General features: G+C 31.8%; 1 protein-coding gene across 1 annotated transcript; it reads left to right on the forward strand.

Annotated features, from left to right (window-relative positions):
- Nucleotides 1–16,983: 16,983 nt before the first annotated feature.
- Nucleotides 16,984–52,693, forward strand: LOC129216799 (transcriptional repressor scratch 2-like). The gene is made up of 4 exons (XM_054851019.1): nt 16,984–17,140; nt 49,567–49,695; nt 50,842–51,153; nt 52,035–52,693. The coding sequence occupies exons 1-4, from the start codon at nt 16,984–16,986 to the stop codon at nt 52,691–52,693; spliced, it is 1,257 nt and encodes a 418-aa protein (XP_054706994.1).
- Nucleotides 52,694–69,748: the final 17,055 nt, after the last annotated feature.

Genomic DNA, 69,748 nt, shown 5'->3' on the forward strand with positions numbered 1-69,748 from the left:
TACTGATTCAGGAGGGTACAAAATATATGTACTTGCTTCAAACGCCAGTTTTACAAATGTCCTCTCGCTGACAAAAGAAGACCAGCGCTCTCCTTTTTTACACATGGCGTCCTCCGCCTGTTTCAACTCTTTTACTTCCATCACCTCTTCTTATTCATGTGCTCCCCATATTCACGTCTCCTCAACAGTGCATGAAGGCGCCTCTGGGCCTTGGGCATTGTTGCCACGACACTGCAGCAGTTGTCCTCCATCCGCTAAGATGTATGTTCGTCCACACGGTCGAAAAAAAGGAGTCCGTTGCTTTTTGATCCTTTTTAACTCGCGACAGTGTTAAATGGAATGAGTTATGCAAGACGGGACGGCTTTTAAAAATGGCTTAACATGTAATGTCAAGTAGTTGTAAAGACTTGCATTTTTAGGATGAATTTCGAATTGGGATTTCATTGTAGATGGTATTTTGTAGTAAAATGTATTTTGAAATTTGAAAATAAAAATGTATTGTTTGTGAATAATGTGGTAGTTATTGCAAAAGTTAATAATGCCTTAGCTGCTGTTTCTCGTGTCAGATATGATATCGTTAGGGTATACTGCTTTTAATTTTTAAAAAAGTTTCAAACTGAAAAAATTGCAACTACAACTAACTTTAAAACGATTACGTAGTTATAAAAAAAATCACTTTTTACTGAAGTCTTTTTTTAAACACTAATAATCATTATGTTTACATTGTCTTTTTTTTTCTTAAAAAGTAAATCTATATTTTCGGTAAAAGCCATTAGTCAAGTAAACAATAAGTTCATCTACAGCTGAAAGAGCCTACTTTCCAAATTTATCAACATTGACTTACTCGCAGTAGTCGTCCTTGTTACCTAGGACAATCTTTCTCTCAATTATCTTAGACTCCAAATTATTTTGAATGGTTCTTTTTCGATCTAAATATGTTTTTTTTTTTATTTTTATTTTTTTTTTTTTATTTTAACAATACGACTTGAAAATATAACAGGTAAGTTGTAACATGAAACCATATAAAATTCATATCACAACATTTTTCGGCACCATGTTTCAGTAAATTTCAATCATTATTTTTTTAGAAAGAATATTTTAAACATAGGAATTTTTTTCAACTATGCAACTGGTTCAAATTAGATAAATATGCTACCAAAGCGCCTTTAGGGAACAAAATTGCTCCAATATAATATATGTATAATTTAAATATTAGGTAAAAAATATTAAACTACATAAAAGCAAGTTCTATAAAATTGTTTACAAAGAAACCTATTATTTTGTCCAGGCTATGTTAAAATTAAAAAAAATTACTGAAAATTGATTTCTTTTATTGAAAAATAAACTGATAAATAAGTTAAAAAAATTAAAGTTTTCCTATTTTATCACAAAAGAATTTTTTATTTGTCTAAACAAAATCAAAAATGAACAAATAGTTTTAAAAAAATTTAAAGCGAAAATGAAGATTTTCGGTATGATAAATTTATAAAAAATGTAAAATCGTTTTGAGATTTTGAGCAGACATTTATGCGTTTTTTTTTTTTTTTTTTGAACTATTTAAAATAAAAGCTTGTTTAAAGTTGCAAATCCGTAATTTTACACCGGAATGCCAAAAGTTTCCCCTAAACCGCTCATGTTGTTTTTTTATGACTTAAAATTTAACAAAAAATGGTTAATTAAGAAATTAGTTGTACGAATAAGGTGTTCGTTTCTCAAATATATCTCTAACTTACCACATGAATCCTTAGAGTTGTTACACACCGGCAGCAGACTGTGGAACTAGTTTTTAGGGGGGCCACTAAAAAGTAAAAAGTGCCATCTCCCTTCCCGTATGCTACTTTAAAGTACAGAAATATTACTAATTAACTAAATTACTTCGAATGTGGTCGTGACAACTGAACTTTATATATTTTCACTAAAATGGTATAATAATGCACGATATTACTTAGAAACATTGTCAGAATGATTAAAACAAGAAGGTATTAAAAGATAATTATCACTTTTTTTTCCCATCAAAGAAGACTTTACTACCAAATCGTGATGTTATGTAGCGTTGAACTAGAAACTCGTGAGTTTTATGTATTCTTTCACACTAACCGCCGACTGCAGAAAAAACTCCTATAGCAAACATAAGTAGTTTTACTCAAATACGCTTTTAGTGTGTGTGTGTGTGTGTGTGTGTGCGTCTTATCTTTTTAGAGAGAAATAGTTAAAAATGTTTACTTATATTATGGGGGAGTAAGTTAAAAGGTGCTAATGGTATATAAATTTCTTTTGGTCCCTTTAAAAGGGACATGGATCCTTCCCCCCTCCGCCTGAGATCCGTTGCCGGTAGCAGATGTAAGGCAGCCAAGAACATACATAGGACAAAAATGGTGTAGATTATTATTTTTTTACTAGTGGTACCCGCACGGCTTTGCCCGTAGTTGAAAATTAAAAAGGTCCATTCGGTTCGCCTGTATAATTACAAATAATGGATGACGAATTTCTCGCCAATTGGCAATGTTCATTCGCTCTCCCATTCCACGTCATGATCATTTCGTAATTCACTCGTCCATATTATGATAATTTTGCTCCACAAAATTTTCTTAAAATTGAAATAGAAAAAGAATAAAATCGAATTTTCGAAAAATCGCTACGAGGTGCACACCCCCATACAACAAACTAACTTTGTGCCAAATTTCATGAAAATCGGCCGGACGGTTTGGGCGCTTTGCGCGCCGCAGACATCCTACAGACATCCAGTCAAAGAGACTTTCCGCTTAGTATTATTAGTAAAGATAGCATACCTTACTAGTTAACGTCTTCTGTAGCTCTGCATAAGATGTTTAACATTCGAATTGATTTGCAGGTAAATCAAAACGAAGGTTAATGCATCAAACGTGATTTTTCTTTTCGCACCGATCCCTGCGAGGGATCCAAACCGTTGTACCATGACGCCAGACTGCCACACACGTGCTGCGGGCGACGGCTGTCGTATGTCGCTTTGTCTCGCTCAGGTAGCTGCACGGCCATTGCAATGGGTTGGAAATGTGACGGACGTGACACAAAATCTCGTACGTGCGGGTACTAATGGATTAATGAAATCTTCAGATGTATCGGCGCAGGTCTCTGTAGCTTCGCACAAGTGGCCGCAGTGGTGATGTTAGTTTAGCAGCTAAATGATTCGATAATGTGAATGAAGTGATTAATTCTCGTTTGTCGTCTGTATTTGGAGCGGCAGGTGGAATACTAATTCCGAGCCGTTAGGATATATGAAGTTAACTACAATGAAAATAATATTGCTGATTGAACTGTTGAATATTTAATAATCACCTGTGAAGGAGTATGTTACTTAGCGTAATTGGATTCACTTCCAAATAAATATTTTTTGTTAATTCATGGAAGCTATATTTAAGTCGAAATTTATCGACTGGAAATAATGAATGTGGAATTTTAGTTTTATCTAAAACATGAATCAAACTTGCTGCAAGTTTTAAGACAAAGAAACAATTATGCAAAGGAAATCTATATAGTAATTGCTTTATAAATAACTGATAATTCAAATATTATTACTGTTTTACAACACACATATATCTTGATCTTCTAATAATAGGATGAAAGTGGTGTAAGTCACCGTAAATAAGTTTTGAGCAACTGATTTTTTTTTTTTTTTGTAACAACCAGTCCGAAAAATCTAAATGTTATATCTTGAAATGGTTTTAATTTATTTTTAACTACATAAAGGCCTAATTTTTACAGTAAACTTAACTTGCCATAAAACATACATTCAGCCTCTATTATATAGCTTTGAGTGATCTTTACCATTGTCAATTTAAAAAATATGTAGGATTTGTGAAAGCAAGTGTTAAGTTATATTTTGTTTTTGTGTTTATTTTACAACTATTTCTGTAAAATAGCATAACGTTTAGTTTTAAGTAGTTTCTTAATGTTTCAAGTATTAAAGCAACAACAATTTTAACTGAAAAAGTGCATTCAAGCTTTTAGCTCTCTGTTGCCATAGAAGTGCAAAAATTGATAAGGCCTAATCGTCGTTATTAATATTACTTTCGGCCTCACGATAAAAAAGTCAAGGGACATACACCGTCTTCATCATTATTAGTAGTCTTCAACTTACGGAAAATTACGCGGTGAATTGCAGGGATAAAAGGTAGCAAAGCCATCGTATCATTTTTTTGTTCATGGAAACAGGTCTAACATGAAAGCACAGCATATCATATCATTTTTGTGAGTCATTCTTCTGAGTTTTGATAAAATACTTAATGGTAAATGAAAAAATGAAAACTAAGCATTTACTTCATTTTAAATGATTCTAAAATATCATGCAACAAGTATTTCGTTGTCAAGAACATGATTCTTTTTTAAAGAAAAGCGAGGATTTAGTACGATGCCATTTCATCATTTTCTTAATGAAAATTATATTTCCTAAATTTTATTAAACCTTCTTCAACAAGTATCACTCCAATTTACAAGATTAGTCAAAAATCTTCTCCCGTTCTCTCCTTCGCCCATTTTCAATCTATTTCCAGTTCACATACGCTCTGGAAATTGTGAAGCTACAGGCGGAGGCGTGCATAAAAGGGTTCACAGGCAGCATTGAATTTATTGGTCGATGTCACAGTCTTCAGTGAACCGAAGACTGATATCCTTAATTAATTTTGACGCATTAATTAGCGTAATCCTTTTTAAGGCAATTAAAGTTCTGACCGTCGACTCGATTTGTCGAAGGTTTCTCTTTTCATTCGCAGTTGATGGCGGTAAGTGGCGTTCCTTTACGAAGAGAAGATAAGTTGGATGCTGGCAATTAAAAGAAATGGGATAAATTAATGTCGATAGATTGTTCCATTCATTAACGGAATCGATTATTATAGCGTAAAAGCAATCGATACGTGACTTGTAAGTGACTGATGTGTTATGATTGGTTTTTTTCCTTCGTCCTTGTATAAAAAAATAGTTTGGCAGTGTGAAATTTTAGTTTTGTAAGGTTCAAAAAATTGCACTATTGGCCGGCTAGTTGTAACCAAGACAGTGGAGTTTTAGGGAAAAGTACCAACTCTGACTTCAATTGCTGGATTTTAAAACCTCCATCTCTAAAGCCTACTTTTTTTCATCCCTAAACAAACTGAAATATTATTTTTTTTTAATGATAGAACCCTGTCGTACTTTAATTTAAACTTAAGATGCACACAGCTTTAGAAATTCAATTTAAAAATTAAAGTGCCCTATAGTTTTTAAAAAGAGCTTACTCAAAAATCTTATTTAAAAAATTTAGTATCGGTTAATTTGAGCACCTTTTAATGTTTAAGAAATGGATGACTTTCAAATCGCGTTTTAAATTTTTAAACGCTCAAACTGGAGAAAATATTTTTTGTAGGGTTCCTTTGGGACTTTTTCTATATCATGCATTTGTAGACGCATCAAGTGTAGATATTTTCTTTTAAATGTGTAACGGTGACTTGAAATGTCCTGTCTAATTTGAAATGGGTGTGAATTTCGGACAGTTTTGAAGCAACATAAAAGTAGTACTAGACGTGACACGAAAAAATATGAGGCTATATATTTATAACTGTATTATGTATGCTTTATTTAAAGTTAAAGGGTGCAACAAGTTCGACTAAATTGAGGGTTTTCTTTCTCCCAGTGAGGTACGAGAGGTCTCCAAATTTACATCTTACTATATTGTAAAATATAGTTAGGATATCGCACTCGCAGCAACTAATCAAATCGATGTAAAGTAATGACGTCAAACGAAAGTGTTTGTTAACAGCGATCACGTTCAACAATGACACGTATCTAGTTGAAGGCTCATCTAAATTTTAACTTGATATTAGTGGAAAATAATAATAATTCCTGTTGTAATTACCTTGAAAACTTCAAAAGAATTCCATATTATGTAGAAAAATTAGGACTTTTTTGAAGCATTGTATTAAAATGTATGAGCATCTCCCCCCCCCCCCCCACGTGTTAAGTGCTTGTGTGAAAATTCTGTGTAAAATTGGAATAAACTTATTATGATGTTATAATAAAATCATCTAACTATAGAATATTAAATTGTCACTTGGTATGTGGCTGCATACCAATTGTTTAAATAATTCGAGCACAGGAAGCGGGATATAGTTTACTTAAAAGATTCTAGAAGTGAAGCTGATGAGGGGATGCTTCGATCATTGGAGGTTTGGAGATATATCTTTTTGTTCTATCAATATCAATTTGAACGGAATACATTAGCTGTTAATCTGCGGAGTGAAAAGCAATGTCGACAATAGAGAAAACTGCAAAGAACCCCAGTTATCGAAATCTTTTAGTACATAGGCTGGTAAAAACAAAAATGTCTTCATAATAACTTCAAATTAGTGTAAACCGGCGAATGGCAAATTGTGACCACCAACTGTGATTCACCTACTGAATATAAATTATTTTTGAAATACAACTTCAGTATACGAGTTTTGCCATGTTTTTAATTCCGAACAGTTATCTGTTTTTGCTTGACAGATCACAGATTGTTTGTGTGGTTGTTATAAAGCTGAACTAAAATATTTTAACCCCCGAATGACAGAGAAAAGCAACTCGATTTAAATTGCGTAAGGAGCGATCCATGCTAAATGAACGAGGCACTTAAGCTGACCATTTGAGATTGTCATAAAGCTTTCAGGAATCTTACTCTTTGGCCTCTAAAATTTAGTTTAAAACAAATTAATATCTATTCTTTGTAAAAGATGAGTAATTATTATTATTTTTTTAATATCGTTTAAAACACTTTTTTTAAAAAAAAACTTGTCACCAAAGCTTTTATCCTGCCGTCCTGCTTGCTGCTATGCTTCTAGCGGTAGCTACTTCTGCCAACTCCTAGGTACGCCACTGAGTTTTTAAAGCCAGTAGACCAACTGCCCTCGCCTGAACCCCCCAAAAAACAGACCAGATAAGCGAAAGTTTTTTTATTTATTTTTTTTTTTTTTTTACGGATATTATACCGTACTTTCTTCTAGTATGGAGGTTCAAACTGATGCAAAAATTTCATACTGCTTTTAAAAATTTGTTGAGATACATTAATTAGAAATGCTGTTTAAGAATACTATAGACTCTTCTATGTGTTAGCTGAAAATTAGCTTTAAACAATGGAAACTCACGTACTAATTTCTTTAGAAAATGAACGAATTTCTTCGAAAGCAAAAAAATCAAGGCTTTGTATCCAATCCGAATTTTTGGCATAATATTAGAGAACGTATGCAGTAACGATGCTTAAATTTAAATATGACAAACTAATAATTGGTGGTTAATCAATTAATTTGATTTCAAAATTATGCATAGAGTCGAAGTCTAAGATAGCATACCGAATTTCAAAAGAATCCGATCAGAGGAAGGAGATGAAAATTGAGTTGCAAGATTCCTTTCCAAACATGCATGCATACGGGTGAAGCTAGTAAAAGTATGTTAAAAAATTCAAAGAGCGTCAGTAATAAGTTAAAAAAAAAAAATCTCAGCAACAAAGAAACTCCTTCTAGGACTCTTTTGATCCAAAGTCAGTCCCACTCCCACCCTTCAACTAAGATTCCGCATACCTGGTTGTAACTGTTCCACGCGTATTCACAAGAAAATTTCATCTCAAATCTATTAAGTAACATGATGTGGGGCCATTCCATGTCAAATGAACAAGGTACTCAATCTTACCATCTCTGATTTTCATGAAACTTTCATAAGTCTTGTCTTTGACAACGTAGTCCAGTTAAAAAAAAAAAAAAAAAAAAAAAAAAAAAAAAAAAAAAAAAAAAAAAAAAAAAAACCTCTAATTAAAGTTAGTCAAAAAAAAAAAAAAAAATCACTTTTAGAAAAAAAAAAAAGGCGTACAGTATTTTAAAATGATATAACTCAAGTTTGATGGAATGTACAGTGTTTCATAATTGCTCATTTTAAAAGCAGGTGCATACACTTTTATTTGTTATTTAACTTGAATACTTTTCGAAAAAAATGTGTTTCCTCAAAAGTTTTCAGATTTAAATATTCACAAGTATTTGATACCGCCTTTTAAAAATTTTGAAAAAAAAAGAAAAAAAAAACATTTTATTTTACTGAATACATGTTAAAAAATTCAAAATTATTATCATTAAGGGATCAGCAGTTATTGACGAACAATTTTCGCTATTTTTGGGAAGAATTGCTTTGAAGTGTTATTATTCAGGTTTTACGGAAGCTTGAGAATTGCACAATAGCTCATTTTAAAAAGAATTGCAAGCACTTCAATTTTACATTTAATTTGAATACTTTCTGAAAATCTTCTTTTAACAAAAAGATTAAAATCTTTAAAAAATTGCGTTACCGTTCTTATCCAAATATTTTTCAGGTGAGACCATGAAGGGATACAGCAAATAATGTTGAACACATTTTATTTTATTTAAAATTTATAGTAACTACTAATAAATTCTAAAACTGCTGATAAATACTACTGCCATAACTGCTTATTAATAAAGTGAGTGAATTTTTAATTTAAAATAAGTTGATAAACACTTTAAAAATTGATGGCCACACATCGAACCCCCGATATGGTAATTTAGCGAATAATTAAATCTTTGCCATCTCATAAAATATCGAACCATACAAGATAAAACGAATAAAATTTGATATTTAAAATTTTTGCAACTCGAAGTATTTATGTACTTGGGATCTTTAATAAAATACATGCAAGTAGGATAAAAAAAAAAAATTAGCGGTCAAGTCAAGTTTGTAAAATACATTCTCTCTATTATCAATTTAATTGGTAATATCCGTGTCCAATTTGAATATACAACTCTACGGATATATTCTGAAACCAGGAAGCACAAAGCAATTGTGGAAGAAAGATCAATCGCTCTCAGTGACCGTCTTTTGAGAAAACGAATACCGATCTGCTTAATTAATTTCGACGCATTCATTAGCGTAATCTCTTGTAAGGCAATTAAGTTCTGTCCGTCTACTCGATTTTGTTGACAGTTCCGCCTTTCGTTTCCCTTAAAAAGCGAAAAGGCCGATTCTTTCCAATAGAGAACCATAATTCGAGGATAGAAGATTGAAAAACTCGAAGATGGTATTCTTTCTCTTTTTGTTGTAAAGGAATAATTCGATTTTTTTTTCATTAAGTTTGAAATTAAGGTATTCGCGGCTGCGTTTTATCAAGACTGTTTTAATGAATGTTAATCCTAGGGAAGTACAAATTGTTTCGTAAAAGTATTCAACTGCAAGAATTGTCCTTCAATGGTCTTTGGAAAAAATCGTTCACCCTCTACTTGTGAACTAATGTGTATTAAAAGCAAATATTTTCATTATTTAACTTAGATACATCGAACAAATTTTATCATATGAGTAAAAATCCATATTTTTTACATGGTAAATCTTAAAAATGTACAAGAATTTTTCCAACATAGAAAATGAATCGGAAAACAAGCTTGAAGTCAAAACAAACAAGAAGTTCCGTCTAGAATTATACGAGCCTTCTTTCCCGTATATCCATACTACTTTCTTGTACCTGATCAATATTCTCAAAAATAGCTAAAATCGCAAACTGTTTCAAACATATTTTTTTACATATTTTAATCTAATTTCTAGGAATAAAATATTTCTCACTCATGTAAAAGAAATTAAGATGCGTAAAAAAAGCAGCACCATTTAAACAAAGCAGCTAATTCACTTTTTTCCATAAAAAAAATTCTTTAACAGCTTTCAAAACGAAAAAATAATAATTAAAATTAATAAGCTCATGGAAATAAATACATCATATCAAAAAAAAAAAAAAAAAAAATCGTTTATTTTTCCCCTGTTGTCAAAAATTATTTTTTTAATGAATTAATGCACTTACCGAAATAAATAAAAACAATAAAATGTCAACTTAAAAAAATACTTTTCATTGTCAAAGAAAAAAAAAACGTCTTCGCATATCTTTATGTATTTATGTAGAAACATAAATGACTTCGAGTTTATCCGCCGAAAACTGAATACCTAAATTGAAACTTTAGCGTGAAAATAAAAACAAGTCATATCAACAATAATTATTTCACAGTTATAACCATAGCTGCGGAGTCGGAGTCAATCTCATTTTCAGATAAAGGAGTCGGAGACAAATATCCAAGAATCGGAGTCAGTCATTTATCCTCCGTGTATAAATTTTTGCCAAAGCTACGAAGTCAGAGTCGAAGTCGGGGAGCCGGAGTCCGATTAATTGTCGGGCACAAGAGTCGGATTCGGAGTCAGGTGTCCCTAAATTCTCGGAGTTTGGAATTTTGCGTCAAGAGCAATTTCCAACAAAATTTGTTTTGAAAAAAATCCGCCTTCAAATACGAAATCTACATTGACTTTCTGTTTCCTCGTAGGCGCTAATATTAAGGGATTTGAACTGTTCAAAATTGAACGGAAAATTGTTCAAATCAAAAAGATATTTTCTATACAAGTTTTTCAACAAAAGCTTTTGCCTATAAAGTTTGTTTGAAGCAAATTCGCCTCACAGTTCGGAATGGAGATTTTTTTGAATTGTTCGAAATTGAACAAAAAATAGTTCAATTCAAAAAGTGAAATATGGGAATGAGGTGGCCTCGCCGAGATCTTTCGAAGAAAAAAAAAGTTGGTTCGAATCGGACTATTTATTCAAAAGTTATTAGGGGGGGGGGGCAGACAGACAGACCGACAGATCGACAGACATTTCCCCCATCTCAATACCCTACTTTAAAATTTTTAATTTTTCGATATTTATTTAACTATTTTATTTATTTTTGACTTTTTTTTTGTTTTCGCGATATTTTTAAGATGCATTAAGCCTTCTTTCATGATTTTTTCCTTTTTTTTCTGATTTTTACTGGGAAAGTAGGCTAAAAAGGAACGAAAGAAGTTTTACGTTAAAAGAAAAACGCTTTTCTTCGCCCACATAATTAATGAACACGATGTATTGAATCGTAAAACAAGTATATCGTGCATTTTACTGGTTAAAAATGTTATATCTTACGCACTGGTTTTAAGAAGCAGTGTAATATTGAAGAGGCAAAATTGAATCAAACTTTAACGCAGCTTCATAAGCAAATGAAGTGGTTGTTTTTCCTTAACACCTCAGTTGTATGTAGAATTACACTTGATTGTAACTGGTAAAATGTTTGAGCTTTCAAAAAATTAGTAAATGCATCAAAATATGCAACTGCAATCGAAAATAAAAAATAACCTTTATATAAAAACAGAAAACCCGACTGTGTAAGAACGAAAAAAAAAAAAAAAAACGAGAGAGAGAGAGAGAGAGAGAGAGAGAGAGAAATGAATATAAGCCCAGTAAGATAAATAAATACCTTTGTGCTGAATAGAAAAGTCAGACAAAACAACGTAAGTAGAAGCACAAATTTGTAAATTACAGCAGACACGTGTTTCGGCGTTACAGTTTTACAATCGATACCCACATAAGACGCATACACTCAAAGGCAGAATAGAAGAATCAACAGTCGGGGCCCTTCCAGATTTTACGTGGCTCCTTGATTGTTCAAAAAGCAATGGGCCCCAACTGTTGATCCTTCTAGTCTGCTTTTGAATTTATGATTTGTCTTAGGTTTGTATCGATTATAAAACTATTTTAATGGTGTAGTTACTCAGTAGTACTTAACAACATTCTGAACTATTGGGCTTCATTTTTTTCTTCGTAGATTTTTTTTTTTTTTTTGATTTTTACGCAGTCGGGTTTTTTGTTTTTATTTAACAATTGTTTTTTATTTTACACTCTTTAGTTAATTTTCCATAGTTATTATGATTATAAGGCGGTAAATTCCGCAATCTTTTCATTTCATTGAAACGTTTTATATCGTGAGAGTTATCAAGGGGTCTAATTACCCTTAACCTTCAAAATGTTTGATTTTCTGGAAAAAATATATGTTATGGCTAATTTAAATCTGAACAATTTGATACCTTATTTATTACCATAGGCAAAAAACTTTTCAAGTTATCGAAAAAATGCGTATACTTTCCCCATAGAGATTTATGTTAACAGCAGCTGTTTAAGCCTCTATTTCTCAGGTTGCGTTTTCTCAGGTTTCTCGTTTTGCGCGCATGATATATCTCACAAAGTTTCTTATATATTTAAGTAAAACTTTTTGTGCATGCTTGTCTGGTTTAGTTTTATGATCTGAACCTAAATTTATTTATTTTTTAAAAATTATTTAATTTATTTTTGAAATTTTATAAGTTAATATCAAAATTTTCCAAAAATTTGGGGGAAAATATTTTTTTATTTTAATATTAACTTTTATTTTTAGTTAAAATTTAGGTTCAGATCATAAAAATAAACCAGACATGAAAAGTTTTGCGGAAATATATAACAAACTTTTTAAGATATCATGCGCGCAAAACGAGAAACCAGCACTTGAGAAAAAGGGGCTTAAACAGCTGCTGTTAGCATAAATCTCTATGGGGAAATGTTACGCATTTTTACCATAACTTGAAAAGTTTTTGGTGTATGGTAATAAATAAGGTATCAAATTGTTTAGAATTAAATTATGCATAACATATATTTTTTCCAAAAAATTGAAAATTTTGAAGGTTAAGGGTCCTTAGACCCCTTAAGTAACTTGCGGTGGTCGAAACTACTGCTTATTAGTCCCTCTAGGGACCGAACTCGACTTAAAGCTACATATGCTTGACCTTTAGCAAAAGTGCGCAAACTAAGGTCAACCACAGCTATATAAACAGCTTGTTTAACTCATGATGACGCGAGCTCGGAAACGTCATCACTCAAATCTTTCTCGCAAAACTAAAAAACCCGTCAAGAAAGTACACGTCACGAAACTCAGTCCCCTGAATAACGACAGAAACAAATGCAAAATGTTAGAGATGAAAATTGAATTAGTAGACTTAGTAAACAAAAAAATTCAAACGCAACCTGCATTTGTCGCACGCTGGTAGCGTGCGTCACGATCCCGAACTGACAATAAGGCGACTGGTTGTTGATATGGTGAATTCTGATTACTGTCATGTCCCTCCAAGGTTCAGACAAATCGATTGACGTAAGGAACATCAAAAATAGGTCAAGGCGTTTAGCCTCCATAACGCCACATAAGAACAAACACTACATGCATACATAGACTCATAAGCACATTAATCTCCTTCGCGTCGTTCAAGCACAGTCCGGTAAAAATAGGAGAGCAAAGAACTTAATTAGTGACCTTTACGCCGGTAGAGTTAATAAATTTATCAGCAACGTGGGCCAAATGTCATTATATCAAACAAATTTTCCTCACACTGACATGCATATTGTGTATGTTATATTGATGCTAAACTGGTTCAATACACTAAGTGCAGTAAATTTTGTGATTGTCTTAAGCAATTGAGAACTTTCTTGGCAACAGTGCTTTAAGTACTTGCAGAAAATTTAGAAAAATAATACCAATCGTTCAGTGAAAAAAATTATTTTTGCTGTAACTTTTAAACCTCATCTATCGTATTATTTCACTTGATTGTACTAAGGGATGAGCTGCAAAATTACTGAATGTTTACCAAACAGGATAAACTAATGTTACTTTTCAAATAAGTACACATGCTTTCCCGCACGCGAATATTGAAACTGATTTTTTTTTTTTTTGTCCAATGCCAGTCGTTTGGCTATCAGGCCGTTTTACTACTGGCTATCCAGTATTTCTCCACACGACAGGAAAAAGCAGATAGTTCAAGCATTTGTCCAGGTAGGAGTATCTACAACAGAAGATAGGAATTTGTAATTTTTGCTGGATATTTCTGCATTTCCTTTCATGGGCTTAGTTTAAACATGTACCTTATAAATATAAGGACATAATTCAAATTACGGTAATTTTACAGGTGATATTAAAAACTTTTTTCTGGCGCATGCAAAGGATGGGACGCGAGCTGTTTTAACCCTGTTGAAAGTTGTAAAAGATTTTTTTGAAGAGTTACATTCACATGGTTCGATGCGGAATAGGCTGCTACAAACAGTGCACCTATAAACGGAAAAATTGCAATTTTTAGGCTTACGTTAGTCAGGATCTGAGGTACAGAAATTAGTTCAGGTCTTTATTTTTCTAATATTCGCAACAGTTACAAAAGCATTTATTTCAATGCCACGAATATTCTATACGAATGGAGGAAAAAGATGAAGCACTGGATTACAATTAAATAAATTTCTGAATAAAGAATTTTAACTGTAAAATTCAGACTATTTTTTATGCAGTACCTATATAAGAATCCTATACTCGTTTTTCCTATAAGAAACAAGTTAATAGACGGTTTTACCGTTGCCGAATGAAAGAAACAAATATCATTTATTTATTCTTTTCTAATTCAAATCCGAAGTTTTATATTAAGCGAAATTATTTTTTCGATTAAACTTCTTAGTTAATTTCATCTACACATATGTGTTTGAATAAAAAATTTGCTTAAAAACGTTATGTTTCTTTTGAAAATCCCCAATTTTTAAACTTAAATGAAACGTAAACACTAAACAGTTGAAAGATTTATATAGTTTTAGTTTTCAAAATAAAATTTTTCCATATACAAAATATGGAACTATCTTCTTTGGAAATCGATATTAGTGTACGGGAAAATCAACTCTTTTAGTTTTAGATTAAGCGTCTAGCTGCTTTTTTGGAAAGCTAGAGAGGAAATTTTAAAAATATAGATGCCATGGGAATCGATGTCAGTATACTGGAAAGTTAGATTTTTTAGTTTATGGGTTCTTTATATTTTTAGAGCTTCTACAGAATTTCCTGGGCGAATTTGAAAAAAAAAAAACAAAAAAAAAAAAAAAAAAAAACATAACGATTTTGGACTTAACATTCAAAACCAAAAGAATATCTCAAGGTAAAAATGTTCTATTCTATAAATGTCTGTCTTTGGAGCATTGTCCATTATATAAAAAAAATCGTTGCGCTAATGTTATTCCCATATAACAGCTTTATAGTTTCTTTTCATTCATAAAACTATTAAAATACTCAGATTTTAATTTATCACCTGCTGTTTACTTAAAAATAGCTCCCCGAAAAGAATTAAGAAATGAAACTTATATTTTTGTCTTTAGAAAAACTTTCCGAGAAAGAACCGAACTTTTAATATTTAATACGTATAAAATATTCAGTACTTGTAATGCTAATTAAAATCTCTTTCGTAATTTCAGCACATTTTTTAAACATTGCAAAAATATTATTAACTGATAAATAGTTAAAAGTTTTGATTTAACTACTAATATACAGTTCTAGGATCAATTACGTGTGCTTTAAAAAAGTATTTTGTAAAATATATTTTTTTTTAATTCAAAGAGCGTTTCAGTTCCCTCTTTAAGATAGAATTAAAGCATAAATGAGAAGTTAATGTACAAACTCAAAAAAAAAAAAAAACACACACACACACAATTCTTGGGATCGTGCAAGCAGGTGCTTTCTGGGCCTTTCCTTTTCAGGGATGTATTACTTTCGGCAAATTAAAAAACTTACTAGACTCATTCCATGAGGGAACTTTTTCACTTGCAGTTTCTAATTTACCTATCAAAGGAAGAAAAGGTTTCATAATCATTTTTGATCAAGGATGCCTCTCTCTCTCTCTCCTTGTTTTCTCAACTTTTTGGTAGGATTGGTGCATTTTTCTTTTTTTTGTTCCACAAATGAATAAAAAGTTCTTTGTTTTGTAGCTAGTTTTGGAGCATTAATACGTATTTTTTCTTTGCATCAATATTTTGTGATTATTCTTTATGATAAAGTTCAACTTAGTGTATTAAATGTCCTTATCCAAAAATTTAAAAAAAGGTGCTAGATCCATAGAAGAAATGCATCTGTCGCTCAAAAGAAAATAAACCGCTGGTTGCGCCCTTGCACACTTGCGGGTCGCGACGAAAGCACGTGACCCGCTCCAAGGAACAACTCCGCAACCAGTTGTTCTATTTGGCACCTCCCACGCGCAGCAGGAAAAGCCTTTCCCATGCTTCCGACCAATCAAAAGTCTCGGACTCTTCATCACCGACAGGAGAGGAAGAGGAGAGAGAAAAATAAAACGAAGAGCATGTTCCATCCTTCTTGCACTTCTGTCCGCTAGAGGGCAGCCCTGTATAAGGCCGCGTGGTAGAAATCCGAAGAGGAATATAATGTAGCTTTTCTGCCACGCTGTGGAGTGCAGCAGTGAAGCCTTAGACACCCGTCCATGCTGTTGCAATTCCTGTGGCTCCTCCGACAGCAGGCCACAGGTAGAGTTTGTTTATAGTTTTGGTTTGATGCTGCTTCTGAATGAAAAAGTTTTTCAGGGTTGACATGGACTCTGATGAAATACTTTCATTATAGGTTACTTCGCGAAAGTTTTTAATGACGAAAAATTACTTAAAAAGAACATTGTTTTCAAAGTTGGGAAATGAGCAAAATGAACATGTTTTCACATGTATATTTGTTGCTGCGTTTCTTTTCAAGCATTTAAAAGTATCAAACAATACACGAAAGGAAATGTCAATTCAATTATTATAAGACATTGAGTTTAAATTGAAGTATTGCACTGCAGTTTCCTAAATTGGAGCTACGTGAAAAAGGAAGCCTTTAAAAATGTATTTTCTAATGGGTAACTTTAAAAGTAAACAATGCGATCTTCAGAATTACAAACCCAAAAAACGATAAGGAGAAAGTATGCATTTGTGAAAATTATTTCTTGTCTTTGATATTTTAAAAAGAAGATACCTCAGAGAAGTCAAATATCCTTTTGTCACAAAAAGTACTCATTTAAATTTAAAAAACTCGTTGAAGTTCCATAACTCTAGATGGATATTTTTCACGTATACTAACTAGCCCCTAATGATATCTACATTACGGGCTTCTTCAGTGAGATTCACACAAGGAAAAACTTTTCAACAAACTTTAAGACACTAAACTTACTGACTACCAATGACAGTTGAGCACTAACTTTCAGTTGAAGAACACAAAACTTTTCATCATGTCAAAATAACTTTCATGCAAGTAAAAAAGGGAGAAACTGTTTTTAGCAAGAGACTTTGTGGACACTTGAGTTAAAATGCCGAGGTCATTTTTGGTCAAGAAGGTCAAGTATCCTGTGGACCATGCTGCCCGCTGGGCATATCGGGAACCTTCAAGTCCATCGGAAGCGACCCCTGCTCCCCGGTGTCCACCATCTCCGTCGCACCACTGCCTCACCGTCCGTTACACGAGCAGTAAGTGAACATTTTTTCCCTTTAAAGTGTACTTTGAAAAAATAAATTTTGTTGCAATAGAGGAAACGAGAAGCAATTAGATGAAAGTGTCAAAAAAAAATCTTTAAGTAAAATAGGTTCGAAGTTCAAACATTAATTGAAACGTTTTTCCAAGTCATGCGGAATAGGAGCACTTATCAGAACTACTATTACCCCTTCTTGCACACTATAAGCAGATGAGAGTTCCTCTTCCCATTAGTACCAGTTTCACTTTTGGCACTTTTTCACACCTTAGCTTCTAGGTGCTTCAATAGCAGTCCAACTTAGGTTTACATAAAATGAGAAAGAGAGAGAGGTTTCCAGCTAATCTAAAATTGTGTATTAAATTTTATAACACTTAGTGTGGTATAACGAACCTAAAAAATAAATTGAAGATACACAAATTTTCTGTAATTTAAATATTATCCGAAATAACACTTTAAACATAAATAGTATTCTTATTATATATTGACTACATACTACCTCTGTGGTGATAAATTTAAAACTTATTTGAAACCTTAGCTTTTAATTAAATTAACATTTTTATTTCCTGTAATTGTTCGATAACACTAAAATGTATACCAACTGTTTGTTTAAAAACAATTTAAAAAATAAGTTAATAGATTTAGTTTAGAAAAATAATAATTAAAAATGATTGAAATTGCTTTGAAAACCTTATAATATTTTCACTTATATTAATATGATAAGGGGGATATATGAACTGCTTACATCGGCTCCACATGTTGTATTCACATAAATCCCATACTGGACTAAATTGCAAAAATGTCGAGTTCCTAATTTAGTGAAAAAATCAAGCATTGTCATAAATTTACTGTAACGTTTGTACAATGGTTTGCAATGCCTAAGTTTACTCATTGGTTATTTTCTCATGTATTTTCATGTGAAGGAAAAGGTGATGAAGATCTAAAATACATCTGCTTAAACAACGAAGTTGACACCTCTAAAAGTTTTGCAAAGAGGTAGAACTGGTACTACCAACACTTCAGAACGTTTCTAGTTTTTTGCATTAAGTTAACTTGGTAAATCATACCATGTTCACATATGCATTCATTTACCCTACATGCAATAAAAACATTTTTTTTTCATTAAAAAAGATCACGTAAACGTAGAAGTTAAAAAAACCCTTTGCAGTTTTTTCCTAACAATGTATCTTAAGGAACATAAAAAATTATGAAAATTGTAAGGTCGAACATACTTTAAGGAACATTTGAGGAATTGAGGAAGAATTTCAAAAAAAGATTGAGTTTTTTTCCAAGTGCAGACAGATTCTAATAGTACAGTCAATGTACTTTATTGCAACAAAATGCTGTGCATAAATTTGTAGGACTACGCGAAGGGTGCAATTTCGCAATGCAAGCGACCGACACGTGGTCTGGTTGTTTCACCGTTTCTTATGAACAGAAACAAAGCAATGAGAGACGAGCATAAAGTCCTGTGATAACGCATTATAAAACACGTGATTTTGCTTAAACAATTTGCTCGTTGATGATAAAAATGGGAAAAAAACTGAAAAAAAAAAAACCCCTTTGAAATTTATACTGTCATTTCTATTTTGCAAATGACTTATGTAGCAACTACTTCATTTTACTGAGATTTATGCAATTATTTCAAATATATTATTAAAAATATCAATAATAAAGTGCGCTCAGTTAACAGTACATTTTATGCAAAAACAAAATAGTTATTGGAAATTTATACGTATGATCATCATTTTTTTTAAAGATGTTGGAAATTCGAATTAAGATTTACGCACATGCGTGTAATATCATGTAGCAGGTAATTTTTTTTTCTTTCTTTTAATTTTTATATAATACGATATTTTATCTATCTAATGTTATTTTCAGCATTAAAAAAAAAAAAGTACACGTCAATTGAGTAACCTTTGTTTAACATGGGTAAATATATATTAAAATGCTTTAAGGATGACAACATGTGTTAAAATATTATCTTGGACTAAACTTTGTGAATTTAAGGATTTGATTGAGTTCTTTGTTTTTATATTCATTAAAATTAATTATTTATAAAATTAAGTCTGTGACACCTATTCCTATAAAATATTTTGCAATTAATTGTCCATTAAACTACCTATTTTTTTAAAAACATTATCTTTAAGTTTTCTGAGAAAACATAGTCTGTTTATTTATTTTTACATACTTTACAAGTTATTGCGATATTTTCTTGAAAAGCTTAGCTTGGAAATTGTTTTTCACTTTTACTATATCAATTAGTTCTAGAAATAAGATCTTCGCTTGCAAAAAACCCTTTGTTTTTTGTTTTGAAGGAGTACAAATTGTCATATGTTTATTCGATCCGTTTTGTAAAGATATTATAATAATTATTATTTTGTTCTTATAAAATATTTCACACAAAATATGTTTGATACCTATCAGTAAATCATAAGAATTGTACTGAATTAAAAGAATATATTTTCTAGCATCGATTGTAAGTGACAGACGGTAGACAGTTAAATTTTTCTATTATAATAATACTAGTGTCATGCTGAGTTAATTAAAATATAATTTTTATACTTTCGCTTTATATCGTGACCTAATTATAATGAGTGCATGATGTGGATTTCTACATAAAAATCAATCTTATAGAAAGGAAAATCCTATGTTTTACGAAATAAAGTAAAATGTATGTATGTGTAGAGTAGGATGGCGCACCGTGAGAAACGGGGTGCAGTGAGACAAAGCTTTTTTTTTAGATTTTTAAATCATAATCGGGAAATGATGCTATGTACCCATGAATCTGCAGTAGTTGGTCGAGTAGGTTTTGGGATATGAAGTTGTTACTTGTGTTTGCAATCAAATTATCATCTGCAATTAAAATTATCTGATTTTAAGCAAGAATTTTTTTTTTTTTTTTGAATCTCGCATTCATCGATTTATTACATTTTCTTTAATGAATAAAAATTATCCATTTGATCACTTGCATTGTTCTACCAATGTTGCTAATCATCATTAAAAACATTTAGGATAGGCTTTAAACAACCTCTTTAAAATTTTGAATTGGAAGAAAAAAAGACGGATTGAGGTACAGTGATACTGTCGTGGTTGGGGCAGAGTGAGACAGCCTCACTGTGCCCGTATGCTGTTTATATTATGTACAAACATTTATTTTTCCTTTTTTATATCATCTCAAAACTTTTAAATAGTAAACAGGTTTTTTGTGTCTCGAAAGTTTATATACTTAAGCTGCAAAACAAATCCACCTTAAAAATTTCTTCCAGAATCAAAGCTTCCAAAATTCTTGGATTTTATCATTTTCGTCTCACTGTACCTCATCCTCCTCTATTGTATAACGAAGTTTTGGAAAATCCTTTGCTTGTGTGGGCAAGACAGCAGTGGACAAACCGCCGAGAATGAAATCTGTAAGCAAATATTTTAGTAAGATTTCGAAACTAAAGTGGTTGAGATAACTTATTTCGCATATGGGTTTCCACAAAAGAGAAAAATGTAAGATCCTTTCGCATAGCGAAACGACTTTTTTTTTTCACATTGTCTTCTTCAAACGATGCTGGCACCTACAGAGTTCCGTAGACACCCGAATTTTTCATAATGTTCACTCACTGTACCTAGTAGTCAGTGGTCAGTAATTTTACTTTAAAACTCACCACAAGTGTAGTAATGCAGTTTGTTTCTATTTACTCCTTATGTATTTCCCTGAAAAAAAGCCGCTAAGGACTGAAAATTGAAGATATATAAAATAATAAAATTAGCATATAGTTAAAATTTGTATGCTCATTTAAGAAAAATAAGTAGGCTTTTTTGACGTTTTTTGGTGGAATTATTTCATCCTCATTTTTTTTTCAACTTTTGATGTCTTATTAAAAATATGTTGGTGATAATTTAAAAATATAGTGAGATATTTTGTTAGTGGTAAAAGTCGAAACGATATTTTAGTTTAGAATATTTTGGTGAAACATGTGTTTTAATTTTAAAAAAGTGAATCATATTTGATAATTAGTTTAAACAGGATTTCTTAATAACACATTTAGTATGATTTCAATACTTGATTACGGTAAGAACAGTGTAAACACATTTCAAATATTTTTTTAAAATTCTTTTTATTGATGATCAATGCTTTTTAATCAATGTTAACAAAAAAAAAAAAAAAAAAAAAAACTGCCTAAAAAACTAATTTAATTATGCTCATAGTTGCTAAGTCAAAAAACAACGAAATGTTTAATTTAAAGCTTCTATTAATACTACCAAATAAAGAACTATTCACAGCTTTTAAACATTGATGCAATGATTTCACTCCATCTTAAAGAATCAGATATAAGTTTATCCAAAAAAAAAAAAAAAAAAAAACACTCTAAAATTCTAGAGGTCTACCTTAAGACATTTCTGTTTAATGCATTGGATGAGATAAAATACACGTAACTTAGCAACTTAAGGGAAACAATAACTTTCAAGAAAAAAAAGAATAAAAATAACCCTTTTGAGTTAGAGTTTAAAAGGTTTAAAAAAAACATATTTAGCACGAAGCTAGTTTAAATTAAATATCAATTTATATTTAGCATCTTGAATGCATGGAAAAATTTGAATCCTTGCATCATTCACGCAAACCTAAACCACTTATAACCAACTTAATTTTTAATGCCTTAGTAAGAGAGTGTATGACAGGAAAAACATATCACTTGGTCATTTATTTGTTTTTAAAATAAGGCAGGAGTTCGTGCAAAAATGAAGTGTGTTGAAAGATAAATTTCAAATATTTTTCTGAATGCAGTAAACATTAATTTAACAATGAATTTTTGCGCTGAATAAATAAACATATATTATAATAATGTCCTCCTCAAAGAATTTTAAAGGGACTTTGTGAAATGGTTGCTATATCAACCTTATTATTGTGTAATTACGTTACCTATGTTTTTAACCACCTTACACATAATTCTTTTAAATGACTGCTGGGTTTCAGAATTTGAGCTAAAAGTACATATAAAAAAACTTCTAAATGAAAGTACAAAATAAGGGAGAAAGACAGAAATTCGCTGCTATTTTCTTGGTTAAAACATGAAGAGGGTATCGTTTGAAAGCTCATGATTTAAATGTGGTGAGTGGTCAATCAGGCAAAACCTCCATTTTCTATCCAGGATATCAGAAATTCTCTAAACCGGCATTTCATCGTCAACAGAAAGCCTAATTGATAACAAAGCGTTATCAACATGAAGTTTTTTTTTTTTCCAACTAGCAGCATGTTATCAACAGGCAAAAGTGTAGCAACAATTATTGCAAAAGAGTCTTGTCTAAATTGTTTTATCTTTTTTAGTGAAAATTTTGTTTCTTCATGGTCCACTGTAATTTACTACTATTTTAGTTACTACTTGGTCTTGAATGCCTAGTTTAATTTGTAGTTAACGAAGTCAAAAAGAAAAATGTCGTTTTGCAGCATGATTTTTTCCTGCGATTCAATAACTCTAGAAAAGAAGATTGTAACCCAAATTGGGAATTGACCCAATAAGGTCATGATTCTCTTTAATCTATCATTTTTGAATTTATAAAACGTGGTTTGATATGTGTTTATACGGATAATAAAGATTGTTTTCAATACTTTAACAGCTTGATATCTTCTTTTGGCGTTTTTTCAGGTCTTCTTGGGCCTTATTGGGGAGTTGACCTTATTAAGGACCCATGTTCGTAATAACTCGAAATCGTCTTTCATTGTTAAAAGTGATAAAAAGCGTAGTTTCACTAACATTTTTACATATAATTTTTTTTTCTATTTTTTATGCGTCAAGTGATGAATACAAAATTGGGAGTCAATTAATTCATAAATAAGCTAGATAGTTGACAATAAACTTTAGAGTGGCCTTATTTGGCGCACTTACATTATTTTGCATGCATGAAAGTTGAAAAATTTTATTTTAAAGTTTTTAGGGTGGCAAATCTTCGTAAGAATCAGAAAAATCTTCCAAAGGCGAAAATCTAAATTCTTATAGAAACAGAACAGGAATTCAGCCGGGACTTATTAAAAATTCATTGAAATCGAATGCTGATTTTTTACAATTCAATCAAATGAAACTTTAAAGTTTAAAGATGGAGATCATTGTAAATACTTAAGCTTTGTACTTATTATATAACACATTTTCAATACATATATCAAAGTATATTTATGCTTTTCGCGATTTTTCTTAAAACATTCAACGGTTTTCTAGAAGCAAGTTTTTCAGCTCTACAATGAAAAAATGAGCCCTCATTTTTGTACAAAAAAAAATGTGCGTTAAATATGCACATTATACGATGAAAAAAGTTTCCAAGAATGACGGCATACCTTTGTAATGAAGCCAAAAGGTAATAGCTTATTAAACCTTAAATTGAAGTTTTAAATATATTTTTTTTGTATTTTTTTGGTTTGACGTAATTTTCTAACAGATTTCTAATGCGGATTTTCTTTATTCATTTGCACATTATTAGATAAAAACTAAAAATGTTTTTTCCATCTGTTATTACAGCTATCATCCTAAATCAAAAGTTGCCATCATTATATTGTTTTTTTTGGTACTAAAGGTGATTAAAGGATTTATTGACCCACTAATGGCAAGAATTATCAAAAGTTCTCTTAATTTTCGTTTTTGGAAATTTTTGACTGTTATATGATTACATTATCCATCAGAGAAAAACATCCTTCATATTTTGTTTGATGAGTATAAATTTTCATATCTAATTTTGAGGATATACTTTTCTAGAAACGTAAAAGCTTTTAGAAATTCTCTTTTCGTTAGTTACTAACAAATTGACGAAGAATTCAACTGTTAAACTTTGATCGTTTTATGTAAGATAGAAAAAACGTCAAAAACAAGTTTTCAAAAGTTAGTACATTTCTTTTGCTGAGTTTTGAAGAAATATCGCTTAGACTGAAAATAAACTGAGAATTTTAGCATAAATTATCGACGCTTTTAAAATGAAAATGTTCTCAGAAATAGAAACTCACTCGCTAACACCAAAATTCAATTAACTCTCAATTCTCACATACAAAATTAAATGATTCTTTCATTCCATTGAATCCGCTGAGTTTGTGAGTAATTAACTGGAACAAATAGCTTTATTTAATTGATTAACTGCATTTCAAAATTTGAAGCAGTCGAATGCCTCGATTTATTCTGCTCTTTTTATTAATTACATAATGGATTTTCTAATTAGTTTTAGTGAAATTTGGAAAAAGCGAATGCAGTATTTTTAATGAACAATTTTTCATTTTAAAGAGTACATTTCATCCACGCTTTTAAACAGTTTTTAATAGTGAATTATTATTTTAAGTAAGGACGAGTCATAATGTGTAAAAACAATATTAAGTGAATCTGAACATGGATATCTAATTTTCTCTTCGAGTAGTGAATTTCAAACATTCAAAAACAAGACTTAAGTTGAAAAACACAAATCAAAATATTAACGGAAAACTGCATAGTTCTTTTGCACGTTTTAATATGAATTATATATTTCAGCATTCAAGAAGTCACTTATTACACCAGAAGCATAAATAAGATATAACCATTTTTTATTTTCTAAATTTCTAGGATATCTGATTTGATTTTTTTGGCACTTAAAAGAAAAAAAAAATTTGTCATTAAAAACGAAATATATACTAAACATGTACATGTAACATAATTATTTTTCTTATTGTATCTTTCTGACTGAAAAATTAAAGTGCAATGAGTTATGTGTTTCTTTTTTTTTTTTTTAATTGTGAAACTTGCGAGAAAGCCTAAAAATATAATGATCTACTTGTTTTTACGCCTGAAAGAGTTAAAAATGAAAATATCAATGGAGATTAACTATTTCTAAACATACAAAGGTTACATTATAGTTCCAGAAATTGTTGTCGAAATCATTAAAATACAGACTTTATAAAGCAATCATCCGACCGATTGTAATATTTGGAATTGAAACCTGGACCCTGAATAAAAACGATGAAGATGATCTACTGATTTTTGAGTGAAAGGTCATACGTAGAATCACTGGTCCTTTGAAGGTGGGTGATCAGTGGAGAGCAAGAACTAATATTGAAATTGAGAATATCCTTAAAGGAAAAAATATAATTCGCTCTATAAAAGCCCGCCATCTTTCATGGCTTGGTCACATTGAGCGAACAGACATTAATTTTGGACTGAAAAAGATCCTGAAATGGAAACCTCTGGGAGCAAACCAGGAAACAATGAAGATCCACAGATGGAGGGAGAAGGTCGGTCAGAGGGCAGTCTAGAGCAAAATTGTGGATCAGGCCAAGACACATAACGGGCTGTAGTGCCACTTGAAGAAGAGAAGAAGATTGTAGTTCCAGACAAATTAATTAACCATTTCCTAAGAAATATTTCATGTAATATTTTACCTAATAATACTCGAGGTAATGTCAAATTATGAAACTAAACTAGCCACTGCAGGTGACAGATACGGTTTTACTCTTTATGTATTAGAGGTTAGACAATACATGACTGTAGTTATGAAACGAATCATGTTTCAGAATATTTAAGTAGGTTTCAAAACTGTGTTATACTGCAATATGAAAATGCAATACTCAACTTGGAAGTTTCACAAACCATACCATCATTTTTAAATCAGCTTTTGCATTTTTGCTCCAACTATTGCAAAAAAAGAATTTTTAAATTTATTGAAGCGTAATCAATCACGGTACAATATTTACTAAGCTTTTTTTTTTTTTTTTTTTTGAGTTCTGGTGTACAAATCTATAGAGTTGTAATCGTTTTCTGTTGTTTACTTTGTTTCATTTTATTGATTAAATTCAAGACTAAACATTTTACTGAAATTTAAAGCATTGCTGTAAAAAACTACGAACTCATACCATCATTTAATACTGATAATTTTAGCTAAGCACGTGACAACTATAATAAAAGCTATAATTAGACAAATTAATAAGCCTAATATGAAATAAGCAGTCGATATAGTAGATATTAGATAAAAATAAACATATGTGAATTGATTAAATGAGGAAAAGAAAAGGAAATATAAAGATGTACTTGTTTTGACTCAAACTTATAGTTTACTGGTATCTCCTTATTTATCTCGATACTGGAGTCGATAGTTTAAATGAGAGCTCGTAAACCTCTACACCACCCTAGAGTTATTCATTTTCATTCGTGAAAGATGAAACTTTTTAAATACAAATATCTTCACATATCGAGTTTTTAGAAATGTTGTTTAAACGTTCACAAAAGTATATTGCAGATTCTTATGCTCTTGAAAAATTTGTGTATGTAGTACAGTTAAAAAATTAACACGAAAAATTTTCTTACACTTCAGATTTCATAATTTAGTTTAGTGAGGAATTTTAAACCAGATATTAAATTAGAAATAGCTGGCTTTACCAAACCAAAAAAAAGTTTACGGGCACCACAGTTTCCTTCTACTCTTAATTCTATACAGCGATGTATAAGTATAAACCGCAAACAATTAAGAGAAAATTGCAAAAACAGTTTTTTTTTTCATTTACAGAGTTTTTAAAGTAAACGCAATAAAGTACTTAAAAAGGCTATTAAAATTCAGCGTCTCCAAAGCTTACCAAACGGTATGGAAGAATAACTTAAAAAATACAGATAGATTGCGCAGTGGATTGAAAACGAAAAACATCTTTGGAAACTCGTAAAAAATCTGCAGTACTACTAGAAAATGTCCAGGAAACTGCTTCCATGAAGTTAGTAACAATGCAACTTCTTCTTAAGAAACTTTCACAACCTTACTTCAGAAGAATATGTATACCGTTAAAGAAGTACAGCTTTCTGGAAATTTTCCAGTAGTATGGCAGTTTTTTTTTTCTTTTCAGGGTGCGGAAAACGTCTTGAATTTACTTCTGACCATGTACAAAAAAATGTAAAATAATTCTTTCAGAACATATGATTGTAACCAAAAAATGAAAAGCACAACTATATGTTATTTAGTTAGACGGTCAACAAATACAATACAGTTTAATGACTAATCTCTTTTTGTCGTTTTTATTTTTAATAGGGACAAATACCAAAAAGCCTCAACAAATGACTTAGCAGAAAAAAAAAGAAATCGAAAGTCTTTTGCACGTTACGTTTTCTTTTGAATTTTGAAAAAATCAATCTTGTTTCAATAAAATCTTGAAAGACTTGTAATTACTTCTTTATTAAAACTAATTCTCGACTTGCGTATCATATTCTTTATCCCGTTGATGACTGCAATCCTTATCGTATATCTATCATATTGCAGCAAATCTATCACACTTAAGTACAGACGGTACCTCAAAAGTTTTCAGTATGTAGTCAGGAATCGACTTTTTGATTGTTCAAGCGTCACAAAGGAAAGATCAAATTGACTCATGGGTACATGAATTGTACTGAAAGAGCTTTTTTAACAAAAAGAGAGATAAGAGTATCATGTATTTATTTTTTATTGGTTTGGCGCTTTGATAAAAATTAATATTTCAACAATATTCTAAGTAAACTTACAATACTACTGTTGCAAGTAAAAAAAGTTAAAATTGCACAAATAGTTCTAATTATGTTTGTAGAACTATCTTGTTTTCATTTTGTAAGTAACGAATTGCAAAAAAAAAAAAAAAAAAAAAAAAAAAAAAAAAATCCTGAATACAATACGTTTTTCAGATACTATGCCATGCACGGATAATGTTAAACTCATGGAAAATCTTGCACTTCCTAGCCCAAAACCATTTCAAACCATACACGGTAAAATATATTACATTTTAGGTAATTTAGGCAGCTGTAGTTGTACCAACGACTAGTTTCGTTTCTGTAAAAGTCGTTCTGAATTCGTCACAATTTTCGAAAGTCAAAAAGAAAAGAAAAAAGTCCATAAGATTTCAAATATCGTTTGTATGCGGCTTAAGAAAACGATCTCCACATAAAGGAGAACTTTCGCAAAAGAAGAGCAAAAGGAAAGTATATTTCTTCAGCATTTTCCCTCTGACCTGCAGCTTCTTCCACACAAATATTCAGAAATCGGTATAGCTTGCAAGTATGGATACTTTGATGTATAAGCATGGATGTGAGACTGCAGAGATGCTCGTTTTCATTGAAAGTGGTACAAGCTAAGGGACGCATTTACTGAGGAGTTTTGCAAAGAACGAAGAGGTATACAAAAATAAGGCTTTGAAATTCTTTTTGCCCTGTATGCTTCGTCAAGACGATTACTATCAATTTAAGCTTAAAAATGTTTCTATATTACTTTTTTCCTAAAAAAGCGTTTATAATCTCAGAATATGTGGTAGATTCGACTTACTTATAATGTTTAACTAATACTTTATTTGAAGGGATGAAAAAGGCCTTTTTGTGAAGAAATAATGAATAACTATATGAACTGCTTTGTAACAAAAAGTTGGATTTAGGCATTTTTATAAAAATAACTGAGTTTTTCAGTTTCAGGCTTTAAAACTTAGGAAACGAGATAGAAAATGTAATTCAAGTAAATGCAAGAAAATACTTTGAAACTTGTAATATTATTATACAGCAGCGGTTCCCAACCCGAACCCCTGGGAGTTCGTAAGAAGTTTTCAGGGGATTCTCGAAAAAAAATGTTGTAATGGCGGAGTTTTAACATGCCTGTTTCTGATGAAGTCTCATGTTCAAGCGGTTTCAAGCAAATTTTGCTCCTTTTTTATTCATTTTGGTTTCACACATTCGATACTCTTAGCAGGAGAATATTTGCATACTTGCTGACATATTTTACATTTAATGAATTTAGCCTGTCATTGCAAAGCGCCGGTTTTATCGCTTTTATTGAGAATGATAGCTCAGAAGCCATGCTAAAAAAGCTCTACTTGTGAATATTATGTCCTCAGGTAAAAGAATTTGCAGCGTTCGTTTCCTCAGAAGCTTTTGATCGGAAAAGTTGATTAAACTTGATGAAAACATTACATGGACATCTGCGAGCGTATCATATATTTTGAAGTTTAGTTTCTTTACCATTTGAATCCGACGAAGAGTTATCACTCTTCCCGTGTGTTGAGTCAAAAACGCATCGAAGTGAGATCGCGCTGTTTGTTGCTATAATTTTCACACTACATATAGGGGAAACCCGGCTAAAGTGGATACCCCGGGCAAAGCGAATTTAGCCTATAACTTCCAAATAATTAGTTGGCCGGTTGCCGCGTTGTCATAGCAACGGTCGCCTGTTGCCGCTCCGTGTGGGGCAAACACGTCGGGACGAGTTCCCCTCACGCGACGCCAGTGAGCGAACAAAATATGTTTTAGGGAAAATAATCTTAGTTAACAGAGGTTAGTGTTTCATTTATAACTTTAATACTATTTGTGACATGTTCTTTGTTATGAGTAGGATTTGATGTACGATTATGTAGCTTTCAACTATCCGTAGACGACTAGTTTAGATGCTCTGGTTTGTTAGTAATTCTTAGTAACCTCAAAAATGTACCTGAAAGGCAAAGCGGATTGGGCAAAGTGAATACCATATTCACTTTGCCCGGTCATAACAAGTCATTTCATCCGAACCTGGAAGTTCCTCAATATTAAGATCCCAAGACAATACTACCATTGAAGACCGTCCTTATACTTCCATGGGATCTGAAACAACAGAATAAATCCAAGGCAATGATGTTCCCGCCGCTTCACCCAAACCTGGATGTTCTTCGGACTGCTACAGTCATTTAGTTTTACTACCTATTCCTCAGCCTGTTAAACCAATAACAACACGTAAACAAAAACTACAAATATCTACACTCCAGACAAGTACTCCAGTAAAGGACAGTCAGAGACAAAAATTTAAAAAATCCAAAAAGACTGTCATGAAGTACCTAGATGAAGTTTCGACTAAAGCTTCTCGGAAGACTATTAAAAAGACCAAGTACCAAAAAGACTAATCAAAAATATCTGCTACAAAACATTGAAGAAGATGATCAGCCAACGGAAAACATTATACAATGTGTTTGTACTCAGTGGTGTCATAAAGAGTGTTCAGCATTCGAATATGGTAATGATTTTGTTTGTGATAACTGCAATAATTAGTATTGTAGAAGAAAAATGTTTTTTTTTCTTTTCTTTTTTATATGTTCCTAAATTTTAGATATTGACTTTTTTTTAAAATTTCTTTGCTTGTTACAATACTTACTGCAATAATTAGTATTGTAGAAAAATACTTTTTGATATGAGCTTTTAATTTTCAATGTTTATTTCATTCTTATGTTTAGTTTCTTTGTTTGTAATAACAACAATAATTAGCACTGCAGCAAAAAAATGTTTTTAAATATGTTCCTTTTATTTTCGGCGTTTATTTTGTTTTTAAATTTAATTTCTTTGTTTGCAATAACTACAATAACTACCATTGTAGCAAAAAAAAAATGGTTTTCGGATATGTTCCTTTAATTTTCGATGGTTATTTTATTTTTAACGTTTATTTTCATGACAAATAATAATGCTATTCGCTTTGCCCTAGTAACGAATCCACTTTACCCGGGGTGTTGGGCAAAGTGGATATTTATGCCATCGTTGAAAAATGGCCTTATATCTAATAGTGTAATTAATATTAAGGACAACTGTTACACTGCAAATAAACCTGCACAATTTGGAACACTTTTTTTCAGAAAAAGGGATCTTAATATGGGAATGTGCGCTATGAAGTGTTCTGAATAAGCTCCGTCAGAAAGAAATTGTTCCGTGTTTGTTCTGGATACTGAACCTCGAGTGCCAACACTCGAGTCTAGGTAGCAGATGGTTCGTCAACACATTTGAAAACATGATTGGTCACATTTGTGCACACTTGTAAAATCATTGCTTTCTTTTCTGCAATGAGAATGGCTAGATGAAGATTGGTTGTTTGTACTATATACTGTATGTATACACTATTAAATTAATGACGTTATTTTTACTGTACATTTTGTTACATTTTTTCAATACCCTCACTCATAAACTTAATTGAAAGAACTTTTTGCTACGAAATTGTGACGTATTTCATCACGTGTGCCAAATTCTGCGAAGCTACGCAGAAAATATTAGTAAACATTGATGTCGATTTCAGAATTTTCATCTGTAATTGTTTTGGTCTGGTTTGGAATAATTTAATGCAAGTTACTTATTTCCATTATTATTCTTTACATGATGCTTAAACATTTGAAAATTGACTTAGCACTCGCAGATCGTTGAACTTTATATTTTGTGTACATTATGCGTTAGCATTTGTACATTAAGCGCTTGTACATCTCTGAGCATTCACATTTTGTTTTAAATAAACTTTTATTCATCATACTGTTTAAGTTGTAGAAGAATTTAAATAACTAAATTTTAAAATTATACAATTGTAATCCAGATGTTTGACCATCGATTATGCTTGGAACAAGGATCACTAACCTTTATTGTTATTTGTTACACTTTATAAATGTATGAAATTTGAGTCTCACCATTTAAATTTAACACAAATGTATAGTTAAGCAAAAAAATGATGTTTAAAATTTCTACTCTGAGCTCGAAATATATGCAAAAAGTTATATCAGCTATCTTGATCTGATTTCTGAAACTACTAAAGATTATATAGCTTGTATAAATGTATGTGTGTCTCAGTACATATATCGGGCCTGGAATTGTTCAAAATTAGGACTGGGAAACAAAAGGTTTAAAACCACTGGTTTAGAAAATAATTCTGAGAAATTTACCCTTTTTTTGCCTTATTTAAATCAATTTTTCAGTTTGCTGTTCGACACGTAAATAAAAAAAATTTTATATTTTGAAAAATGACCATGTCATATTTAAGAAAAATATACAACTTGATGAAATAAAATTAAATAACATGATGAAAATTTTGAAGAAAAATGTTTAAGTATTGGATAAGTAAAAAGTTCATTCTGTTGCAGATATGAAAGAAATATTTCAATATTATACATATATTTCATGCAAACTATTTAACACTATAAAAGAGAGGCTCAGGGGGCCACATACTGGAATACTCGGAATTTTCAGGGCTTTTAATAAAAAAAATTCTAATTTTACCTTTAATAACGCAATTTTAGGCCATATTATTAATGTTCGGAAAAAAGGTGTAGGGATACCTTCCCGAGATATTTGTTGAAGCTGATGTTTTTCAAATAACGTTTAAGGTGTCTTTGGGTGGCGTAAAGGTGAGAAAACGAGGGAGGGGGGTCTAGAAAAATGAATTAAACTGGAGTTTTAAAATTGCAATTTTAGATTGGTCTTTAGTAAACTATAAGGGTAAGAGTTTCCATGAGTGATCCCCTCCGAAAACGATTCAGAGAGGAAGAATTAAGGGGACTTAAGGGGATATTGAGTTAAATGAACGTTGAGTAGTAAAACTGCAAACGATTTCTGCAGATGCGTTTCAAGATTTCCTTTTATTGAAAAGAAATGAACATACTTCTGTTCAAGATTCAGGTATGTAAGACTTTTTCCTGACGTCGTTTGTATTTAAATTTCCAGACATTTGAAACTGAAATTCATGTTTTTCGTATTTTAAAAAGCTTTGAAACAATGAACCTACCACACTAAATTTAATTAAACATTCGACTGAAACAAAATAAGTCAAAGCTGACCAACACTCAATTAATTAAACTTTTGCCCAAAGACGATAAGGATTCCGCAATACTAGATTCAGCAATGTGATGTAAATTTTAAAATGTGTATTTATGTCAATTAGGTTAACTTTAAAAATATTTTGTTTTACGGCAGGATGTGTTTAGTAAACTGCGAAATAGGAGTTCAGAGATTCTAAGTGCATCAGTTTAAAATGTCAATTAAATACGTGTTTTAATTTTTAGCTGCGTTAGGGAACTTATTTCTTCCTTGAGACAATTTAACTTTTTAAACAGCACTCTGTATTTCAAAGTATAACTAAGCGAGTTTGACCAGGAATTTCTGTGAACTAGTGTTTTTATTTAAAGAAAATCGCACTATTGCAAAAAATCAAGTACAACTGAAACTTTTTTTGTTGAAGTGGCCCATTCAACTCAAGCATAATTCGATCCAATCGAATAAGATTGTATCTACCAATAACATAGCCAAAAATTTGCCTTGCCTCATTCAGTTGAAATTTCTCACTACGTTACTGGTAGGTAGCATTCCATCAAATTGAACACAATCGAGTTGAATGTGCCATTAATAGAAAGCAAGTTACGTTTAATAACTTTTGATCAACCTAATAATTGGATTTTCAAAAAATTTTATCCCAGAAGTAATTTTTCCAAAAAATCATAATGAAATAACAATTTAGAAGTAGTAACTAGTGAAATATTTGTAGCTCAGTTTTTCACCAAGTGCTCGTCCATGCATAACATCATTTCAGAGGCACATTGAACCTAACATTATTGATGATTCGATTCGAACGAATTTTATCAACCAAAAGTGAAGCCAGAAATTTAATTTACTCTACCCAGAAGAAAATGTCTCGCTACGTGACTGGTACATAGAATTCGATCAAATCGAACATAATCGAGAAAAATATGCTTCTTAGTCGTCATTGAAAACTACACCGATTTGGTTCAAAAAAGAAAAAGTGTAAACGCTTCTTTTGGAACCTCTGTGCACACCAAAAACGGAGATGCACAACCAGACTCCACTCAGTTTACATACAAAATTTTAACTTATTACGGCATACAGTATTTCAGTTGTTCGAGATACGTTAAAACCAGGGGTGAATTCGTGCTTGGTCTTACTGCAATGCCGTTACTTTTCAAGAAATATAATTCCGCTTCCACACAAAACTGGCCAAAAATCGTTATTGAATCATTTATCATTTGGGTTTCTGGTACTGGAACATTTACAAATTCACCTCTGATACATACGTACTTACTGACGTAACGAGAAAACTCGTGATAATGAATTCAGTAATTATCAAAAACGGGCATTTTGATTGCCTGTACATTCATATGCACTTGCAGACGGGTCGAAAACACTAAACATACATCTGGGAATGAGTTAAATGGAATATTTTGGCCTAATTCAAATTATTATTATTATTTTTTTAATTTAGTGCATTTACTCCTGTACTTTGCATAAGGAAGAAAAACTAAATACTAACTAATTTGGGACTCCATCTTTGCAGTGTTGTTTCACAGAAATGATTTGTTGTTAGAGAATTTCATTGCATTACTGAGTAGCTAAGTAGTAGGAACGTAAACAAATTAGATTTATAGACAGTAATAAAAAAGTTTTTGTTCTTGAGGAATTATTTTTTCTTTAAATTAATTTATATAACCATTTGTTTTTTGACACATTTTTGTTTACTTTTTACATTATTGATTGGCTTTGAAAACTTACTTATGGAAATTTATATTTCAAATTTAGTTGTCATTTCTGTAGTAAATATGATTTATACTACAATTTCCTGCTACATTTTTTTGCTCGTTTGTCATTTCGCTGTAAAATATCCAATTGGTTTTGAGATGCCATTACATTTTAAATTTTCATACTAATAATGCAGATTAATAATCATATTCACTCAAAGCCTAAACCCATCTTCAAGCCTGCAGTCTCAACAAAAATGAATTTAGTGAGTATTTTTTCTTTTTATAAGCTTCTTTTATACTCGGGTAGCACACATTCCGGGTGGATATTAGTGATCGGTAATTGTTCCGAAAAATATTCTAAAAACTGTACTAAAACGTCTGCCACAAAATGTTTAGCACAAGTGTTCAAAAACCATTCTTTTACACTATCCATGAAATGTCCAAAAAGTGAGCTAAAAAGGATAGACATGTTCCGAACAGTGTTTCAAGAAGTGTTTTGAAAACTGACCGGAAAAAGTGTTCTAAAAAAAGGGTGTACGTGTTCAAAAAGTATTATTACATGTGTTCACAAAACGGTTCTAAAAACTATTTCAAAAATAGTGTTCTTAAAAAGGGGACAAGTGTACGTGTGCAAATATTGTTCAAAAAATGTTTGATTATTTGCAGTGTATTTCATTACGCAAGTTCAGAAAATGAAGACTGATTACAAACATTTGTTTCAATTTCTAAATTTTTAACAAAACGACAATAATTAAGAAAAGCTTAAGGTATTCACGTTGCCCGGGTTTCCCCTACTACATTTTTTTCCGAGCTATTTTGTCGAAAAAGGGAAAGAATGGCTAGCAACCAAAAATACCACAAGAAGTATGGAAAAATAATTACTTTATAAAATTTTCGTGGGTGAAAGTTTGATAGGGTAAGGTTTCGCAGTAAAAATAAAATCAACGGAATTTAACAATGTAACTTAATTTGCGCTGTAGTTAAACAAGGAATTTATGAGATTGGTGTAGAAAATTTCACTTGTAGTAAGTAAGGTTAAAATATTTTTTGTTAAAAATCACCTTTTCTGTAAAAATTAGAGTAAATGCGTACATTGAAAAAATAGACTCTTCGATTCTTTTTCAATGTGCGCATTTTACCTCGCACTTATAGCGTAATTACAAGAAAATTCTTCAGCAATGAACGATTAATATGCGCAGTATATCCTTATGAAACTGTTATGCTCGTAGTCCTTTTCAAGAAGACTTAAACCTAGAACTCTTTCTCATTTTACTAAGGAAGGAAAAAGTTCATTTATTCAATCTGAGATAGCTTCCTGAAAGATATTTTAAAGATCATTCTCTAATTGATTTCTCATTTAGTGATGGAGATAAATATACATTTGCGCCGGAAAAATTTCTGCCAAACTTTAAGCACTTTGTTCCTCAAAAATTCCATTTAATTTTTTTAAAAGTAGATTGAAGCCCAACACTGAAAAATCAATGTGCTTATTTTTTGTGAATTTGTTTTGTATTCCTGTTTTTGCGATTATTTTAGTGCGTAGAAATATTTCTAATTCTATATTTTGCAATTATGTTTTCGTTCTTGTTATAAAGTATGGAGCAGCATCAAACTGAAAAAAAACTCCCAAATTTTATTGTCTATGCGTGTGTGGGCACACTTTTTTTTTTTTTTGCTTGGTTCATATTACCTAGTACCCAAGGGGTTCGCCAACTACCTTCGGAGTTCGCAAGGGGTAAAAGGTTGAGAACCACTGCTATGCAGTATACTTTTACGTGTACCAAAAAATAATATACCACAGAAACATTTAGGAAATAAAAATACATTAAACTCCATCTAGAAGTAGTTTTCTGCGTTTCTCATTCATTTCAAAATTTCAAAACATTTATGAATGATAAAAATCTTTGAAAATTATGAAAAATAGTTAAACAAGAACGTGGTTAAGATGCAATTTTTGTCTTTGAAACTTTGACCTGGAACCACTTGCCTTTTGGAAGACAGAAAGTTTAAGAAATATCTGAGAGATATTGTGCGTGGGGTTTTAAAAATGTGAAACCTGCATGCACCGGAAAAAATAATTGCTATAAAAAACTATTTGTCAGTAAAAATCGATGTTGTTTAGGAAAATATTTTACAATATCAGCTCATTTTAATTTATAACAATATATTTTCACCAAAATATCAATGTTATAAAGAAAAAGTATGCTGATTGAAACTTATCAATTACATGCGAACCCCTATAAAGAACGGAAACTTTAAATTATAGAGGGGCTCAATACATTACTCGGAATATAGTAAACGAATAGATTGTTTTTCTCTCAAATGCTTGAACAAATAACTGAGCAATGACAGAACTAAAAAATATCTTTTAAATGTTGTTTAAATTAACGGAAAAAACTATTTTGGAACTTGAAAGATTAATATTCAAAATATTTTCGTCTCCAGAAAGCGATGAAAAATAATAAATGGTGAGTGTTTTAGAAAGCCGAAATACTTTTAACACCATCTAAAATAAGTTATCTGCGTTTTTTATTTATTTCAAAATTTCAACACTTTTTTAAATTATTAAAGTTATTTGTCAAATGTCAAAATCTTTGTCAGCCATTCCCACTGAAAATGTATTAATGTTTGCAACTGTATAAGCCATTTCTTGACTCAACTAGCTCTATTGTTAATAAAACATTATTGTTCCTTTATGTTTTTGTTTTATTTTCTAAAGAAAAAACAAAAACCACGATTTCACTAGTTTACAGTAATTTCACATTATTATCCTAAACTTAATCAATCAAAACTCAAGTTATTGCTAGCTTTGCATTGCAATATATAATAAATAAATAAATAAATAAATAAATAAATAAATATATATATATATATATATATATATATATATATATATATATATATATATATATATATATATATATATATATATATATATATATATATATATATATATATATATATATATATATATATTATATATTTTTTTATATATATTTTTGACATTTTACAAAGACTATAGGACAAAATTCAAGTTCTATCGGCTTCACAAGTTGACTCCCGTTTCTTGGCTTCCGAATTCTGTCCTGGAATGACTTCAGCCACTTATCCAGATAACAGACCTTCACACATACAGCGTCACATACATAGTCAAGCTCACACACACAAAAAAAAAAGCTACCAAAACCAAGTCTTCTGAAAAGTGATTTTTCTCACAGCTTGAAATTCCGGAGCAGTGCGCAAATCCAAGATAACTCTCTGAATAAATAATTCCGGATGTAGCCCGGATTTCCAAGGGATTTTATATTCGGTGGATTTGAGACTAGAGGGGTAAGATTCGGGGGATGGTTGGTGGGTGCCATAAGCCCACTTGAGGATTAAGGGATGATCGTCTATAGAATATTTGATCTTCAGGTGGTTTTTGTAGCCATGCAGTTGCAAGTGTCTGAAACTTTTCCCACAAGTGATGAGAAATCTTGTATGATGTGACGAGCGTCCATATTTTTTTTCTCTTGAAAATAGAGATGACAAGAATACTCCGATTTTCATAAAACGGGTTGATGTAAGAAGATTAGTTGTAAGGAAGTAGTTTTCGTAACAAAAATTCTGGGAAGGAGTCAATTAAAAATAGTTGGGTGTTAAAGACTTGAAAATTCTAACCATTTATCGTTTTTACAATAATATTACATAACATTTAAATACATGTGAACATACGATGAGGATGAACCTGAATCGATATCGAGGACATTGAACTTTTTTTGTAATAATGAGCTATAGTGTGATGAGTGGAATAAACAACTCTTTTTTTTTTTTTAAAATGTCAACACTGAAATAAAACTCAGTTCCATATCAAAAATTACTAGAAAAAGTACCTAAATGTTCACTTATAAAACTGTCATCAAAATACTATGCCAAAACGCATTATGCAGTTGAAGAAAACAAACTAATTGGTTCATATAATCGATGCTAAAAAAACCACGAAGATGAGGCATGTTAAAATTTCCCTCTAATTTAATTTAGGAATTTATCCGGACAACTCCTATGGTCTTTCAAATTTCTTTTTCGATTTAAAAAGGGAAATTACTTTCTTTTTTAAAAAAAGTTATGCATTATATTTTGGAAGTTTCATGCCTGCAACACTCTTTTTATTAGCTATAATAGAAGATGTATACGTTTTTTTTTTCTAATTCGTTTTTATATCACAATCCACCCACTGATAAATTTATTGAAATATCATTACTTTACTGCAAGACAATGTACCACAAATTTAGAAGGGCGAAAACTGTACTCAGGAAACTGAACTATGAACGCATTTTTAAGGCTCTTTACTAAACGAAAAATTTTGAATATCATATGTACACGAATAACTCAATTATAAACAAAATGCCACGCGTCGTCGGCATAAACGATTACTAAATCAAAATAACGTACAAGATTACTGAAAAAGTGCATGTAATCATATGAATTGATAGCACCGCTCGACTACAAGTACATCACTGACATTAAAAAACAAATCGCTAAAATATTATACCGATACTAATCTGTAAAATTCAGGTTTTAAAAGTGAGTATGATAGACGAATGATAAATTTATGCATTGTAGAAAATACTGTTTATACTTTGTTTTATGGCATCTTAGTAACTAAAATGAAATTACAACGATAACTTCTATGTTTAAGTGGTATAACGATTACGTAGTTTTATAACTTTCATTACCTATGAATATTTACATGGCTCACCAAAGAGAAATCATGCTTACCTTACCCGTAAACCTTTTCTTCCTGTGTAGCACTTCCATGTGATCATTAAATAACTCCTGAATTATATTTTCATGGCACAAAATCTTCACACGCAGCAAATCATCCAAATTTATATACACTAACATTTATAAACCATCAGAAACGTGTGGCTATAACGCTAACCCCAAACCTAATTTTACCCCGAATTTCAGCACTAGGGAATCCAGGCCGCTTTATGGGTATTTTCACAGATGAAAATTAGCGAGTCCCGTAGAAATTTACCTCGCACCTTTTCTATTCTAGATCAGATATTAAGGCGGAGGGGGAAGCATACACCGACTTTTACCCGCGTGTTTATTCAAGGTGATTACGGTTGCAGTGTTCAAGCGGCATAAAATGGCGCGCATAAAGTTAGGCCTAACGTAAGCAAAGGCAACTATAAAGTTAGGCGTAACTTAGCAGGTTCTGGGTTTTACGTGAAACCAGTAAAGGGGGTGCAGGCGTGAATGAACCATAAATATTATAATAGGCATAAACAAAGAGCGCGTTCCGGTGATTTGTTGTATGATCGAGTTTATCTTTTATACGGTGGCTTTATGTTGTGTTATGTCTACCCACTTGATGTAAATCAGAAAGTGATGGCGTACTTCATTAGTTGAATAAACGTGGATTATGATCCGAAATGTGTCGATTCATCTCTTATGGTGCAATCTATGGTGAGCCATAATTTTGAAAATCAGGTGATGCTCTCTTCTGGTGTTAGGATTCCTTGGTAGAAATTCAACTAAAATTCATGACCTACAAAATTTTTATTGTTGCTTTATTAATTAATATCGCAGGAAGTGAAATAATCTTAAAGAATATAGATGCGAAAAATATATTACAATATTACTGGTTATTTCTGATCAAATTGAGAAGCAAAACCGAAACTAAATTTTGACACTAAGTTTGAAGATTGATGATTATTTATCTGTATGATTATTCTTTAAGAACAAAAGTGAATTAATGCCGTTGCTTCACAGACAACAATGTTTGTATCCATTAAATTGTTCAACTGCTGTCTTCTAAGATGGAATAATAGCTGTTTTTTAAGGAAAAGTAAACGATGAAGTTTTAAAGATTTTAGCTTTTTAAAACTATGTTTGACTTTTAAAACGTTCCATAAAGGGCATTTATTTTTCCAAATACATGTCTGGTTTTCAATGATATTTAATGTTTCAAATAGAATTTCTTTATTGAATACCTTCTAAATAATCTAGGTCTCTTTATGATCAAACTCATGGGTTAAAGTACAAGCGAATTTAAAATGTAACTGATAAAGGAACAATCTGCTATGATACGTCAATTATTCCGTTATTTCTGAACATATTTCTCTAAGTTTTACCGCAATATTATCTATGAGAGGTATATTGTTCCAAAATTCGTTTTATGGGAAAAGTCATAAAAATATAGCAGTCTCTAAAATCTCTTAGGTTCACTGAATGCGAAATTTAAGTTAACTTCAGTGAAGTTAAAATGTTAAAATTATCTAGCATTAAAAATGCTTTATAAAACACATTCCTGTGTTTAGTCTAAACGTTACAGAAGAGAAACACTATGTTTAGTGCTGTAAGCTTATTTATGTATTTCTTTATTATAGTGAGTTAATTACTATTGCAATCATAAAATCTTCTGAAACTAACCTTATTTTCAACGTGGTACTATGCATCCAGGATTAGAAAATGAATTTGTTAGGTTTTTTTTTTTTTTAATTAAAATACTAAACTTTCTTGTAGAAAACAATAGTCCATTTTTTTCAAAGTTTCTTTTAAATAGTATTCGTTCTGATACAAATTTGCATTATGCGTTTTACCGATTAAGGTTCACCATTTTTTAATTTTAAAATAAACAAAGCTTCAAAAATGAGAACGATTTGATAAAATTACTTTTTTTTTGTGTTCAGTCTTTTCCTGGAGTTTCGTCTAGTTAAAGATATCATTTTGGTCGTGCAAAAATACGCAGCATTTTACTCTTTTCTCACTGATTTACATAATTTAGTGAAATACCGTTATACGTCATAAATAGACACTTAATATATACTTAACGAACATCGAACTTTGATTTAAGTTATAAACTGTCGCAGGGAATAATTACATTTATTTCTAGCGCTTGAACTAAGGTTCATATCCTACATACTGATATCTTTTGTGGTATATATTTAAAAAACCTCTAAAAATATTTCAGATATGGAAATGTTTTCTCATGATGAATAGCATTAATTGACGGTGCAATATCATAGATTTTTTGCCTCCGATCATCTCACTTCTGTAAGAAGATAAAAGAGAGAGATGCCGAAGAGCAACAGATGACGACAGAAAGGAAACACCGGGAGCAAAGTGTGATGAGCGCTGATTAAAGGGATTATCAGAGCTAGCGCTGTGACTCTAATGCTGCGCTAACAAGGACGAAAACCACGACAGCTAATAAGACGGTCTCCCGAGCCGCATAAGCTGGGATGCTTTCGAGGCAGATATTTGGGGGAGAGGCCATTCCCAACAAGACGTCGAGTTCCAATTTGCGGCGGCTCTGACCAAGGATAAATGAATGAGTTTAGACGAGGATAAAGAGAGATTGAAGAAAAGGGGGAATGCGTTATATGACAGCTGCTTTTTGTTTCCTGAAAAAGCTTTTGTTTCTTCCTTTTTAAAGGGGGATTTTGATTGGCCTCAGCTTTAATACGCTTTGGAAAAAATATGGCTGGTACAAGTGGTGATGAGAATGGGGTTGTCTCCTTCAGTCAAAAGTAGTACTTTTTGTCACTGAAATTGATAGAATAAGTAAAAAAAAAAAAAGAAGAACATGGACCCAGAAAATATTTTAATTTTCCCAACAGTTATTTTTTAATTAATTTCTTAAAATGTCCGATTTTTGAAACAAGGCGAGGTCTTGATGACATCACAAATGATGCAGTTTGCCGCATCTTTCTACCGCGATTCCACATTATGATAATAAAGAAGAGAATTAAAATTGCTCTCTACGCTTGCTATCAACTATATCGCTGCCAATACACGTGAGTAAAGATTCGAATTAAATATTTTGCTCTGTTAATGGCAACACAAAATGGCATTTCATCATTTGTGATGTCATCGGCCAGAAGCATAAATATTGAAAGTTTGCCGATTTAAGTGATATTTTAAAAATATTAAACTTAAACAAATTATTTAAAAAATAGTCAGATCCTTTGTTCTTAAGCATGTTCTTTAGAGAAATACTTTTAAAATTTTGAGAACGACCCCATTTTTGTGCGGATTAACTTTTTCTCTTTTGTAACTTCGTATACAATTTTGGTTTTCCCGAAGACCGCATAAGGTGATTTCAGTCGTATTACAGTCAATTAAATTTTAGTTGTCCTGAATGAATAACAGCAACATTAAAAGTGAAACATATTCAAAATAAAAACACAAGTGCATCGCATTGCTTTTTTTTTGAATCTATTGGAACATCTGAAAGTTTTTCGTTCCAAGGGAAAATTCATTTTTAACAAAATTCAATCTACTCAAATAGGATAAATTGTATGTACCAATAGAGCAGCCGGAAATTTTCTTCTTCCCACTCAGAAGGAAATATAACACTACATGTATCGCAAAGACAAAAATAAGTCAAAAATAAAGAAATTAATTTAAGTAATATCGAAAAATTAAAAATTGATAAGTAGGGTTTTTTGATGAGGATAACCCGTGTCGATTCATCTTTCCGTCTGCCCGCAACCCCCCCTCCCCTCCAATATTTTTTCAAAGAATTCTCCAATTCGAACTTTTTTTTTTTTTTGCGCAAAAGATTTCGGGACGGACACTTAATTCAAATATTTCACTTTTTGATTCGAACAATTTTGAAGAGCTCAAAAACTTATCATTAACACCATCGGGAGAATTTAGGACGAAAACAGATCCGAAGTTAAAGATGGATTTGCTTGAAACAAACTTTTTAAGAAACATATCTCGATGAAGAGCACGTATGGAGGAAAATATTTTGTGTCAAACGTGACAAAAAAAAAAATAAAAAAATAAAATAAAATAAAAAAAAAGTTAAAAAAAATGGTAAGAACGGTTCTGTATTATTTTCAATAGCTAAAAAATGTATATTCGATAACTATCGATGGAATCTATATTTAGAAAAAAAAGAACAACAAATAAGTCAAATAATTAAATATAAAAATTGAATAAATGAACGTCCGTAGCTATTCTCTTGTTTTTGAAAGGCTTATTTATATAGCTATACTACAGCTTTGAGACATTAGCAAATTTTTTAAACATTCCATGCACTTTAAGATTTTATGAGTGGAAAAAACATGTTGTCCTTTCTAATAATCAAGTTTGCTAATATCTCAAATGCAATATATCTTTTATTAACTAAGTGTTAGCAATTATTGCACTTAAGGCATTTGAAATTTACAGAAAAAAAAAATCTTTCATTTCCATTTCTGAGCAGTTTCCCCCCCGCAATAAAGGCTTACGGCTATCGAATCTCAAACGCCATAACCCCTATTCCCTAATCTCTAGAGTACATTTTTACTAGGAGTCTAGCCTTATCAAGCCTATTCCAGGAAAGCGGGATCCTGGTCAAATAATGCTGCGCTAAGCTGTGACGTCACAAACCACCTTATCAGCAGGCGGTCCCTTAAGCACAGACTTTCATGAGTGGGTCCCTGATTGGCAGAGGCTTTGCATAGGTTCCCATAGGTCCACAGCCAAGATTGTTTCATTATTAACGGACTTACTGTTATTCATTCAGTGTTATTCAATTGATTCTCTCATTCGCATTGAACAGATTATTATATCCTAAAGTTTTATTGTGGTTTTATTTTATTAAAGTTAGGTTACGTGGCCTCTTATACGCTTTTGCTTCACATTGTAAACAATTATGTTAGGTTACCAGTATTAATGGGGTTAACGTTACATTAATTCTGGAGTGTGTAGTATCATTGTTTTAAAAACTCACATTTTTGGAGGAACCTTTCACTATGGTTTCAGTAGAATTCAAAGCGCATGCGTAAAGATCAGAATCGGTGCAGAGCAAGTAAACTCTTATTAAATTCAAAATTCACTGACTCCGGAGCAGCTCCTCATTTTTACCCTTTTGGAAAACTATTCAAGAAAATTATAGCACACAACTATATTTAGTGAATTCTAGAGGTAGTGTAGTTATAATTGGATTCTATCCATCTGTTAGGTTTAAAATACCTAATTATAAATTAGATTCAAAAATTTGTCAGCATTTGGCATTTTCTTGCCAAATTTAGTGCCAAGCCCGTTGACGTTGATATTTTATAATGCAAAACAGGCAAAAGCAACATGCAGGTAAAGTTGTAAAAAGTAAGGTAATTTTGACTGACAACTAAAGGAGTGAACGCCATTGTAGCACATTGAAACATAAAAATAAGGATTATTTATAAACATTGTATCAATATTTATATGTACAAAATTTATGTGTCTAAAAGTACGGACTTAAATATTACTAAGATAATGGATAATGGTTATTGTAGCTCTTCAACTTTCCTATGCACTATATTTACTTTAGCGGGGCAAAGAGGCTCAGACATGCTTAAACAAACGTTTTTGTATCTTGAAACCTTTTAACTGAATATCAATGGTACTAGTTCTATTTAAAACCTATCAGTCGGTTTAGTTACTCAGTATTTGTTCAGGTTACGCCTTAGTTAATCCTTATATATATATATATATATATATATATATGTAATAGCTAATGATCGAGTAACGCTGACGTCATCAGCAATGAAACTCGCTCACGACATGATAACTAGGTAATGTATTATGGCAATGTTTTAAATGTATGGAAAGGCTTTATTGTGACAAGGCTAAACTAAATCCGATAACTTAAATGTTTTACTGGTAAGAATGTGTCATTTCAGAGAAATGAAGAAAGGAGAAAGTAGTCAATAATGAACGCTATCTGCTGGAGTTTAGAGTTCATCCACTGGAGTTAGGGTTAAAATTTCAACTATCGAAATGTCAACAAACAGACAATTGCTTCGTTTAAATGTAGAAGCAATTTTCACCCGTCATACTTTGATGGACGATTTTCTAGTATTTAATAATCTTGAAAATATTGTCGCAATACCAGTAATATTTTATTTTTTTTACTAGGAAAATACTCGTTCTCACTATGCTCAATAGTAAATCACGCCTTTAACAACATTAATTTTCGAGGTGATATTCGCAGAAAATAAAACAAAATAATTCAAACTATTTTATTTTTGTGTTGGGAGTTCGTGCATATAGCTTAACCAGAGAACAGCAATTTGTCACAAACACCAGACTGGTCTTGGAATTAAAGTGTTTAGTTACACATAATACATGTTGAGCCATTCGCTAATGCGCTACAAAAACCCCCTTAATAGCTATCCGCACCTGATGGGTTTTGCAGTGAAGCCCAAATGTCCGACCGATCATTAGGATCAAAAATGACCTGACAGGGATTTCGCTTTAGTTGAGATTAGATATTGCAAAAGCTTCAGGGACGTAATCTATTACAAGCGCATTATAATTTCCCTCTACTTTTGCAATTTCCATGAGCTGGAATAATAATGGTAAAAAATTCCAAGGTCCTATGCAGCATTAAGCAGTCTACCGGCTTCGTCCATTTGGAAATCGAATTCCAGAGAGCAGGCCGTCACAAATCGTTTGACTTGGCATGCTTCACTGTTTTTGAATAGAGCGCTGTCATTCGTCCCCCCTCCTCTTCCTCTATTTAATCCTACAGCGGTTTTCGTTCTTGCCAAAAGTACTGTTGCTTGCCAGAAGGATTTGATCAAAATTTTACTTCTGTGTAACTGAATTTCAATATTTACTGCTTAGTAAAATGATATTAATTGTTTTTAGTTTAACCAAAGTGTTTCATCTAGAAGCGTATTTTATCTAGAAGCGTATTTTATCTAGAAGCAAATAAGTACAAGCGCTGACTTGAGGGAAAGTTCGACTTGGCCCATTCTGTCTTCAATAATACTATACTTGGAGCAAAGTTCTGCTCAAAACGTATTTTTGAAAACACTTTTTTTTTGTTTGAGAAAGGAAAAGAAAAAAAAAGTGATGATTTATATTTCTACACAATATTATTGTTTGCTCCGCAAAGTAAATTATTCCATTACGTTCACAAAAAGTATAAAAGTACAGATGAAAAATATGAGTAATTTTGAAACGAATTTGAGGAGTATTCACCAACAAACTATGAAGGATTTGCTTAAGTGTGTTTTAAAATAACATGACGAATGTTAAAATGTAACTAAAACCCTTGTATCTGCTAGTCGAATCCGGACGTAAAGCCGCATATTTTTTTCTTATTTTGCATCCTTGATACTCCCGGTTTCGTAATTAAGTTTGTAAACTCTCGGTTATCTGCGAGCGGATTATCTATGGGGCGGATTATTCGTGTGTCAATCAACAGTCAGGAACATGTATTTTCTTAGCAAGAAACAAATGCAAATGACTTTTTTTTTCTTGATAAATTGCAAAGTTAAATTTTATTTGTTTATTTATTTATTTATTTTTTGCACTTTCTTCATCTTGGATGCACTTGTTCTTTATTGATGTTAAGTTCTGTTGTGCGGAAATACAAACCATTTTCACAGTACCGCATTTATTTTCACTGCAACACGTGTTAAAACAGCCATGTTTTTGAGGAAGAATAATTTTTACCTTTCTTGTCATTCATTTTAGCCTTTTTGTGGATCATCCGCAATTTTTATTATCCATGGCATTGTGCCACCCGATTCCGTGGATAATCGGGAATTAACTGTATTTGAAAAATTGCATGGTGTATACAAATAAAATAAATTATGCTGTGCTATTAAATTTTAGATGTAATACATGTATACTTCAAGAAAAAACTTAAAAAAATATTATAAAACAAATTATTGCGGCGCGTCACGTTAGTTTAGGGTAACATGCTGAACCAGGAGTTGTACCGTCCCTAGCATAAGAACCGAATGAAACAGTAAATGACTGAGGTATTAAGTAACTAAGTAAAAGGTTACTAAGTAAAAACAAAAAGAACCTAGATAACTTGAGTGCTATGAATTTGATATTGTTTGAACATTCCTTAATGTCTGATTCACTGTTGTGGGATGCTCACCTGATTCAAAAAATTATTCGTCATGTTTCATAGCTAATTTTTAATCATTTTTAGAATCATTTCGCTAAATTTTATTTTTTTGATTCCTAATAGCGGCTAAGATTACTACTGTTTTCTTTATTATGTACTTTGCTATTGCCTAGCTAAGTCTCAAAATAAGAGGTTTTATTTAGGTGTTTAGAAGGTGATGACGGTTTTACACTGCTAGTTTCAGGTTCTTCATGTTTTAAATTGATTTAAGGTTTAAAAACTGTATTCATTTAATGGATTTGCCTACTCTTGTGCTTTTTTTTTTTGTATCATCACTTAAATTATTCACCAATGCCATAATAAATAATCTCGTAGATCGTTGCCGTTAGAATTAGTAAAAAGAAAAAGTTCCCAATATTTATTAAACCCACAAAATCTCTTACTTCAGTAAAGAAAATCAGTAGCATGGTAAACTAAGACATGCTTGGATAAAGTTCAATTTTAGTAATAGCGGTATCCTTTATAGATAAACTGAGGCATGTATACTTGAACGTGGTGCAGCATGTATTCCATATTATACGGTTCAGAAGTAGCATGCCATAGTTGCCTTCCTGTGTAAATGATATATCATATTCAGACACAAAAAACTTACAATTAGCTATGTCTTCAAAATCAGGCATGGTTATATAATTAGAGTACAAAGACTGTTTTAGCATAGGGTGTTGAATAGTTTCGGTAGGTAAATTATTCTTTTAACTCAACATAATAACTGAATCGCTTTTTGTTAAAATTGAGCAAATCAGTACTGTCCTTAAATTGACTTACGCCCTTTCAGCAGAAAACTGATTCAATTGTACGGTTGAAATTAATCATCAAATAAGGACTCACGCTGGTTAGACAATGTCATTTTGTGCATATACTGGGTATCTGTCAGCTTTCTATCAATAATTAACAGAAAAACAAGGGGTAAGAAATCTCCAGTTTCTGCCCTACATCAAGAGTTTTGTGGTTAAATGATAAATTAAAAATTTCAAAATTAAACTCTTCACATAAATTATAAATTGGGAATCGGTCTTTAAATTTTTTAAAAAGTATTTCCAGTACACTGACTTCAAAAGAATAAGTCACTTTCTTTCATTTTCAGTTAAAAAAAGTTCGTAATACAACGTATAAGGTTAGGATACCTGATTATATGTCAAATCAAGTTTAGGCATTTCACTCAAAAAAGAAAAAAGTCTTAGATGCGTTCAAATTGCATAATTTATGTGACTAATGAAATATTTGTATCAATCAATTTTTTCTTTGACATATTTTATGCATACAGTTACAGCACACGACATTCTTACTCACTTTACAGTGTAATTAATCCCAGTCAACAATTTTCGACAAAAGAAAATTGCAAGTACATAACTTCAAGAGCACTAAATTTAACTCGTATTCCGCTAACAAGTAGTATTCCCAAAAAATCGTAAATGGTTGATAATAATTTACGTAACATGTTTTTTTGGTATATATGTGCATTTGTTCATTGTGCAAAGTACATATGTAGTTATTGAGAGGTTTGGATAACTACTGACTATTGCATATATTTGAAAAATATAATTTCGTGCTTTATATCGCCATAAAAAATTCTTTTAAATATTAGCGCTTTGAATCATAAATCAGAAGACTTTCCATCTCCATTCATGCATACGAAAAACTAGAAAGTGAAAGGGAATGAAATCTACGCACCCTCCCCCACACCCCACTTCCCATTATCCCTGCTTCACAGTGGGGGAAAAAAATTCCTCCAGAAAAATTTCTGCGTGCTTCGTTTTTCAACAACTCTCAGTGTCATTTCAAGCTCAAGTAGAGCTTTGAACGCGATCATTTGTAACGATGTTAAAAAGGTAGAAAAGACCTCTGCCGCTGAATACCTGCACCAGCACTCTCCAAGTCAGTACCTACCCCCTTCCTCTCTGGCATTGTCATTAAGTAGTTTCATTTGTTTTACGTAATTGCCCATTTTATCATTTGCCAACTGCTTTGTAAGGATGACACTGCAGTCGTAGTTTCTATTGGTGAATGATACGGAGACCGTTCGGTTTCTCTCTATTATGTCCTTCTTATTCTTTTTTTATCTCTTTGTTCGGAAATGAGCAGTTTGTGGGTCTTACCAGTGGCTGGTCTTATCTCGGAGGATGGCTTAAAAAGTACTAATGACAGGTCTAGTTGTCACCGTTTGAATTATTCATGGTTCCCAAATGTCCTCTGAAGCTCGAAAGCAAATGCGTTATCAACTTTGCAACATATAACCAAATTAGATATAAATGCACGAACTTTCACAAGGTTTATTGCATTTTTATAATTTTAAATTTGGCAACATTAGGAGCTAAAAGACGAATGCGTGGTTGTTTTGAAAAGAGCAACATATTAGCATTTGCATCTGCTATGTTTCGAAGTTTGTGGAAGCCTTCTGCATTTGCAATTATAAATGAACTCTTATCAAATGGCATCAGTTAGTTTCATTGAGAAATGGCAGTACATGGATTCACTATTTTAAAATATGATGTATGTGGAAAAAATTATGCTTAAATTTAACATGCAAGTCCACAGCTAGCACCGAATCTTTGCTTAACTTAACACCGAGGCCCATGATTTCATATAGGGGGCTTTTGAGTTTTGAAAAACTGAAAGCGCTCAAATTTCAATTTAAGAATAAAAAACGTGAACAATACTGCTAAAGTCTAATTAAAGAGCTTACCATGTCAATTTGAGTTTCTGTACTACTGAAGAACTCAACTACTATTGGAGATGAGTGCTTCTCGTTTCGAAAACTGATTAGCCTGCATTACTTAGAACAGGAGTTATAAGATTTTTTAAGTTAGTCAAACTTAATTTTTAACAAAGGTTTTGTCTAATATTTTTTTCTAATCTGCGGGAGGCTTACTTTGAATTAAAAATAGTATTCGGTATAAATGAAATAAACTGAACTTTTCAATCTAAACATCATCATATGTAAAGTACGACGACAATGTATAATTTTTCTCTTTAAATTTTGTGAAAGAATTTTATTTGTGAACTGTTATAACTTTTTAAGAAACACTTTACAAGCAACAATACATTCTAACAGTAAAAAAGAATTTCTTTTCACTTCACAAGTTAATATCTAATATACAGTATTTTAAAAATCTGCTCATAAAATGGTGTTTGATTAAAAAAATGGAATCAATACACGTCACTCAGACATTTGAAAATGACTGAACATAGAGTTAATTATATTAGAAAATCTCTTATGCAGTTTTAATAATAATAATAATAATAATAATAATAACAATTGTTTAGACTTTATTTTACAAAGATTTTTGGGAAACAAAATGTGCTGCAAAGCGAAATTTATGCTCGGTATTATAAGCAAATTGTAACGCTATATATAATTTTAAGTGAGAGGTAAATATGTCAAATACCAAGAGTAATATGTAAATCAAAACTAATGTAGATTCAAACACAGGAAATCAAATAAACCAAATTACTTCAATTAGTAAATCCAAACACTAATTGTAACAAGTCCAATTGTTAATTTATGTCACATTATTATGCATCTCTCTTTAACTAAGAATGGCTTTACTGCCTATATATATTTGTTTAAACTGATTCCTTGTAGAATGCGCCACGCTTCCATTTCTCCCCGCTGATTACCATGATCGTTCTTCTCTAGGCTATATTCAAGATGTGATTCCCTCCTCTGAGCTGCTGCGGTACGACCGATTTCATTTCGAGAATTCTCGGGACGACGTCTTCGATAAAGAACTGGACCTGAGTCGCCGAAGCGGAGACAGAGGACATGACCACGAGCACAGTGATACTTCTTCTTTCTGCAGTCATGTCTCAGAGAGCAGTCTCAGCCCTGGCCTCGTGCCGCCTTCACCGCCGATCTCGGTCTCACCCCCTGCTATCTCTTCAGCACCTACTCGAAGTAAGGAAAAAAAATAGAGTTTCAATTATTATTGTTCGTTAACACTTTCTAAAATTTAGATATTTTGCAAAAGAAAAAAAAAACTGAGAAGTAATATAAAACATGACATGCATAAAATAAAGTAAATAGCTGGAAGGAAAAGAAACTTATTGACATTAATAAACCGTAAAACATTGAACAAGTTTTACAAACACAGATAATCGGTAGCAAAGAACTCCAATAGAGAACATTTTGATTTTTCTCATTTTTGTTACTATTGTTACCTGCCATATTAAAAATTCTAACTATTTTAATCAAGTAACGATTTTAAGACCTCAGTTTACATGATTTATTTCACATGAAAAATCTTTAGTAAAATTAACATAAAAATATCAGTTTTGAAACATTGTTCTGCAGAAGTTGGTCATAAAATAAATAAATAAACAAATAAAAATGTATGCTTTGATTTCTTTTCCGGTCCAAATATCGACCCAAACCCCTTATCATATATTTTTAGGCCTCTCATTTACCTGTCATCAAATATTCATCTTAATGCTGATAGAGTATATTTAGTTGACTTAAATTTAAGCCACAAACGAAGTCTGTAGAACCCATTTTGCAATCATTAAAAAACAAATAATCCGAAAATATACTTTCTGACAAAAGAAGACAAAATAACTCCATGATAACATAGGAGCACTAGACGGAATAAAAGGGCAATAAATTACATAAAAGACTTGAATGTATGTATAGAAATTAGGTTTCGGATACATCCTGCTTTTTTCTTGTCCCCAGAAGCGCGTGATATTACAAAGGTTTACTGTATTTAGTAGTGATCAAATATGTGTTTTAGTGGCCCTGAACAACAGTAATTCTCAACTTCATTTTGTTTTTTGTTTCAGTGAGCTCGAGTGGATTAGTTGGTGACCCTTCGTTTCATGTCTTCTCCAACGGAGTTACTGTCAGCTATACATACGATGCCTTTTTCGTCTCTGACGGCCGATCCAGGCGAAGGAACGCCCTTGGTCTACCGGAAGTGCCCCCACAGCGAGACAGACCAAGATACACGTGTGGAGAATGCGGAAAGCACTATGCGACTTCCTCCAACCTCTCTCGGCACAAGCAGACACACCGCAGTCCAGACTCTCAACAGGCAAAAAAGTGCGAGACCTGTGGCAAGGTGTACGTCAGCATGCCAGCACTAGCCATGCATTTGCTTACCCATAACCTGAGTCACAAATGTGCCGTGTGCGGCAAGGCATTCTCAAGGCCCTGGCTGCTGCAAGGCCACATGCGCTCTCACACCGGTGAGAAGCCCTACGGGTGCGCCCACTGCGGCAAAGCTTTTGCAGACAGGTCCAACTTGAGAGCTCACATGCAGACGCACTCTGCTTACAAGCACTACGCTTGTGCTCGATGCAATAAATCCTTTGCTCTCAAGTCCTACCTCAACAAACATTACGAATCATCTTGTTTAAAAGATCCTGTTCTTGGAGGAATACCGTTGACACCGGCGTCCACCCCTATGCCACAAGACTCTCGACTGCTTCTAAGAACATAATAACGTCCACAACAATTCTTTTAACCCGGCACTTCCAGTGATGTCATAACCCATGTTCCAGATTTAGTTGTTGAACAACGTCAGATCTAGTTGTTAAACAACGTATTGTTAATTACAGGTCAAGCAGGAAGTTAACGAATCATATTTTCAACATTTAATCGATTTTGTAAAGGTTCTCACCTCCTTCTCTAAAAGCAAGAATACATTTGTTTGTTATTCAGTTGTTATACTAAATTCACGCAACTCATAATTCTGTACCTCAGAGCCAGATTGACATAAGTCCAAAAGTTGCGATTTTCCGTTTATTAGTGCATTGTATGTAGAAGAGTATTCTTAAAAAAAAAAATCCTTTTCAATTTTTTTACTAGGGTTAAAAGAGCGCCCGTCCCATCCTTTGCATGCACGATGAAACAAATTTTCTTCTCTCCTGTAAACCTACCATAATGTGACTTACGTTCATCTGGCTCTGAGATACAGAATTGTCGTTTATAATTAATGCATTACTCGATTAATTACACTACTACATTACATAAATATACAGCTTTGCTTAACCTTTTTCGTTGTAGTTTGCGAAAAAATTTGCTTTTCAATTTGCGCTTGCAACCAGTGATGTTCCCATCAATTTTTCTGAGGGTAGCTAGACTAGCTCCCAGTAATGCATTACGTACAATATGTTCATGCGATCATATGCATAATATGAAAATTTTGAAGCTTGAGGGTATATGCTATATGTCGAAAAAATATTTGAGATCATATGGAGTATACCCAATGAGAACACCCCTGCTTACAAGTATGTTTTGATATGCAACTTCGTGTGAGGGTCTTTTTTTGGAAAGTTTGCTGAAATCATCTAAAGAAAACAATTTTAAAGAAATATTTCTTGATATGTAATTTCAAAGCGCTATGCAGCGTAAATTGGTTTATTATACCCAATTCATATTCGTTTGATAAAAAACGTATGACTCTAGAAGGAACAAATTTGTTAGTTTCTTTCACACACTTGCAGATCATTGTAGAAACTCGCAAGTTTGGAATCTTTAAGATCTAAACTAAGTTACTAAAAACTCGTTTGCATCTTATCGAGTTGAGTCTCTTTTATACTAATACAAATTTCTGATTATCCAGCTACCTCTCTCTCTCTCTCTCTCTCTCTCCTTACAGCATACCAAATAGGTATTATCAATGTAATGTTAACCTTATTAAAGATTGCTTATTTATTTCATAAATAAGTGAATACTGTACAATGTATTGAGAACGATTTTGTAGTCATTTAAAAACGGGAAAAAGACTGATCAAAAATGCAACACATAAATAACTCTGGTATTTTCATAGCTGAAATGTTATTTAAATTAGAAATTAAAACTCATGGTATAGCTGTCTTTCAACTGCCATAAAATGTTTTAACAATCATTGCAACGAATATTTAGTAGCGAAGATACCATTGAAAACTTTTAAATATTGTATGTTTCGGAATGTTTATCAACTTACCAATTCGTCCCGTTCCGTTTCATTTTTCCCAGTATGGAGTCTTTTAGTTCAGTTTTTAGAGTTTGATTTACCCCCCGTCCCCCAAATTGTCAAACGAATGATCTTCCGTGATTGTTTTCGCTCCGAGTTATCTTCTTAAAATTAAAATTTAGCATATGTTTTTGCCCCTTAATTGTTTCTTTAAGTTAATTGTTATTGAGCTCAGAACCGAGGAAGTCGTAAAGGAAACAAGAAAACAGTAGTCAGATTTTATATAACAGCTTTTGTTTTGCTATTCTTTGCTTTAGATTTCTCACAGAATTTTGTTTTTATTTATATAAATGCTTGTATATATATTTTTTACTGCTTAATAAAGTGATTGTTGCACAAAACAAATATACGGTGAAAAGGATAGATAAAAAATAATATGGTGAATAACTTTTTAAAGTTGTAAGTATGTCCATAGTTGAAAAAAGTGTGATGGTCAGAAGTAAAACGCAATTTGCAATGCATTGTCTATGCAACATCATAGCTGCCTTTTCCATGAAAGAAAAAAGAAAAGCAAACAATTGGCAAAATATACAGAAACGAAAACGGCATTTCTTCCAAATCCGATTTCACAAATAGCTTTGAGAGGAAAAGCTTCCAAAATATCTTTCTGAACAACACCATAATAGTTTAAATCTCCCAATTTCTCGAATTCTCAACATTTTATCTCCTGTCTGCATACAGATGGGAGAGAGAGAGAGAGAGAGAGAGAGAGAGAGAGAGAGTACTTAACGTTGGGCCAAAGCTCTATTGTAATCCTCTGAAACAGCATAAAGATGACCTACATCAAAGCAATACAAGAATAATACAAAACAAATTCTAAAGCACCGAAGAGAAAGAAATATTTACGCAGAAGATATGTGGGTCTGATCCACAGGTTTCAGACAACGAAATGTTTCAAAAGAGTTATTTGGCTATCGTATTGAAAGTTGACTAGAAGCAGAAGTTTACTTAAAACTTTGTGCTTCTAAAATAAACGTTTTTGGAAACGTTAGACAACAGTGATACAAATGAACTTAGTATAATACTGTATAAAAGTTTACAAAGGGAGCAATAATTGACAGTATATTGTGCATTATTATGTTAAAAAGTTCTGTTGAAAATGAAGCTGTGAACTTATTTTTAATGCATTTTAAATGTATTATTTCATATAAAATAAGTTTTATACAAAAATCAAATACCATTTCGAAATTATAACGAGCAAATTTATTGTTAAATATATACTTAACTAATAAGGAAAAACATGACCATTTTCGTAATTAATACTATTTATATTTAGTAGCAAATTCACTTCAAATAAAACTCAAAAAGGGCTCAAACGATTTTCGAGAATTCTAACTTGTTTAAAAAGTTTTAATTTACAATGCATTAAAAAACTGTATTTCGTTAAAATATATCACGCTTTATTTATTTTGGCGTGTTTTTCAGTGTTAATCTGTTTTTCTATAAAAGGGTTGCTAAAGTTATTTAATAAATCATATTTCAAATCAAATATTTTGATACTATTTTACATTCCAAAACAATTATAATTTTTAAATAATTTTAACAGTCGTGGTTACTTCTGTATTGTTGTTTCTAATCATTTTTTAAATATTTTTAATGTTATTATTTTATTTTTAGTTTCTTTTTGTTTTTTATTTAACTCTTTAAACTCTATGACAGTTAGAGAAAACACAAACATGTTTTTAAATTTATAAAACGTACAAAAGTTTGAAAACCAATTTTTAACTCTTTGGCTGAGTATTTTTCAAACATATTCAATGTGAAATATAAATACATAAATAATAGAAAAAATCTTCAAGAACTGCTTTAAAAAAATTTAAAGTAGATATTTGTTGATATATAAAATCTTATAACCATATTATTTTATTTTTGTACTTTTTTTATTTCCCAAAGAATGATTTAACTATCAAAGTTTAAAGATAATATAAAGAAATGAAAAATACCTTTGGGAATATTGAAAACGCTTTCTTGCATGAATTCTAAAAAAAAAAAAAAAAACTTAAAACGCAGTGTAACATAGGCTTTATTTGTTGAGCATTTGTGTTGTAATATTTAGCTTTAAGAAATTAAATTAACTGTGATTCCATATCTAAATTTCATACAATCTATTTAAGGAATCAAAAGTTATTACTTCAGCGTATTTTACATTCTTATGAAAATGAAAGTCTACCTAGGACCGCACCTTGAAACGCATTTTACTCAAAACTTGAAACTATCCACTTACATCCCTTTGCTTTTCGCTTCTTCATTTGACAAGTAAGGGCTTGCTTTATGAATTCCATTTTATTGATTGATTCTATTTTATTAGCTTTTTATATTATGGGGAATAACAAGGATCACGAGACATATATCACACTTAACTATGTTTAATTTTCGGACTTTAAATTTATGTCTATGAAGATAATTTACAATTCCAAGTACTTTCCTGTTCATGTTGATCATTCTTTTAAATGAGGAAAGAACACGAATTGATAAAGTCTTTTGAAAATATTTTCCATCATGCTAAAATTTTTTGTAGAGTTAGATGAAATAATCTTGTTCAAGTATTTCTTAGTCCTGCTTTTCTTATTCAGATAGAAACTTCGGAATGTATATAAATCTTTATATGATCATATTTCTCTTACATTTTGCATCATATTTTAGAGCGATCAAAGTGCAATTTTAAACGCAATAATATTAAATGCTGAGTGAGTATTCTTGCTCGGATGCAAATGAAGCTGTAATTAAAGCGGGAGCAAGAGATTATACAATGGGGTAATATTTACTCCAAAACTGTGTATCAAAAGCAATAATATTTATAATAGAGCTGTCTTTTAAAAGATCTTTAGCATATTAGTACTTCGGCCTCTCATAGATGACAAATTGCGATATCTACGAGTATTTAAACCGATGTGCAAATCATTAATTTTGAAAGGAAGTGTTTGTAAGGCAAAATAAACCCAGAATAAATTATTTTGTTACGGAACATAAATATCGGTACTTTCTTATGAAACGTCCCACAGAGCAAAACAGTATTTTTTTTTTAATGATTTTGAATACTTATGTATTTTTTTTTTTTTTTTTACAATTAGGGTAAGCAAATACTGATCTTTTGATATTCACCAAACAAGGATTCAAACAACTTTTGTTAATACATGAACTACACCGTCAGTTCAGTCAATTCCAGCCGAGGACTGCAGTTTCGTGCTTATTAGCACTCATCAGCCCGGCATAGGAGTGACTGAGCTGGAGGTGGAAAACCTCTTAAGGAAACCAAGAGTGCCAAACGAACTGGTAGCATAAAGAATTAGCACTGACCAGACGAGTGACCGAAGCAATGGTTCGGTTCAACTCGAAGATTGAAGGCAAGGCAGATATATTCAGTAAGTTACCGCCCTATAGCCAGGGCTAAAGCAGAAATACATGAACTACACGCCAGCTTAGTCAATTCCAGCCCAGGACTGCAGTTTCGTGCTTATTAGCACTCATCAGCTCGGCATAGGAGTGACTGAGCTGGAGTTGGGAAACCTCTTAAGGAAGCCAAGAGTGCCAAACAAACTGGTCAGTGATAATTCTGTATTGCTACCACTGCAGTCCTCGGCTGGAATTGACTGAGCTGACGGTGTAGTTCATGAATTTCTGCCTTAACCCTGGCTATAGGGCGGTAACTTACTGAACTTTTGTTAAGTTAGTGTGTGTTCCCTAATAAACGTGTTGGGAATGTTCCGAAAATTTTGTCAAATATTGACTTTTTGAACATTTTGTAGGTGTATGTAGTTGTTAGGTACTGTAAGAAACCAAAAAGGAAGATGAATTTCTAGTAGTTTTATCTGATGACTCAATTCTTCGTTAGATAACCCAATTTTTCTTGTAACTGTGTCGCATTTTCCTTTCTTTAAAGAAGAGTTTTATAAGAAAGTACCGACTCATATTTTAGTAAGGATTAATAATCTTAATTTATTCCTTCCATAAAAGGTGTTTTTTAATAATGATGCCAAGCGCATTGATTTGGTGAAGCAGGATTGATTTGTTGTGCGAAATAGGTTAAGGTGATTTCCGAAGCACAAATATTACATGGATATTAACTACAATTGTATTCTATAATTTTCAAAAAACTCTTATTGCAATAAGTATATAATAAACGAGCAATAATATTTGCAAATTGTTGTTTTGAAATGTCTATTTCTGTATATAAAGAATAACATGTGTATATAAAGAATATTTAGTTATTCTTACAGTTTTGCCCATCAGTAGATGCGAGAGATTTTTTTTCCTGTACATTTACAAATATCTATATTCTATATGCGCAAATGCTTTTTGCTAAAATCTCTTTTAGAGCTCCTGAAGAAGATATTTGTAGTTCTGTGACTGGTATTTCACGGACATTAATTACTTCAAAACTGTGAATAAGTGAAAGAATAAAATCTTTTTTCTAAAAAAAGTGTTGCTTTCTGAAAAAGAGATTGCACGTCAGTAACCACAAAGAAAATCCCACAACGCAAAATTTTAATATTTTCTAAGCTTTTCATTATTCTGTTTTTTTTTTTTTTTTTTTTTTTTTTGACAGTTCTCAAAAGTTTCCTATGATTTTAAGGATAGCTCTAAATATTTTTCTTTTGTTCCACCAATAAATAAATAAATACATAAATAATACTTCAACTGCTTTAAGTTTTGAGAAACCATCTTGTAATATTTGTTTATGTGTTCAATTTTACAAATGAAGCTAGCTTCGTCGCCCGGCTTTGCTCGGTCTACCTCGAAAATAAAAGTTATGTCAACTGACGCGTGTTTAACACTCAGGCTTGAAAAAATATATATCAGTAAAACTTTGAGGCAAATTGCGGAAAAATAATCAAATAGTAAAAATTTTAAATACCCCGATTACAGGAAAAGCGTTTAAAACAAAAGCAAGAATTTTACCTCTTCATATTCGAGAAAAAAATGGCAACGGATCTTTCTTCTCAATGATTTGATTCACGCTACAAATTTTAATAAAATCATTGTTACGGAAAGTTGAGATGAAGCACTGAATAATAACTTGAATGGAGGAAAGTCTTCGAAAAAAGGGATTTTATGTCGAAATCTAAGTTTCACTATTAATAGCTTTTAATTGATATCTCCACTAATTATTATCGGAGGATTATGTTAAACAGTCAAACATAAAGATGGGAATTTTACGAATCCATCAATACCTGGTTCGATGGTCAGTTCACTGTCGTTCGGGAGAAGTATTTTGGACACACATACATACATACATACAGAGATACATAGGTACATACGCTCAGTTTTTAATTATATAAGATAGTCATTCACTAAAATTCTCGAGTTTCTTAAAAAATTTATTTAGAGCTAAAGAAAAGCAATAAAAAGTGTTTTATTTTAAAGTATGTCTTCTGTGATTGCTACACTTAGTTGAGTAACTTTTACAGTTAGTAAAATTTTAGAGTAAGTTTCTTTATCAAATCGCTAAATAATGCGCCCAGTGCAACATAAATTTTAAATGCAAATTAGATTCATCTAATATATTCCGTCTAAGTTTATTGTGGTGATTGAGAACAAAGAGCAAATCTTACTGTAAAATAACAGCATTTATATAGTGCTTGTATGAAGTATACATTGTCTTTTTATTGGTTTATTCGTTCGACAGCAGGATTTCATCAAAGGAAAGCTGATGCGAAACAGGAACTAATGCTTAAAATACCTAAACTTAGTAAACTCTAAACTGAATCGGTGCATGAAATTGTTGTTGTTCGTTGGTTTTTTAAAATATGTCATTAGTTATGTGCCTGCACTCATCAATGAATGATTTATTGTCTTATATTTAATCTTTAACGGTTTTAAAAGTTATCTCCAAAAGTGTTTAATTTCTTCATGCTTAAAGAACTGTATATTATGATTTCACCAAGATATGCTTGGGAAGAGCATATTAAGATATAAAGTAATTGATAGTTTTTCTTTGATGTTAAAAATACGATGTTCTTTAAAAACGCTGGAAAAGGCAAAATACTGCAGTACATTTATTCCTAAACAATAGCATAAATTTAAAAAAAAATAATAAAAAACACGTTTCCCATTTTCTTTTTACAAATCGTTACATTATACACATTTAAAAAAATGTTCCCTCAAGTATTTTTTTTTTACTGACTGCGCTTTGCTTTTAATAATCATGTAGCAAATGTTCAGTGTTTTTGTAATACATGCAATTCAAAAGCCCGAATCTGATCAAATATGCGAAATGTTATTGTTTTTTAAATCTTAATGCTAATAAATAACCAAAGTAAGTCTATCAGCATTTTTAGCACTTAACTAGATATCAACTTTTGTCGCGTAAATTCACCGAAAATAATTATTCATTTTGTTTTATAAACAGTTACCTTAAAACCGTCTCTTTCTTGGTAAAAAACTTTGTTGAGAATACGATTTGCGTAATATGCTTTTAGTTATTACATGAAAACTTATCTTCTGTTTATTAGTGTTAAAATAATATACATCATCATAGTTAGGGGAGGGTGGCCAAAAGCGGGTAGGTTTTCGAAGAACGCTCGAAAATAGTAGTTTTTGGATTTTTAACGTAACAATTTTGCTTTTATTTTCTGGCAGAATTCTTGAATTTCAAAATAAAAAGAGATGTTTCCTTTATTTGAAGCCCACTATTTATTTATTATCAAACATTACAAACACTTGAAAAACCCGCTTTGCCCTACCAGGAAGCCCAAAGCGGGTAAGCTGAACTAATTGTGATTTGTTACATTTTCCAATCAAATATGAGGTTATAAATGTTTAAAATACTTGACTAGCTACCTGCCATTATAAAAGAATTGTTAAAAAGTTGCACTTATCCAATTTATAGTCAGACGATCTGTCTATAAAACATAAAGAGATAACTAATTAAATTAATAGACTAATGAATTGCCATCCTAAAAGATCCTTTTGAAATAGAAAATCTAAGTCAGCACATGTGTCAAGAAATTATGAATAAATATATGATTAAATCCTATACCCGCTTTGCCCGAAGGTAGGTTTTTTATTTCAATAATTATAACCTTAAATTAATTAAAAGAATTAAACGAAATGACCATTTAGTTTGTAGGTGGATGGTGTCAGAATAACGTAATATTATTGACAATCAAAAAAAAAAAAAAAAAAAAATGCAGTTCTTCAACTAACCACAAATTACAGAACTCCATTTTTTAGAAATGTATCTTTTTTTATATTTAAACTCTGGTTGCTCCATACCGCTTCACTAATGCTTCGCTGGGACTGATAAAAACTCGGGGGTGTTCGTGTCAACACGACACACGTATACATCGCCGCTTACATATCATGGTGGGGGGGGGGGGAGGGGGCTTACGAAAGCCTACCTGCTTTGGTCGAAACTACTCGCTTTGGGCCACCCTCCACTATATGTTGTGTATAATTAGCATAATCAGAAACGGTCAATTGGTTTTAACGAAAGATTTTTTTTTTCTTTCTTATTATAACAAAATGAATTATTTCGCATAAGTTCATGTTTAAACTTTTATTATACATTAAAAAAAGAAAAAAAAAATTTGATAAAAGAATGCAATTTTAAAATGTAGGAGAAATATCGACCCGTACTTAATATTAATAAATACACAGGGCCTTCTCCCCCCCCCCCCGAGCACTAAACTCCAATTTTATTATTATTTAGATTCTCTACAAGCGTAGCTTCTTCTAAAGTACTTTAATCAGATTCACCACCATTTTATGCAAACGCTGCTAAATATTCATGACGTGCTATTTTTCTACCACAGTGTGATAGATCTGATATTATTTTCTAGAGGGTCATTGCCGAAGAACTTTTTCCCTTTTTTTATCCGTCTCCTTCCGCGGATAAGCATTTAGTCTTACATCTCCCATCAATTTTAAGCACTGCCTTTTCTAAAAGGGATAAAGGATTCTTTTTTATTACTTTTCGGGAAAAAAATGATTGAGTATAAGCGATGAGTAAATCAAATGGGAAAGGATGTTCCTAACAAGGCTATGCGGAGCGTGAAAGATCCCCTGTTGCTTTTGTGAGCGTTTATAATAGGATTTAGTTTAATTTTTTGATTATGATAGAACCAACAGCTCTGTTTCTTTGCATTTTGTCACAGATTGATGAATATGGAATTCAAGTGTTGTCTTACTGGAGGTCTTCTAGTTTTAATTCTGCCTACGCTGAGTGATATAAGAAGACTCAACTTAATAGATTGTCTTCGGCTTTAAAGTAATATCCGTTTGAACAAACAAAACGGTTTCCCGTATTACGAAATCCCTCTTCCCCTCTTATCACTAACACTTTAGAAACTCGAACTTGGTTGTGTTATTTTTTGTGTAGATGACATTTTATAGCATTTTCCTTAACCAAACAACTTCATCCAAGTTTATTTTCAGTAGCTATACTTTAAAATATTTATCACTGAATATTTCTCAACCAAAACTTATAAATAACAAATGAAAAATTCAAATATCATAAATTAAAATTTTTCATGTAAGGATTGCCATGTAAGGAAGTATTTTACTGTTCCTCTTTGCATACCTTTTATTTATTTCTAATAGGAATGAATCAGTCACCGTCTTTTTGAGAAAATAAATTTTATTATCTTTATTGAAGAACTTAATTCCCTTAGAAAAAAAATTGCTTTTAAAGATTTCAGCACACCTGTATATTTAATTTTTAGAGAAAAAACAAGGTTTTACTTTAAAAAAAAAGAAAAACGTTACCCTTGCTTATGAATTTGTTTCATTTTTTTTCAGCAGGTTAGAACTTAGTTGGAAAGTGAGATGGCCCAAGCAATTATTATTCATTTTTATACTCTTTTTATTGAACCTAAGTTGAAATCGTATTTAATCATTAAAAAATAAATATTTATAAGCAACGTATAGCAAAAACTTTACCACGTTAAGAAGAATTCTACCGTGGGAAGGCAAAGAGCAGTTTCTGCATTAATGAGTTTTTAGATATTTGAAGAAATGGGCGTTGAATTCCGTACTAACAACAGGGACATTTTGGAATTTGACGTTTCTTTCGTGCTTTCTTTTCAGTGGAAAACGAATAAACAAGCTTGTGCAATAAATCTAAAGTACAGCAGGAGACAAAAATGTAAATAAAAAATTGTTTTCAAATAAAAAAAGAACCGACTTCAAAAAACAAAGAGGAACTAAAAAGTAAAAAATAATTGGTCATACTTACACTTACATACGATTTCTTACCCAAACGTATGAATCAAATTAACTTTACAATTCCAGTAGAAAAATCAACTAACTAAACACCCAATTATAAAATAAACACTGATTTTAATAACTATAAAATGAATCATTTTAATACCTAACTAATCATATGCGATCTCTTAATTTTTAATTACTATTTAAAGTCGGGGCTTCCTATAAACTACTACCTAACGTAACAGAGTAGGTTTAGTTTTAAAGACTTTCACGTTTTGCTAAATTAGTGTTTAGCTCAGGATTTGGTGTGTGGTCAATTATGTTAGGTAGTAGTTTATAGGAGGCCCCGACTTCAAATAGTTATTAAAAATTGAGAGATTGTATATAATTAGTTAGGTATTAAAATAGTTCATCGTATAGTAATTAAAATTAGTGTTTATTTTATGATTGGGTGTTTAGTTTAGTTGATTTTTGTACTGGAATTGTAAAATAAATTTGATCTGTACGTTTATGTAAGAAATCTTATGTAAGTGTAAGTATGACCAATTATTTTTTACTTTTTAGTTCCTCTTTGCTTTTTGAAGTCGATTTTTTTTTATTAGAAAATAATTTATTTTCTGCATTTTAGTGGTGTAAGTATAAAATAAGTACGTAGGGTAGAATATGTGGTACAATCCTTACGTACATCTCGAGTGAGAAAGCGTCGAGCACATGAGTCTGAAAACAGATAAGATGAGCAAAATAGAGAAAGAAATGGAGCGCAGTGTATTGGAGGCTTCCGAATACTGAAGAAATGCTTTTTCAAATGCGTAATTATTTACAAAGAAAATTGTCATCATCCTCAGTTTGACTTTATTAAAGTATGCTTTCCGAAAAAAATTCACGAGTCACTAAAAAGCGACAGAAATCGCTTTAACTTTGAACATAGAATTTGAAGAGTTTTCCTGATTTTTCAAGGATCCTATCTTCAGATATGACCTGATGACCATGGGATCACCTAGGAAGTATATACCTTTTGAAACGAGAAAAAAAAAATCCCAAATTCGTCTATGCGTGTTTGAGTTTACAGAGGACATACATAAAAAGATTTCGACAAGTTGAGAACGTCGATTTTGAAGTCGGTTAAAAAAAGAAAAAATCTAACTGCGCGTAAGATTTTATACGATTGGCACTAAAAACTGATCTTGATTCCTCTCCAGGATTTATTTGTGCGCTAATTTAGTTAGAACCGTTTAAAAGTGAATGGTTTTCCTAACTATTTTATGTTTCACAATAATACGTATCAGGTAACTCATGATAAAAGTCATATTTCTCTTTACTTGGCCCCTTCTAGATCAACACTAGAAACAGAGTATCTACTGTGATGTATATGTTACGGCCAAAGCCCGAAATTTAGCCAGTTCGCGAACTGGCCGGCCAATTCGCGAATTGGCCAAGACGTTTGGCCAAAGCCCGAAATACACGGAATTAATATTGCATTTTCTACTTTGGCTGGCCATTTCGCGAAGTGGCCAGGAATCCTTGGCCAAAGCCCGAAATGATTACGAAAGATTTTAGATAAACAGGTAGACGACACACCTGTCGCTTCCAATGAGACGGCGCGGCGTGCGAGTAGTAGAAAAAAGGGTGCCCCAGGGCCGCAGAGAGCCAAATCGAGTCCCTTGTCAATTTCGTCACCACTCCCGTTTCCCACTATAAAACCAGTCAAATTTATACTACATTGACCCCAAGTCGGGTCCCTAGTTTTCGACTAGGCTGATATGATGTTCTCTCGTTTGGCTTTTAGAGGGTGCTACCACGTCCCTATGAAGGTGTGCCAATAGATATTCAAAGTTTCGACTTCGTTTTTCTTGCCTTTAATTCTTCGACTGAGTTATGGGTATGTATTTCTCGTATTTACACTTCTATATGTAAATACTTTCAGTTGAAATTATATGCGATCGCTAATAAAGTGTCATTGAAGTATTGTGTAAGCATTTGTTGGTCATTTTGTATCCCCCCTCCCTCACTTTTTGAGAAAAAATAAGCATACGCTATACCCCCTTCCCCCTTTTGCTTACATATAAGGTTTTATGACATATTGTGCGTCACAGGATGCTCTTTTTCCCCGTCTTTTACGTTGCATTGTAACTGCTTCATTATTTATTGCTTACCTAAGAATTTTTGTGCCCCACTCCTCTTATCAGAGAAAATAAGCCCTTAGTCTCCCCTTTCTGCTTACATAATACTTGACCGGTCCCAGCTGAGGTTAAGCCTAAGGCCGTGTTTCTCAAGCTTTCAGTGTTCGTGACACAAATTTTAAACATAATTTTCATTCCGACACCAAACCTAATGACAAGTAAGGAATTTAGTGTGTGCTCCCCTCCCCAGAATTCTATTTAAAATTGGTTCTTTTTAAACTCCCTCTTAAACCCGAATTTCTTCAAAACCAGATCTCAGAGAAAATCTCCAAGCCAAAATGAATCATGAATAAAACATTAGTTATAAAGTAGTGATGAAAATCCAAATATATAGTAACTGAATCGTCGGCAATACATATTTTGGAAATGACTTATTGCACGAATAATATAGATTTGCTTCCATTTAGAAATTGTCATGTGTGATATTTTCTTGAAATATGCTTTGTTGGAAGAATCAAGTTTGAGCTTTGAGAAGCTACAAGTGTTTATTTTTTCACTTCTGCTTTCATTTGTGTAGACTTGACTATTAAAAAACGAGATAGCAAAGAGGGGAAACTTAGCATGTTTTGCGCCAAGTCCGTGCGATTAGTCTGTACTCACTGGCTATTCACACCGCTGCGTTGGTGCGATAGGCCATTTCGAAAATTATGAGAGTAATTTTATTAATTACAAGCTATACCCGCAAGACGATGCCCGTGCTAAGAATTTAAAGGAAGGTACGAATAAAGGAAAATCCTCCCCCCTCCCATCTCTGATTCAAAATAATCATTTTCTTATACCAAAATGCGTCCACTCTTTAAGAAAACCTATTAAAAAAAAAAAAAAAAACAGCAGTTTAAAATATTTCGCTATATGAAAAAGACATTAAATTACATAAACAGTTGCTTTAAAATGTAAAATAATGAAAAAACTCTGTAGTTTTTCATCTTCAAACTCGACAAGTAACTACGCTACCGTAACCCAATCTATTTGCGAGCGAAGCGAACTCCGAACGATTAGCGATACACCCTTTCTTACGAAAGTGTTTTAAACGATAATCCCGCTCTCTCGCCCTCCTCGCAGCAAAAGGTAATTAAAAACACATTGTATCTAGAACAAAAGAAAAATCTCGCTCCTCTGTCCCCCGTAGAAAAAAAAAGAATTTAGCTCAAATACCTACTCAACGCAAATTATATAAATGATCATTCCGCGTCCTCAAGAAGAAAAAAAAATTGAATTAAAATCCAGATTGCAAATACAGTAAGACGAAGAGAAAACCAACTAAAATACACGCAATCAATTTAACCTTAAATAATTGCAGTAAAACGTGCGGAAAACGTTTGGAAAAAAAGAAAGAGTTAAAACAAATACTATGACAATAAGAACAACCTTTCCTAAATGTTTAAAAAAAAAGGAAAATATGCTAAATGTTCTAGATTGCTTTCTCTTCCGAAATATTGTTTCATAAAAATTCGGACTGTTTTACAAAGGAAAAAAAACAATACTAAGAGTAAATTAAAATAAATATAACGACATTTATTTATAAAATATTGATAAGGGCATATTGTAGGGGAATTTCGAAAAAAACCTGCATTAAGGAAATGTCTTTAAATAATTGATAATAACAATAAAACTATTTTCACTTTATATTTGTCTTAATGAGCCCTTATTATGGAGGCATTCCAAAAAAAAAAGCCATATTTATCGATACAATGTGATCTAGAATCTTTAAAATTAAGTCTACGGAGCAGAAAAAGATTGTCGATTGTCCTCAATTCAATTTACCTTTGCATTCGCACACTTTATACAACGCATTTATTTAAGATATAATTCGCTCATTTGAAGGGCGCAAATGTACTTTTTTAAACTATCACATTAACACATCATGTATTGTTACTGAATAATATGTATTATGGCTTTAATATAAAAACAGACTAACACGAGATCATATTTTTATATATTATGAGCTCATTTTTAACACAGAAATATCAATTATATTTGAACTCGTTTCTGAAAGAAGTGTATATCATGAAAAAAAAAAAACAGTACACAGAAGTACTCATTTTAAAATGCTGCATTTTTAACAGTGTAATACAATCTCCTCTTGATTTTCCTATTCGTACTTTGGTCGATCGTCCATAGCCACTTCGCGAATTGGCCGGCCAAAGCCCGAAATGAAGGACATTTCGGGCTTTGGCCGGTAAGTTTTCAGCAATGTTGGCCAGTTCGCGAATTGGCTGGCCAATTCGCGAACTGGCCGATTTCGGGCTTTGGCCGTAACATATATATCAAGATCAAAATACTACCAGATCTAAGATACTAAATGAATTTCCTGTTTGCTTCAGAGGAGGCTTTATTCAAAATTTGCGATATTGATTAATACAGGGGAAATATTTAGGTGGGAAGGGTGCTTCCCCAAAGCAAGAGTCCCCCCTAAAAAGGAAAAATACCCCTCAACCCTCCCCCGCCAAGGTTTACCTTCTTTAACAATGAATTTTATATTTAATCCTTTAATATTGAAATTAAATGAAGTTTATTGTTTTCTGCCCATAATTTTTTTTCTAAAGAACAAATATGGTGAAGCAAAGGTTTGGGACCAAAGTTAGATCACTTCCATCCAACAAATCCTTAAACAAAAAAACCATGAAAATCGTTTCACTAAGTGAGACACTATGAATTTACAAACAACAAAGCGCGAGTAAGAAATTTGAAGCTTTCACTGGATTTTTTCAGGATTCCTCATACTCGGACTTGAAGACCATTAGACAACCGGGAGAAGTATGCCGTTTCAAACAGAAAAAGAGAGAGAGAGAGAATTTTCCTGATCGGTCCAGGCGTCTTCTAATAATCGGGGGAGCATAGTACATAAAAAAATTCCAACGAAGTCTGTTAATTAATATTGCCATAACTGTAAATTAAACTGACGGCGTCTGGAAATATTAAATCCAGAATACTTGACAAACTTCAGAAATCGGACACTAGTTACAATATATTTATTAAGGAATATAAATTTAATCGTCGGCCGGGGGTGGGGATTTTTGTCTTCTTTTCCCCTTGAATTGAACACGAAATATATTTCAGAACTAAAATCTTAAAAAAAAAAATGCTTTAATAATTAAATGAAGCATTTATTAGAAAATTTGTTTTTATATTAAATTAATTCATTCAACTATTTTTGTAACAAAATACATTTAATTTAATGATTTGCGACATGAGTAACAAATACATTAAAATTAACAGGCGGCGTCGATAAAATCAAACATCCCGATGTGTGAGAATTAAATATTGTTCAAGACACAATTCCTCCGTCGAAAAAATGCTCCGTTCATGCCAAAAGCACGTAACCTGTGACGTATCGCGGAGCTGACAAAAGCTAGTCTACGTAGTCACAATGTATGAAATTGAAAGTTTCTTAGGTATCTTCAGGACCCCTCATCAGATCAAGACAAAATCAACATGGGACCATCTGGAAAGTATACCCTTCCAAACAAAAAAAGAATTTTTCAAATCGGTCCAGTATTCATGGAGAGATACGAAAACATACATAAAAAGCCGCAAGCCGAAATCATAACCTCCTTTTTTGAAGTCGGTTAATAAATAAAGATATTTAAAAAAGTGTAAAACTTGCACATATTCTGTTGTTTACCTCACCACGGCAGTAAAGAGCTATTTTTGAGAATACGTTTTTCTTGTTATAACACAGAATCATAGAAATTTTATGGAATATATAAACGTATCTGATCCAATCTTGATTCGGAATATTCACAAATGAAATTGTTTGTGGTCATCCTTTCCTGTGCCTTTTTAACCTACAGATTAAAAAAACAAACAAAACAATGTATAAAATGTAATAAAAGGCAGGTAAACTGTTAGAAGGAAGAAACGCTCAAATAGTTAAACTAGCGAAATAAAATCATTTATTTAACACCGAAAAAGATTTGGCGATATTGTATAAGTTGTCTTTCAAAAGTACAGCAACTCTTGTTTTTTTGCTATTGCAGTATGTACATGACCCCTGGATAGCTCAAAATACCCTGTTTACCGCATATCCCTTCACAATTTAATGTAGAAAAATCAGAAGCTTGCTGGAAGAATAAAATCACATTGAGGGATGATATTTTATATGAGGATGCTTTTTACAAATCTGCATATATTATACACGTGGATGGTACTTTTTCTCCTCTCATATAAAGTTTCCAATGGAAGGTGCTGATTTAATTTTTAACATTCT

The sequence above is a fragment of the Uloborus diversus genome, chromosome 1 (assembly GCF_026930045.1).
Source record: "Uloborus diversus isolate 005 chromosome 1, Udiv.v.3.1, whole genome shotgun sequence".
Classification (NCBI taxonomy): domain Eukaryota; kingdom Metazoa; phylum Arthropoda; class Arachnida; order Araneae; family Uloboridae; genus Uloborus; species Uloborus diversus.

Coding starts and splice junctions, on each gene's coding strand:
- LOC129216799 (XM_054851019.1), top strand. CDS start 16,984: ATGCCGAGGTCATTTTTGGTCAAGAAGGTCAAGTATCCTGTGGACCAT. Junction 17,141..49,566: donor CACCGTCCGTTACACGAGCA/GTAAGTGAACAT, acceptor TGGCAACATTAG/GAGCTAAAAGACGAATGCGT. Junction 49,696..50,841: donor ACTCTTATCAAATGGCATCA/GTTAGTTTCATT, acceptor GATTCCTTGTAG/AATGCGCCACGCTTCCATTT.